At 42.7% G+C, this 72,089-nt stretch overlaps 1 protein-coding gene and 1 pseudogene across 2 annotated transcripts; both read left to right on the top strand.

Moving 5' to 3' along the window:
- The first annotated feature begins 16,785 nt into the window (after positions 1-16,785).
- SEC11C (SEC11 homolog C, signal peptidase complex subunit) lies at positions 16,786-35,903 on the top strand. 2 transcript variants are annotated; one of them, XR_002518721.1, is made up of 6 exons: positions 16,786-17,338; positions 26,574-26,683; positions 29,633-29,782; positions 32,754-32,873; positions 34,412-34,542; positions 34,662-34,725. XR_002518721.1 is itself a non-coding variant. In XM_003914423.2 (6 exons), the coding sequence occupies exons 1-6, from the start codon at positions 17,252-17,254 to the stop codon at positions 35,750-35,752; spliced, it is 579 nt and encodes a 192-aa protein (XP_003914472.1). In that variant the 5' UTR covers positions 16,786-17,251; the 3' UTR covers positions 35,753-35,903. The 2 variants fall into 2 exon arrangements, 1 of the variants encoding a protein (XP_003914472.1); XM_003914423.2 differs by lacking the exon at positions 34,412-34,542 and adding an exon at positions 35,699-35,903 and having other exon boundaries at positions 34,662-34,719.
- Positions 35,904-44,754: 8,851 nt separating this feature from the next.
- LOC101010346 lies at positions 44,755-46,731 on the top strand (annotated as a pseudogene).
- The last annotated feature ends 25,358 nt before the right edge of the window (positions 46,732-72,089 follow it).

Consider the following 72,089-nt stretch of genomic DNA (forward strand, 5'->3'; position numbering starts at 1 on the left):
TTCAGTTGTTGCCAGCCAGATAAAAGGGACTTTAATATACCTTTTTTTTTTTTTTTTTTTTTTGAGACAGAGTCTCGCTCTGTTGCCCAGGCTGGAGTGCAGTGGTGCAATCTCAGCTCACTGAAACCTCTATCTCCCCAGTTCAACCTCTATCTCACCAGATTCTGGTGGTGCCTCAGCCTCCCAAGTAGCTGGGATTACAGGTGCCTGCCACATGCCCAGCTGATTTTTGTATTTTTAGTAGAGATGCGGTTTCACCAAGTTGGTCAGGCTGGTCTCGAGCTCCTGGCCTCAAGTGATCTGCCTGCCTCAGCCTCCCAAAGTGCTGGGATTACAGGTGTGAGCCACCGCGCCCAGTCAACTTTTCTAAATGACAGGAAAGTAAAGTTCTGTTTTTGCTCCCTGGAGGCCATAATTGCAAAATTTATACTTGGCACAGAACATGAGAGGCCACCACTTGGTTTTTACAGATGAGAAAACTGAGGCCCAGGGAGTAAGATGGGTGGTTCAAGGTGACACTACTATGTGTGGGTACAGCCAGGAGGACAGCCTGGGTCTCCTGGTTCTGGTTCCAGGCTGCTCAGTATCACATGGTGCTGCCTTCCTGCATCTATCAAACTTATGCAGAAAGTATTGAGTCTCACTGATGCATCAAGTATAAGAAAATGTCTCCCAGCATTAAAAAAAAAAATACAGCATTCAATTAAACTTAGGAGCCAAAATTTAACAGCTCTTGACTGTTTCATGACAGTTAAGTAGCATGGGACATAAAATCAAAATAAGCATCTTTTGCTAAGGAACGTTATTTTCCTTTCTATCTTTTTCTCTCTCTCCCTCCCTCTCTCTCTTTAATTATTCCTGACACTTTTCTTAGCATAAAATTCCACATGGCTGGTTGTAGCATCTACAAGGAAAAGCGAGGCAATCAGAACAGTCAGCTGGGGTAGAAGAGGGTGGTAATTTGAGAAATGGCTTATTTTGACAAGAGCACTTAGGCAGCAGAGCGGGAGATGGACTGAGGAGGAGGGATAAGGCAGCCCACATTTCCACCCTCTGATTATGACATCTCTAGGGAACAGAGCTGTTCCTCTGAGGCATACCCTTCCACAGATGCAAAAGATGGAGAAGGCAGGGTGTGACTCAGAGAGCCAGTGTCTGGCACCATTAACCAGCTGCTTCTGACTCAGATCTGAGACGATACAACTCATTCCTATCCAGACAGCTTGCAGTGTTTTTGCTAGGGTTGACCAAATTCTCAGTCATTCATCATATGTCTTTCTGTTTGTGCTTCATTGAAGAATGAGTTCTACCTCTCTCCATCAGGAAAAAATAGAACAGGATCCCTGAGATTCTGCAGCACTCATGACTTGGAGCTGCTGTTGGTCTCCCCCACCATCAGTCTATAGGCAAAAACTTGAACTCACAAACTGGAAGCCTTACCTGAGGCTGGGTTTGCTCATGCAGCCTAGTGGCTTCTAAGGGTAGGAAAAACTGAGGAGAGGCTGTGTGGTGCAGCAGATGGCAGTTTGGATTTGGCAGACCTGTATTCAAGTTAGGCACCGTCATCTCTTAGCTCTGTGACATCAGCCATGTTGCTTACCATCTCTGAGAACTACTACCCATTTTCTATAAAATAGTGTTTTTTTTGTAAGAATGAAATTGATAGTAAATATAAAGATGTACTTAACTGATACAAAATAACACATAGGAAATGTTATCTGGCATTACTTCTGTAGCAATTCACCCTCCCCACTCATAAGGGCTACCCTGGTATGCTGAGAGTGTGTACCTTTGATGATGGCCTACCTCGTTCACCTGTTATCCCATTACAGATGTCACCCTGCACATTTACAGCTTTAACTGGATCCAAGGACAGTGTCTTATTCACCTCTGGTTTCCTAGTGCCAGATGGAGCAAATAATAAATAAGAAAGAGAACAAACTGTTGCATGAAAGACATCTTAAATTTCTATTTCTGATGATCTCACCTGAAGGAAACAAGGCTGTCTAGGAATTATAAAGAGATGGTTTGTGGTGTGTGTCAGCTTGTGTTTATGGAATTTCATATGGAAAATTTACATGTTTATTTTTCCATGGAAAAGGGAGAAATAAAGCAATACTATGCTTTGATTTAAACTGCATAATCAAGAAAATGCTATAATGACCAGGACCTAAGCAAAGAGAGGATTCTTGATTTCTAACGCTAGTTAAACTAGATCTCCCCAGATGCTGGCAGAGCCAATGGCAATCAGACTCTGCTTTTCATAGGTCTTTGAAAGAACAGGCCGATTAGAGCTAAGACCCTGTATTTGATATCGCTGCACAATTGGAGATGGAAAAACGAAGAGCTAGGAACAGAGAACAGAGAGGGAGGGAGCTGATCCCCAGCAAAGGGTGGGGACTCTTTAGGTGCTTAATGAACCTGTGAGGTTTCACTTGACTTTACTGACTTCCTTTGTAAGCACAAGTCAAGAAGACAAAACTAGGGGTCCAGCAGCATCCAGAATTGATCCAAGAGGCATCTTCAAGATCACATCTGTCACAGCCACATCCATGCTGAGGGACTGAGAGTGTACCCTTCCTTGTGAATAGGGCTGTGAGGTTGGAAGGATGGGTGGTTGGGTGTCACTGCTTCTGCTTTTTTGCTTTCATCACTTAGGCCTCTTTTCCTGTTTTTTAAGGGCCTACTGTTAAGAGTGCCATATGAACAGTGTTGAGGATAATTTTTGGTAAGTGCTTGTCCCTTGCTCCATTTTCACTAGTGAATTTAGGAACTGTTCAGTAACATTTCAAGAGAGGTTCTAGGATTGCCTAGTCTTTTAGAGAAGATGCTGCTGTAGGTAGAAATTTGACCTTGATGGATTCTAAATCCCTTTGAAGCCTTAGGTGTTATGATCCTAAAAAACAACTGGCCAATAGCTGGGTGATTTGGACTGCAAGTTCACCCATGGCCAAGACATATAGATCATTTTGTTTGAAATATAGGGCTGTTGGAAGAGTGGTTATACTAAGAGTTGCCTCAGTTCTCCACTTTGCTTTGGGTCAACAAGACTTAAATATTGAACCATTATTTTGAATGTAATTCCTTAAAAGCCTAGTCCAACAACTTAAGTTTCCCCCTGCCTTCTAGATTTATTATTTGTATGACATTGATGAAAAGTCATTTCTCTCTCTCTCAGCCTTAGTCCACCATCAGTTAGGTGAAAAAGTTTTACCCATGTCATTTCTATGGTACCTTCTAACTTTGACATACCTTAATTGTCTACAATCTGTTTTTTTTTTGAAATGGAGTTCTTGCTCTGTCACCCAGGCTGGAGTGCAGTGGCACGATCTTGGCTAACTGCAACCTCTGTCTCTTGGGTTCAAGTGATTCTACTGCCTCAGCCTCCCAAGTAGCTGGGATTACAGGTGCATCTACCATGCCTGGCTAATTTTTGCATTTTTAGTAGAGACGGGGTTCACCATGTTGGCCAGGCTGGTCTCGAACTCCTGACCTCAAGTGATCTATCCACTTCAGCTTCCCAAAGTGCTGGGATTACAGACGTGAGCTACTGCGACTGGCTAAAATCTTATTGTGTGGGATGAGAATTTAGTTTATCCTTTCCGGAGGGAAATTTAAAATTTAAATGTTAATGCTCTTTGGCTAAGTGATCCAATTTCTAGGAATTTTATCTTACAAAACTACCAAGACACCGCCGATGCCCCCCACCCCCCGCACGCCATAACATTGCTTCAAAAGCAAAAAGTAAAAATAAATTAATAAGAAGGGAGAGGGGCTAGGTCTGGAAGGACACACATCATACTTCCAACACTGGGAAGTAACTGGGATTGCATTGAGAATGGAGTGGGGTTAAGGGAGATTTCATTTGTGTGTAATTTGGGTTTTCTATGGGAATATTTATGTGTTACTTGTGTGACTATATGAAAAAAAACCCACCCAGCTTATTAAGTCAGATATTGTGTTTGGTGGTGGGAGCAGCTTCTTCAATGATTAGTTATACGACTCAGGGTGCAGTCAAGAGACAAAGATCACACCAGTAATTTGAACAAAGAAAATTTAATATGTTATTAACTAGCAACTAATAACAGTGGATTAACTACTAATAGAGTAAAGAAAATTCTAAAGAATACAGGACTAGCAGATACAGGGCGTAGCCACGACTTACAGGGTTGAGGCAGTATACCCAAGAAAAGAACAAACTTGAAAGAGGATCTGCCTCCTGATGTCTGAGATAAGATTTCAAAGCTGTGGCTGTGTCCCCTGGATGGTAGAGAAGTTCTCTGAGGTGTGACAGGCTAGGATGGCAAGTAGGAAACTGCCCACAGAAGTGCCAGTGAGATGCACTGGAAGGCCATCTGGGGCACGGGTGAAACTCAAAGGGGAGCCAACCTCTGTGCAAACATTGTGACTTGCTGGAGGGTGAGCAGCACTGGGAATCATGCGTGCCACTGGTATCTAAATACCACAGGCATCTACATACCACAGGAACAGGGGAAAAGGCACGCGAGGGCCTGCCCTCCTCCGGTGTGCCCAGTGCTCTCTATTGGCAAACCTTAACATTGCGTCAGCTGGCAAAGGACAAATATTCACAGGGTTCAGCTCTGTATCACAAAGTAGGGCAAGAAAGGGTAGATTTAGAGAGAGCCATAAATTGTTCAAAGGCACAGGTCGCTTATTTAGCTAGTCAGCTTCCATATGCATCCTCCTATACATGTTTGAACTTCTGGAAAACAATTGAACAACTCTATATTTTCAATGAACAAGCAGCAGCTAACCTTTGAATAAGTGAAAAAGTTCTCACTTTCTCCAAAATGAGGACATATGCAGTCCCAGTCATTGTATCCTTGCTGGCTATATTAGTTATTTTTTAAATTCAGTCACAGTTCCACTGAATATTCTGTTACCTAAAGACTAAATTGTAAAGTTAACCTCCAAGAATTTGCATGTAAATGGATAATAGGTAGAAGAAGAACAAAATGGTTATAACATGAAAATTAATATGTACATATAATAGACAAAGAAAAAATATGCAACTCTAATATAGCCCTCATTTCTATAATTGGCCACAAGGTCAAGGTGATGATTTTCTTCTACCACTACCCATTCCCTTATTTTCAGTGCAAAACTTGGCTGGTAAGTATTGTTTATATGGTGAAGTAATCAAAAACTTCGTTTCTCAAAGGTCTGAGTCGTCAATAGCTGTCTTTTAAAACATTTTTGGCTGCTGTAGCCTTTTTTATTGATCATGAAAGAACTAAAAGACATCCTAGAGTACCCAATGGGTTTCAGATAGAGCTCTCCTTGGCCACGTTTTGTAGTGGCAATCCGATTTTCTTCTGGTAATCAGAATCAGTTATTCCAGCCATTTTTCTGCTTTCTGATTCAGTGTATAAGGAGCCCCAAGGGACTAGAGGGTAGTTTCATCTGCCAATTTGATGGAGCCATTGCTGTGTCCCTAGCAGGAGCATTTCCCCTTGGAGAATAAGATTTCCAACTAGTGGAGCTTAAGGTTGCCAAAATGGGAAGCAACTTTTTGAGCGTACATTACTGGATATAATAGTGAGAGGAACCAATCTCACCTCCACTCTTTTATTTCCGGACTCATGTATTCTGGCTGTGGAAACAGCACCACAAAATTGTTATCAGTTGAAAGCATACACTGCATTCTATAAGACGAAACTAAAATTTTTAGAATTATCTCCAAATTGATATCATTATCAAAGCTTCAGGGAGCCCTCCTACTTTTCAATCAGGCCAGCTGCTTATGAGTGATGAGGTATGTAGTAAAAGCAGCTTATTACATAGGCATGAACCAATGCTGAATATGTTCTTTGCTGTGAAATTAGTTCCTTGATCAGAAGCAATAGTGATGCTGCATGTAACGCCACGATGTTGGGTGAGGAATGCTATGAGTCCACAGATGGTGTTGCTAGCAGAAGTATTCGATGCAGAGAAGGCATATCCATATTTGGATATGTATCTATTTCAGTGAGAACAAATCTCTTCCCTCTCCATAATAGAAAATATCCAATGTAATCAACACCTGTGACCAGCTGGCTGGTTAGCCCAACCAAAAAATTTTGCCATATTGGGGCTCAATGTCAGTCTCTGCTATCTGCAGAGTAGGCAATTAGCAGTGGCATTATTCAGGTCAGCCTTGGAGAAGGAAAGGCCATATTTTGGCGCATACATAACCTCTATCTTGATACCGTGTCCAATTTAGTTACAGGCATATTGAGCAAGCACTTGGATGGCTGAGAAAAGAGGCTGATTGATATCCATGGAGAATATAATTTTGTCCTCTTGGTTATTAATAGCCTCCTCTGTATGATACACGTTTGATAAACATTCACTTGGGACACAAATATCTTCATAATTTGCACCCATTTTGAGAGAATTGTCACATACCTCTTCCAAAGACATTCTTGTCACCAACTTTCCCATACAGTTCCTTCCACATCCCTGATGATCCAGTCAAATAATTAGCAAATGTCCACAGATCACTGTAGAACCATGCTTCTGGCCCCCTCTCAACCCAGTGTACTACTTTAAGTTTTGCCTACTGAGATGCTTTGCCTTCAGGTGTCCTTTGGAATCACCTCTATGTGGGGTTGTTAGGTGGCACAACTGTCCACTTTCAGGTGGTACCAGCATATCATGCAGACCCTATTGTAAACCAGGCTTGAGCTTTTTCTTTATCAGTTAACTGCAGATGGGAAAATTCCCAGAAGGGGACTGAAGGTATGGACTGGAGAGGACGCAATGCAGTAGTATTGAAGGAGTCTGAGCCACCTGCTTATTCAAATTATTCATTCCTTCTGGATCTGCCTAAGCTTGGTCTCTTATATACCATTTCTACTTGGTGGCAAATTGCTGCTGCATACATCCATCCTAATGACTAGGTGGGTCATTAAATACTCAGTACATGATAAGAAGCTTGAGCTGCATGGTCACCTGAGGTCCCACATTTGGATTTTCAGTCCCTCCAAGGACCAATGGCAATACAGAAGCTGTTTCTTAAAAAGAGAAGAGTTATCTAGAGACGGGGGCATAGGTTTCCTCCAAAATCCTAAAAATCTGCTCTGCAATTTTCCTTTGGTAGTTGCTAGAGTTTTCATATAGCTTTCTTATTTGTCATGCACACTTTGAGTTATTATTGTATCTGTTGGATAATGAGATCTAAGCAGTACAGTAGCTTTCACAGGAGCTGGATTTGCTGCAGAGTCTTCTCTTTTTATTGTCCCTTCTTAAAACAGAGGCTTCACTTTTTATGTTCCCCTCTTAAAACTGGCAGCCTTGTGGGTTACTGGCAGCCTATGAGTCACAGACGGGTTAAAGTAACACACTCAAAGTGGTCTATGTTGTCTCCAGATTCCAAAAAGACCTACCAACTGTTGTGCATCTTTACTTGCAGTAGTTGTTTAGAGACATAACAACTCGTCTATCACTTTGGAAGCAATACCTCAACATTATCCAGACCATTGAACCACCAGAAACATCACTAAGATGGCAGATGTGAAATTTTTGTGTGTGTGTGTTTTTCTCACGCCTTCTAGTTTGCATATTTCTAAGGCATCTAGTGCACTTTCTAGTTCCAGTTCATCAGCTCCAATCAGTATAATTTTATCAATGTAGTAGAAGAATGTGATGTTTTTCAGAGTGTCAAGATGATAAAGATTTCTGTAACTATATTATAGCAGGCGGCAGGAAAGTTGACATAGTCCCAAGATAAGATTGTGTGGGTGTACTACTGGCCTTGCCAGGTATAAGCAAATTGGTTCTGCTGGTTCTTACAAATTGATATGAGGGGGAAAAGTATTATTTAAGTCAACAGCTGCATACCAGGTGCCAGGGGCTGTGTTGCTCAAATACAGATCTGGAGTAGCAACACAATTAGAATCACCATTTGGTTAAGTTTATAATAATCCATAGCCATTCTCTAATATTTACCCATATTCTGTACAGGTCAAACAGGTGAGTTAAATGGGAATGTGATAGATATCACAAACTCTGTATCATTTTATTCATTAATAGTGGCCTTGATTTCTGCAATTCCCTGCTCCCCCACCCCCAGGGATGCAGTATTGCTTCTGGTTTACTATCCTGGTGAAGAGGGAACTTTCTATGGGCTTCTTAGTCCTTCCTACCACAATGGCCCTTACCTATGGGTCAGAGAAAGAACTTGGGGATTCTGAGAGTGACAAGTATATCAATTTCAAATACACATCCAAGAGGTGAGGAAAAATCCACTGGGGGAAGGGGAGCATAGACAAATTGGTCCCACTGTAAGTCAGATGTGGGCTAAGGCTTAATCTGCCACCTGACTGCTATAAGCTTCCACTTTGACTTGTGAGCACGGTCACATTTTAGGTCTCTAGGAGTTAATCAATACAGAGACAATGTCTGCTAATTCCCAAAATATCTCGGTAGTTCCTTTTCCCCAGTGTACAGTCACTCTTATAAATGAGTACATGTTCCACTGGGAAAGCTTACGAAAAAACCTAAGGTATACAGTACCTGACTGAGTATTAGTTATCTGAACTGTGACAGACTGGGACTGGCAAAGCGGAAACTGCCTACTTTGGTGCTGATGAGACTCCCTGAGAAGCCACCCTCTGAGGTATAATTTACACTTGCTAGGGAGCCACTCTAAGTGGTACTGGGAAAACTTGCTGGAAAGCATGTACCCCTGGGTGTCCCACAGGCCACCGGAACTAGAAAGAGAAGCCCCTTCCTCCTCTAGTGTCTCTCCAGCACCATCTACTGAAAAAGCTTAACAACATTTAAAGTTATTCCAGCTGACAACGGAGAAATGTTTCCAGTATCACAAAGCAGAATGAAGAAGGATGAACTTGGAGCTGAGAGGCAAGAAATTGATAAGGGTATTTATTGTATCAGTTTTTTTAAAATTGAGCACCTGTTACTTGCCAGGCATGGTATTTGCTGTCAGGCATGCAGAATTTAAGAGATCCAATTGATGGCAGTGGCTGCCATCACACTAGCTGTAGCAGGGAGGTGTGGCTGGGGCTGCACACCCCATGAAGCTGGTGGGAGCCCTGCTCCTTCTGAGTTGGGGAAAGAGCTCCCTGCTTATTGCTGCAGCCACCCAAACTGTGGCTGGTGGTTTGGGTGGTTTAGTTCTGGTGCTTCTTATAAGTTGATACGAAGGGGAAAAGCATTGTTTAAGTCAACAGTGTATACCAAGTGCCACGGGCTGTGTTCTTCAAATACAGATCTGGAATAGCAACCCACAGACGTGCAGGACCTGGGTGTCTCTCCAGCCTGCACCCTGGGGGGCCCGGGAATCCCCTCCCCCACCCCTGCAGGCTCAGGGGTGTCTGCTCCTGCTGCCTGGCCTCTCTTCACTCCCTGTGCTGGCTCTGCTCTCAGAGTGGGCAGTTGGGGTAGAGCCCTGGGGCCATGAATGGCAGGGTTCAGGCCAGGGCCTGAAGGCTGGGGGCTGGGCTGCCAGTCCTGCTGACCAGAGCAGGGACTTGTGGTGCCTCTTCCAGGCCTGGCCATGGCTCCTCATGGACCAATCAGCAAATACTCTTCCCCTCTGAGGTTCATAAAAGTCCTGGTCTCAGCCAGAGCAGGGCTCAGCCAGAGCAGGAGAGAGGACAACCAGAGCAGGGCAGAGAATGGAGAGATGATGGGATGACCACCTCAGAGAGGAGCTATCCTCTTTGCTGAGATCTTCAGAGACATGCAGAGATGTCTGAAGAATCTGCCTGGGAGAGGAGCCACCCTCTCCAGGGTTGCTCTTCTCTGCTAAGGGTAGCAGACATCCAGGGTCTCCTCTCTGCTGAGAGCAGTAGATGTCAGGATAACCAGTGGGCAGAGACAAGCCACCCTCTTCAGGGCTTCTCTCTGCTGAGAGATGAACACACAACAGGACGACCTGCCTACAAAGAGGAGCTAGCTACTCCACTGTGGGTCTCCTCTGAGCTGTTCTAAAACTAAATAAAGCTCCTCTTTGTCTTCTTCACCCTTTACTTGTCTGTGAACCTCATTCTTCCTGGACGCAGGACAAGAACTTGGGCAAAGGCACTACCAGTTGCAGAGGTTTCTAGGAAGAAAACTGACATCCCAAAGATCTTGTAACACAATCTCTACCCTAGGGAATCACATAGATCCATGAGAAGATAGGAAATATACAGAACAACTATAAGAAAAGGGGTGTCTAATGTACAGCAGGGGAAATAGGAAAAGGGAAATCTGAGAGTACCAGGGAAATGGCTTCCCGCAGAGAAGTAGGGTTGGGCCTTTTTTCTTCCAGGGTATGGAGGAGTCTTCTAGACAGAGAACTGGGACAAAGGGAGGGCATTATAAAAAGCGACTCCAGCAGGAAAAAAGACAGGGAGGCATGATCACATACGGTGTTCAGAGCACCATGAGTAATTCAACAATGATGCAGTACAAATTTCAAGAAGGGAAAGATTAAAGATGAAGCTGGTGTCATTCTACATGTATGTGTTTAGGACTCTCCCCTGTCATGCAAAGGAGTTGGATAAACTCCACAAAGTCACATGGCATTAGCTAAGACACAAGCTTTGTTGGAAAACATGCAAACTCACAAAGCCAAGGTCTGCAAGCAGAGGTGCGTATAGTTCTCCAGTCTTCTCTTTTGCCCCATGGAGAAGTCTGCTAGGGTATGTGATAAACATGGCATAGGTTCTACTCCAGTGGATGGAGCCTTAGCCTATCTGGGTTTTTATGGATCAAGTGAGAGAATGTTCTTGTCAGCAGGAGAATACACAGGCTGCTTAGCACAAGGCTGGATTTGAGAAAGCCAGCTGCCCTGCACCCTGGGAAATTTGGAGCAGTGGGATGTTAGAAGTTTTTATTCTAGAAGGAGGAGGCTGTGGTCATGTAGGAAGCTAGGCTTGGGTGTTACCCTCTTGTGGAACCAGAGGATCCCCTGGGTCTCAGCTAGCTGCCTGTTTGGGCAACTCATGGTGGGCCCTCAGTCTCATTTCCAGACAATATTGCCCTTTGCATATCAGACAAGCATGCAAAGGCCAAATAATAAGGGTTTTATTGCCATGTTAAGTAGTTTTGATTTTAACTGGTTAGGCAATAGAGACCACCAAAAAATTCTGAGTGGCAACTTTCTCAACATGATTGCACTTGCAGATGAAAAAGAACAGTCCAGTAGCAGTGTGGAGGTTAGACTGGAGGGGTGTGAGACCAGAGGCAGAGAAATGAATAAAGCTAAAGAAAAAGAAGAGGAAGCCTGAGCCAGGGCATTGACAGAACATGAAAAGGAAAAGATATGGGAGATATTTGGAAGTAGAATCAACAGGCTTTCCGGCTAACAACTAGATGTGGGATAAAAGTACAGGAGATTGCAGGAGCAATCAAGAATTAACTTCCAGGTTTCTAGTTTAGAAATCTTGGTAGATAGAGGTGCCATTAATCAAGAAGAGGGATATGGGAATGAAGGAGAGTAGCTGAAGATTTAAAAAGGAAGACAATGATGAATTTCCATCTTGGAAATGTTGAGTTTGATGTCCTTGGGACACCCATGAGGTTGTGTCCATATGCAGTTGGATTTATGGGTTCAGATCTCTGCAGGAAGACCTTGCCTGGAATATAGATTTGAGAATCTCCAGAATATAAGTGTAGGCTGAAGGTTATGATGGGGGAAGAAACTGTACACGAGTGTAAGTATAAACTCCCCCGCAAAACGGCCAGAATAGTGACATTGAGTTATTATGGCAGCCCCAGCCCAAGGTCAAGAAGAGTAACTCAGTGAATCTTACGAAAAGGCTTAGAATCCTCTAGAGTTCATGGAAAAAAGTACTTCATTTGGGAAGGGACCACCAGTGACAGAACAACGAAGAGAATGCTCTAGTTCTCTAAATTACTTATCATCATGGATTAAGAAAAAAATAGTAATGACAATTCTTACTACTGCTTCTGAGAGTCTATTTTGAGTCAGATAGGTGTTTTTACATATTACCTCACTTGACTCTCACAACATCTCTGTTAGGTAGTTTCATTAGCTTCATTTTATTGCAGAAGATACTGACATTCAGAGAGATTACTTCACTCGCCTAAAGTGACCAGTTAGTAAATGGTAGAGCTGGGATTTGCATCCAGAACACCATCAACAGTGCACCTTTCACTATGGTCTAAGCATGGGGTAAAAATCCATCCCTGAAACGCTTTGTGTCAACTTCATGGTGGAAAAGCACCAGCCCAAGGACCTGGTATCAAGTCTTGGCAGTGCCTAGGTTGGCTGTTTGCCATTGGGTGCACCCCTTACCCTCTCCGAGAGGGGAAATTCTCAGAAAATGACTGCAAGAAGCATAGGGCAGGGGCTGGCACATAAAGTCACAACAAGATCAGGTAAAGAGAGGGAATATGGCCAGACCAGGAGCTGAGAAAGAGGCCTGCAGGGTAGCACACTTATCCCAGAGCCATCCACCCATGCCAGGAAATTCAGATTGAAGTTACTATTAGGGCAGCCTCAGGGAGGAAAAGACGGCACCAAAGAGCAGCCTTCTATGTGCCAGGGGATGGGTGGGTATTAATGTCTCCCTCCTCGTCCCCCAGCAACAGTGTAGAGCTGGATGGACATCTTGATAAAGGATTCCCCACCTAGCACTGTCCCATGAGCCTTGCTTCATCACGGTGCTAGATGCAGGGCAGGGAAAAGCATACTTTCCTTGCTGTGGGCCCTGGGCTGGTGCTGGCTTCCATCTTAGTGGTGCTAGGCTGTCTGTTTCATGTAGTCTTCAGTGGCCTCCCTGTCCTTCACATCCTATTTTTTGATGACCGTCTCTGGGTTCACTGCAAATGGATTCATGGTTTTCCAATGGCAAAACAAACATGAGAACAGCTCAGTAGTTAGAGGACCTGATGAGTGTTAAAATGGAAGTTTATGACGCTTCTCTCTGGTCAGGAAAGCACCAGGTGTATGTGAGTTACACTAAGAACAAGCTGCACCTGCCATTAGAATGTCTGTAATACATGCAGAGAGATGGTAAAGACTTCAGCTATGAACCCGAATGGTGGTGATCATTGTGCTGATCACTGGTAGTAATTAATGATGATGATGATGATGACTAACATTTAATGAGCACTATGTGTCACACACTGTTCTATGTGCCTTATATATAGAGATGACTCTTCATAACCTACTCCTGTGAGGTAGGTGTAACCATTATCACTGTAAAAAGAGGCAAAGAAAGGTGAGATAACTTATTCAGGGCCACACAGCTAGTAAGTTTTAGAACCTGGATTGGTACCCAAGGCTGTCTTTTGCTTAGAGCTTAGGCTCTAAACCTCTCTGCTAAGCTATTATTCCAGTGTACAAACTACATGTTATGGGTCAAATTGTGTCCTCCAAGAAGACATTTTCAAGTCCTAACACCTGGTACCTGTGACTGTGACCTTATTTGGATATAGGGTCTTTTATTGCAGATGTAATCAAGTTACAAAGAGATCATGTTAGAGTAGGGTGGGTTCTAACAAATATGGCCATTAACCTTAGAAGAGAAGAGGAAAGATACATACACAGAGTGGAGACAGCCATGGGAAGATGGAGGCAGAGACTGGAGTTATGCTGTAGAAGCCGAGGAATGCCTGGGGCTACCAGAATGTGGAAGAAGCAAGCAAAGATCCTTCTGTAGAGGATTCGGGGGAAGCAAGTCTCAGCAAAACCTCCAGAATGTCAGAAAACAAATTTCCGTTGTTTTAAGTCACCTGACTTTGGCATTTTGTTACGGCAGCCCTGAGAAATAAATCTGCTGTGTACCAGTCACAAAAGTGGGGGAGACATCTTCGCAGGGCCCATGCTCCAATGGCTCCGTGCAGGCCAATGTGGTTTATACCTCCATTTCCAGGGGCTGATTCTCTACATGCTTGTATCTAACGTTTATAACATTTACAGTCTACAAAGCATTTTTACATATCCTACCTGTGATTGTCATAACCATCAAGGCAGATGCTACCGACAGTCAAAAAACTTTTTAAAACTAGACTTTATTTTTATTATTTATTTATTTCTATTTCAATAATTTTTGGGATACAGATGGTTTTTGGGTTCTTTACGTGAGTGAGTTCTTTAGTGGTGAATTCTGAGATCTTAGTGTACTCATCACCTGAGCAGTGTATGCTATACCCAAAATCTTTAGGCTTTATTTTTCTGGAGTAGTTTTAGGTTTACAGCAAAAATGAGTGGAAAGTATAGAGATATACCCATCTACTCCTGCCCTCCACACACGCACAGTCTCCTCCACTATCAACTTCCCCTGACAACTTCCCCTGACAGAGTAGTACATTTGTCACAATTGGTGAATCTACACTGACACAACTTTCTCACTCAAAGTCCACAGTTTACATCAGGGTTCACTCTGGGGTTGTACAGTCTATGTTTTGACAAATATATAATGATATGTACTCATCATTATAGTCTCATGCTCTCCCCTCTACCCCTGGTAACCACTAATCATTTTACTGTCTCCATAGTCTTGCTTCTAGAGTTCATGGGAAGGAGTACTTCATTGGGGAAGAGGTCACCAATGACAGAACAATGAAGTTAACACTCTAGTTCTCTTAATCACTTATGTCCTGGATTAAGAAAAAAAATATTAATGGTAGCCATAATTCCTCCTACGGGTTCTGAGAGTCTATTTTGAGTCAGGTAGGAGGGTTTTTCGTTTTTTGTTTTTTTAATATTATTAATACCTCACTTGACTCTCACAACATCCCTTACCTTTTTCAGTATGCCATGTAGTTAGGATCTTACAGTATGTAGCCATTTCAGATAGGCTTCTTTCACTTAGTAATATGCAGTTAAGCTTCCCTCCTGTCTTTTCATGGCTTGATATTACATTTCTTTTTTGCACTGAATAGTATTTTATTTTCTGGATATCCTGCAGTTTATTTATCCATTCATCCACTAAAGGATATCTTGGTTACTTCCAAGTGTTGACAATTATGAATAAAGATGCTAAAAACATCCATGTACAGGCTTTTGTGTGGACATCCGTTTTCAAGCTGGTATTTGGGTAAATACCAAGGAGTGCAATTGCTGCATCATATGGTGAGAAGATGCTTAGTTTTGGAAGAAATTGCCAAACTGTCTTCCAAAGTGGCTGTAACAAATACAGTTTTTATTTGGTGGATGAGCAAAGGGTTCATGGAGGTGAATAAATTAGTCTAAGACTGGACAATATGCAGGGACTTCTACCCAATGTCTTCCTGTGTTGCTTCTCACCCAATGCTCAACCTAAGCAGGAGCCTGGAGGCCGGGCCAAAGGTTCTGACCTGAAGATATCACACTGGGTTCTAGGTTTATTGGTCACATTTTGGACCCTTACTCTGTTCCCACAAACCTGTTCCACCCACAGCTTTCCTCATTGCAGTTGAGGGGAACTCTACCCTTCTAGTTCTGTAGGTTAAAAATCCGGAGTCAGCTTCAATCTCTTTTCTTCTTTCATGCCCTATATTTATTCTTTCAAAAAATCCTGAAGACTCTTTCTTCAAAATGTATCCAGATTCTGAATCTTTAGTGCTGCCACCTTAGTTCCAGCAATTATTAGTTATGGCGTTAACTATCACCATATCTTCCTATGTACTAAGCACTGTGTCTTCCACTTACAATTTTATACATCTGATATTTGGAAGAATTTTACACAGACTAGCTTCTGAATCTGTACATTTCAAACCTTAGTTTTTCTCTCCTACCCACATACTTCCAAGGCCAGGTGCTGCAGAACACTTTCATATCAGATGCCACTTCCAGTGCTTCTCCCTGCCACAGTGCCAGGTGAGTTGGCACAGTGGATGGCAGTATTCCCAGGAGCCATTTTTTACACCAGGATGGCAGGAAAGACCGTGAATCACATAAAATATATTCACCAAACTCAAACTAAATGTATCTCCAACTCGTTTCCTCCTTAGCTGGATCCCCAAAATTCTCTTTGTCCCTCCAACAGCAGGTGAAATGTAATGGAGGTGAAGTTGGAATGCAAAGAAACAGAACTCTTGACCAATGGCAATTGCAATATCTTGTTTTTGAAAATTTTACACATTCTGTGGTTAAGTTTCTCCCACGCCTTGGAAAACACCTTTGAAACTGAAGGGACCCAAAACTTACCTTTCATTAGCTTCATGGTAAGTCAGCTTCTGGTATATTTTAAATTGCAACCTGATCCTTTCCCCCGGACCTCCCCATTCAACTTATCTGCTTTTCCTGTTGTCATACCACCTCCATCCTTTAGGTACTGTATAAATTATCTATTATATCTGTCTTCGGTAGAATATAAGCTTCATGAGGGCAAGAATCTTTGTTTGTTTTGTTCACTGATGTTTTTCAAGTGCCTAGAACAAGGCCAGGTGCATGGTAGGTGCTCCATAAAGATTTGTGGATAAATAAATACAATAAATAATGCATAAACGAGTGAGTGAATGAACCAAAGGTAATCTAGGATCAGAATTGTGATGATCTAGGACTTCTAAATTTAAAACTTTGAGTTCTATTCCAGACTCATTTCCACTTAACCTTGGCCATGTCAGTGAACCTTTCTGGGCCTCTGCTTTCTCGTGTATGAAATTAGGTGGTTATGTATTCATTTAATTAATATCCATTGCAACCCAACTGTGATCAAGGCATTCAAAGATACTTCCTTGCATTCAAGTGGTACCACTCAAAACGCAGAATTCATTGGCATCCAAGTCCAACCTCTTCCAAGCCCCGCCCACCTCACGTCCATCTTTAGGCCCTGCCCCAATTCGGTTCAGCCCGCCCCCAGCGTAGAGGCACCACCTTTCCTCGTTGCAGTCATCCAATAGGCAAGATACACGGCTAGGTGATTTGCGAGCGGGAGTTAGGTGTCCTCTTGGCGCCTGACCAGAGTCGGGAAATTCGGCTTCTCTTGAGTAGTCCCTTCCCCGAGTTGGCCCCGAGGTATGCGGGGTCACTCGCTGCTCGACGTTCCCTCCGAAGGGTCGGACAAGGCTCCGGAGCCCTGTCGCTGCCCTCCCTAGGAGCCCTGGGTCTTCACTGGCCGAGGTGCCCGCCCCGCGGCATTCTGGGAGTGGTAGTTTTCTTCCTTCAGGTTCCTTCCTGGCTGGCCAGTGCCCAAGACTAGCGAGACTACGATTCCCAGACGCCCAAACGAGTCGCCGGTCACGTGGCCGCAAGGACGCGGGGCCGGTGGGCGGGGGCCGGCAGGTGCCCCGCTGCTGTCTGTCACATCCAGAGCCGGCTAGCCGCTAGGTCCCCAGAGACCCCGCCATGGTACGCGCGGGCGCCGTGGGGGCGCATCTCCCCGCGTCCGGTTTGGACATTTTCGGGGACCTGAGGAAGATGAACAAGCGCCAGGTGACGGAGGCGGGTGGTGAGCGCGCCCAGGCCGGGACCGGCTGTGCTTGCGAGGAGTTGGGGCTTCCAGTGCAGGGCTCCAGGAAGGGCAGCTCCCAGTGACTGCGGCCGGGCGGCCACCCGAAGCTCCCGCGCTGGGCTCTCAGGCCCTGGGTTCTACGCCCACGTGTGGACATGGGTGTGCACTTCCTTGCCCTGACAAGAGCACAATTAGGGGAGGGTGTAGGAAAGGGGAGAATAGAAACCCGTGCCATGGAATGTCAAATGTGGATGAGAAAGCCATAGCCACGCTTGTGAGAGAGTTGACTATGTGAGCGACAGCTGTTTGCGCGTATTTGAAGGGCCACCCGGTGAAGAGGGAACAGATTTCTCTGTGGGGCTTCAGAGGCCTGACTGCCTGCGGGTGGAAGTGGCAGAAAAGCAGGCGAGAGGGAAGAACTTTCCTACAATGGGAGCTGTCCAGCGATGCCTCCCAAAGCAGTTTCTTTCCAACCTGGGCAGTCGTTTTTCCCCTGACCGTGGGTCTGAACTCAATAATGCTCCCTGTGCCTAGAGAGCTCACAAGCGGTGCGCAATCATTGTGGATTCAACCCACGTTCCCAGCGGGATTCCAGAAGCCTTCTCTAACTTCTGAGATGCCATCATTCTGGCTGCACTATGAATATAGGAGGCAGTGTAGGGTCTTTGGGCAGCTGGGGTGGTTGAATTCCCAGAAGACCTCAGAGGAAAACGTTCCTCTTGCTCTCTCCTTAGCCACTTATTGGCCATCATCACTGTCTTTGGGTCCTTATCTCTTCACTATAAGGTTAAGAGTGAGTAGGGATTGGAAAGGAAGCCCTCTCAGTCAGGAAAAATACGATTATGTAAGCTTCTAGGTAGAGAATTTGGGGGACCTGTAGGGCCTAAATATCACGGTGGATACTAATGCCACTATTACTACTAATAAATTGTGCTAAGAAAAATGGGACCTTCCAACCAAGGGATTTTGCTTGTCTTTGAAAATGGTAATAATCCTTATTATTTTGAGGGCATCCAGTTTCATTTGCTCCATCAGTTGACATGTGAAAGTAATAATCCTTATTATTTTGAGGGCATCCAGTTTCATTTGCTCCATCAGTTGAGATGTGGGGTGGTGCCCATGGGAGGTCACAACTACTCCTTTAGGCATATGTGTTTTCCCCCTCTCACTCTCCTCCCCCTCCCCCAAGTAGAATTTCAGACGAGTGCAGTCGTGTGGGAAAGTTTGATAATTTCTATTTCATCAACCGTGTTTAGGATGTGGTAATGTCTAGGTGTGCACAGCTGATATACTCCTATTTCTGGAAGATGAGTTGTAGTAGAGAGTATCACCAGCTTAAAAAAGTAACTGCTAATGTCCTGAGCATTGATGCTGTTCAATACCCTACAGGAAGCAGAGCTTTGTTTAAAAATTTAGACTTAATGGCTGGGTTTTTAAAATGTCTCTAAAATTAGTACTGACTACTGATGGCTGTAATTGCAGACTGTCAGAAAAGGCCCTCTGATGAGTGTATTGATCCCTAAACCACTTTGCCCTTTGAAAGATCAGTGTGTTTTTTGCTCTCAATGATAAGGCCTGCCAGTAGCTGGCTGTATTGCCTGTTTTGTTAGTCTTCTAATTAAAATTCAGCAAGCTCAAATCTACTGCGTCTCGGTACTTTTTTAAAAAGCTTTGTCCGTTTGCTTTTTTTTGTTGTTGTTCCTCTTCTTCCCTCCAAAATAGCATCTTATGACACCTTGTCAGGCCTGCATGCTCCACCAGTCTTGAAAGCAGGACCTTCTTTCTCTGCCGCCCCTGCTTACTATTAAAGCAGGACCCACATGCAAGACAAGGGCTCTTTGTTTCTGCAGTGAGGAAGAGAGGAAGAAATACAGCTACTGGCAGTGCTGCTGCTGTCAGCCAGAATCTTGGGTCTGAAATGTTTGCTTAAAACTCTTAGACGTTGGCTGTTTCATCTTTGGTTGACAATGACTTGAGTGTGGACTTACTTCTACACTCTGTCGTTAGCATTAAGTACTGAGCATACAAAGTTGGTAGGCAAAGGTGAACAACAACAAAAGCACCCGTGAAATGTGGTGGTGGTTTGGTTTTTTTAGACCCCAGTCAGCTTGTCAGGAGTTCAGTCAAAATTACTTTTCTGGATTCCAGGATTTTAAGCCTAGAATCTGATTAGTAGATTTCTTAAAGTTAAGGTGTTGCAAGTATGATCTGTGGTTTCTTAGTTTGATTTTTAGATTTTTGTGTATTTGGGCATTTCCTTAGCAGGTAGATGGTTTGCTCAATGGAAGCTTTTTTGAGGAATTGATTTTGCTTCCCCTTACTGAACTTTTCAAGCTTGGGAAATTATACGGGAAAATATATTCTTGGTACGAGGTCTTTACTGGATAAGTGGCAAGATTTTATAATTTGCTTTTATCAGGGTGGAACCAGATGGCTTGAAAACTTGTCTAAAAACGGCAATCTTTGTTTAAAACCATGGTTTGGGGCTTTCCTAATTGGATATGTAATTCATTATGGAACAGTGGTGATTTATCAAGTGCTTTCAGTCAGGCAGAGCAGCTGGGGAGGGTTTTGAATGTGAATTCCAGTGAACAACTTCTGCTTTAGCGTGGCGTGACTTGTAAGGCTGATTTTACTTTAGAAGCAGTGTTTTGTTGTTGTTGTTGTTGTTGTTGTTGGACACTCAATATTTATTGAATGAAGACATGAATTTTTTTTATCTCTTCTAAATGCTCACTTCGTTGCATTCTTAAATATTTGCTTTGTGATTTTTGATTTTTTCCATTATGCTCTTTGAGCTTACGGTGAAATGGTGTAAAGACTTTGATTGTTTCATGGCAACTTTCTGGTAAATATTCTTCATTTGATGAGGGATAAAAGACTACATATTGGGTACAGTGCACACTGCTCCAGTGACAGGTGCACTAAAATCTTAGAAACGACCACTAAAGAACTTAATCCATGTAACCAGAAGAAGCAATGGTTTAAGGTATTATAGCCCAACACTTTGACAATGTCTGCTTAGCACTCCAGTTTCATTTTTCAGTCTCCTGGGAATATAATGATAGTTTCATAATTTGCTATTGACACAGTAGCCAAGTCGCTTTAAAAAATGGTGTGTAGGCTGAGTGCAGTGGCTCACGCTTGCAATCCTAGCACCTTGGGAGGCCGAGGCAGGTGGATCATTTGAGGTCAGGAGTTCAACACCGGCCTAGCCAACATGGTGAAGCCCTGTCTCTACTAAAAATATAAAAATTAGCCGGGTGTGGTGGCGCACGCCTATTATCCCAGCTACTCGGGAGGCTGAGGCAAGAGAATCGCTTGAGCCAGGGAGGCGGAGGTTGCAGTGAGCAGAGATCGCGCCATTGCACTCCAGCCTGGGCAACAGAGTGAGACTCCATCTCAAAAAAAAAAAAAAAAAAAAAAAGGGTGTAACTTTAATGTTGAATTATATTTATGTTCCTATTTTGATTTATTGCACCAAATACACCAACAATTATCTTAATTCACTTATGTCCTCACTTTCAGTTGTATCCTTCATAATTGCATCAGATTACCTATTGTTACAGTTTTAACATTAACAAGAGACAGTTTTGAGCTCTGCTTTTCCTACCTTACATCAGTCAGAATACGTTTTCAGAATAGAGAAAAGTTTAAAGAAGAAAAGTCAATGACTTGTAATTTCACTATCCTAAAATAGCCTCTCTTAGAGTCTTGGGGCATCTCTTTGTGTTTATTTTATCGTTTGGTGAGCTCCTACTGCAGCTTACATTTTTCACTCAACATACTGTGTTTGGTCGTGTCATTAAACTTCCTTTTTATTTTCCTCCCCTAACCCAACCCACTTTGTCCTCCACTCCCGTTAAGTTCTTTATGCATTGTTTTAAATAGTGGACTAATCTGCCATTTTCTTTTTCTCTTTTTTTTTTTTTTTTGAGATGGAGTCTTGCTCTGTCACCCAGGCTGGAGTACAGTGGTGCTATCTGGGCTCATTGCAACCTCCGCCTCCCGGGTTCAAGAGATTCTTGTGCCTCAGCCTCCCAAGTAGCTGGGATTACAGGCGCATGTGCCACCATGCCGGGCTAATTTTTGCATTTTTAGTAGAGTTGGCGTTTCACCATGTTGGCCAGGCTGGTCTTGAACTCCTGAGCTCAGATTATCTGCCCACCTCGGCCTCTCAAAGTACTGGGATTACAGGCGTGAGCTACACCGCACCTGGCCCCATTTTCTACTCAGTTATTTCCCTGTTGTTGCTCATTTATTGCCTTTTCCACATTATTAGAATTAAGACTGTAATGAATGTCTTCGGGCCATAATTCTCAACCTGCACTCACCATTAAAGATGGTTATTTTATCACTATTTATTCAACAAATTGAATACTTAGCTTTTTGCCAAGCCCATGTTGAATCTTGAGGATACAGCTATGAGCAAGGCTGAAATGATGCCTACTTTTGTGGAATGTAAGGTCTAGTGCAAAAGACACTTTAGGTAATTACATGCTTAATTATGATGCTGATGAATGATATTAAGAAATACAGGATGCAGTGAGAATATGTAATAGGAAGACCTAGGCTGGCCAGAGTGGAGGTTGGCAAACCCCACTGCACCACCTGTTTTTGTAAAGTTTGATTGGCACACAGCCATGCTCTTTCTTTTACATATTGTCTATGGCTGCCTTCCCGCTACGTTGGCAGGGCTGAGTAGTTTCAATGAGACTATGTGACCCGTAAACATAAAATATTTACTGTCTTACCCTTTACACAAAAAGTTTGCTGATTTCTGGTCTAGCCGGTCAGGGCAGGGTTCTGTTGGGCACTGGCATTTAAAGGTGGATGTAAAGGTGAGTGTTGGTAAACTGAGGGGTCCAGGGAGGGAGCCTTCTGGTTGAAGGCCCTGGGGTGGAAAGAAGCATGTGAGGTGGAAGCATGGACAGTACCACCAGTGCAGCTGGGGTGAGGCGAGCTTCAGCAGCTGAAGTGGGGCTGGGGGGATATATCAGACAGGGCATTAGAGGCCATATTGTAGTTTAGTCTTTATCCTCAGAGTAGTGGGATACAATCAAAGGGCTTTAGGCAGGGCATAGACATGACCAAGTGACCAGATGTGCATTTGAAAACCAGTAGAGTCAAGCACCATATAATGATGTTTCTGTCAATGACGGACCACATACACGATGGTGGTCCCATAAAATTATACCATATTTTTACTCTGCCTTTTCTATGCTTAGTTACACAAATACTTAGCAGTGTGTTACAGTCGCCTGTAGTATTCAATCTAGTAGCAAGCTGCACAGGTTTCTAGCCTAGAAACAATAGGCTACACCGTATAGCTTAGGGGTGTAGTAAGCGACACCATCTGGGTTTGTATAAGTACACTCTATGATGTTCAAACAACAATAAAATCACCTAACAACGCATTTTTTCAGAATGTGTCTGTCATAAAGTGGCGCATGACTGCCCTGATTGTAGCACAGAGAATGGATCGGAAGAGGTGTGCACGGGCATTAGGAGACCAGTCATGAGGCTGTCACAGCAGCCTGATGGGCCCCGTTGGTGATATGATGAGAGTGGTGGCAGTGGGAATAGAGAGAACTGTACAAACTCCAGACATGTTTGGAAAGCCAGAATGTATAGAATGAATGGGTACGGGGTGGCTCCAAATAGCAGGGCGATAATAATGTCATTTACTGAGAGAAGGATCACTAGCACTGAAAGCTTTTAGAGAAGGTAAGTTTAATTTTGACATGTTGAGCAGGAGGTATCTTTAAAGACGTCTGAGTGGAAACGTCAGGTAGGCAGCTGGAAGTCTCTGAATTGGGAGTAGTTAGCATGACGGGACCAATGCCAGCATTCAGGTAGAGGAGGAGGTTCAGATGGAGGAGGAGCAACTGGCAGGAAGACAAGAAAGTGGTCAGAAGTGGATGGCATGCCATCGTGGAAGGCAGCGGCCAAGGGTTTGAAGAAATGGTCATGTGTGTTGAGAGCTGCTGGAAGGTCAGGTAAGGTGAGGGCTGACAGTTATCCTTTGGATGTAGTGAGCATGTGACTGATTATGTAGGTTGAGGACTGAATATAGATGGTGAAGAAGGGGAGCAACTTGGGGTAGACACTGTTTTGAGAAGAGCTGTGAAGGAGAAGAGAGAGTGTGAAAGCTGGAGGAGGATGTGAGGTGGAGGAAGGGTTTGCGATGGGAGAGTCTTTAGCTGATGGGAGGAGGAGGTATAGAGCCACGATTCAACTTTCACTGCACCTCAGAATCACCCCACCCCTCCCAGCGATCCAGCTGGTCTGGGATGGACTTTCCAGGGCTTCCCCGATGATTCTAAGGTGCAGCCAAGGTTGAGAACCAATGGTATAGAGCAGTGGTTCTCAGCTGTGATTCCCACGCCAGCAGCTTTCGTGTCGCCTGGGAATGTGTCTGAAGTGCAGTCCTCAGGCATCGCCAGCTGATCCTAGTGCACACTGATGCTTGCACGCTGCCGCTGTAAAGAACGGTCCATGTACCTAGAAGTCAGAACCACGTAGAACCACCTGGGAAGTCTCTATTTGAACTTCCTGAATGTCTTTCAGCCTGACTTTTCCAGGCCTTGTGTATTTATTTATTTATTTATTATTTTTTTGGAGATGGAGTCTCGCTCTGTCGCCCAGACTGGAGGGCAGTGGCCGGATCTCAGCTCACTGCAAGCTCTGCCTCCCGGGTTTACACCATTCTCCTGCCTCAGCCTCCCGAGTAGCTGGTACTACAGGTGCCCGCCACCTCGCCCGGTTAATTTTTTTGGTATTTTTTAGTAGAGACGGGGTTTCACCGTGTTAGCCAGGATGGTCTTGATATCCTGACCTCGTGATCCGCCCGTCTCAGCTTCCCAAAGTGCTGGGATTACAGGCTTGAGCCACCGTGCCTGGCCGGCCTTGTGTATTTTAAACTGTATTTAAACTGTGTTTAAAACTATATTTTAAATTGTACTCAATGCTCAAAAAGAGTTCATACCACCACATTCCAGCTCAGTTAAAATTGAATTTGGATAGTTGAGGAAAATGATGTTGCCCAGAGCCACGTGATCCAGGTCCTCACTCCAAACTCAATTCAAAGGATGTTCTGGAAAGCTGGTAGGGAGCTAAGGTGGGATCTAACTTGTCTAACATCACTGCCTCCAAAACACTAAAACTATATTAATAGCAAGGAGGTTTTAGAAGTTATCAGTTACTCCAGGATACGCCCAGGAAAGGAAACAAGATCAGCCAAATACTAGAAGCTGGAAAACAGATGGAAGAATGGGAACTGGCACAGCCAGAGAAAGCCAGGATCGGAGCGGCACTGGGGGAGGCTGTGGCTCTTCAGGTTTGTGAGGCAGAGAGAGTCCTGAGACCCAGGAATTGGTGTCCCCAGAACTGAAGGCGAAGGGGAGATAGGGCTGAAATAAATTTGATTGGGTAGAAAGGCATAGAAGCAGTGAGACCCCCCGCTCTCCTGTCTTCCACCCAGAGGCCTCACCTTCCTCAGCAGAGGTCTGGGAGTTCATTGCCTGGAGAGGGGAACGGAAATCTCCGGAGGAGGGGCTGCCAGGCCTGGTAGGGTTGTGGCTCCCACCCTATAAGTGACTGTGCACACTACATGCTGAGGGTAGAAAAACAGAAGTGAGGGGTGAAGGACCTGACAGAACATGGGTCCTCAGGTATACACAGAGGTGAGCACAGGTGCCAGGAGAATAGGCACCTGCGGCCCGGTGGAAGGGGGTCATTGAACCAGTGGGGATAGACCCACGTGGGGATAGAGCCATTTTGGTTCGGGGGTCTGTTGCTGAGAGTGGGTGGCCCCAGTGGAGGGAAGATCTTTGGAGATGTGGATGGGGGCCCAGGAATTAAGATAGCACAGTGTTGATGGACCACCCACCTGGCTCTGCAGATCACCCCAACAACTGCAGGGGTTGTGAAGAGGAAGATTGAGGCAGGTACCAAAGTAAGGAGCCTCCCTGGCGGGCGGTGCTGGCGATGCCATGAGGGGCTTTGATTTTGAGTGGTCCTAGCCACAGCAGCCTTAGTCCCTGTTGCGCCTGGAAGGAAGGCGGATGTTTGGGCTGACAGGTCAGCTCCAGCCCGACAGGGTGTTGGCACATGGGCAGGTGTTGTTTTCTCCTTTAGTCACCAGGAGTTGGCAGGTGCAGCAGGCAGCTGTCTGCAAGGAAGAGCCTGTGCTTCAGCTTGTGCCATGCTGCAAGGAGCGAGGCAAGCCCAGTGGGTCTAAATGCCGTGGTCTGAGGTAGAGTGGGTGGGCTTCTACCTCCTTCTCAGAGCTGATGTAACTAGTGCTTAGGCGTTAACTCAATTAATTTTTCTGCTTTTGTAGCGAGGTCTCGGCTCTATGCAGCCCAGGCTGGAGTGCAGTGGTCGCGATCTTGGCTCACTGCAAGCTCCACCTCCCGGAGTTCCAGCCATTCTTCTGCCTCCCAGCCTCCTCCAAGTAGCTGGGGCCACAGGTGCCTGCCCATGCAGCCCAGCTAAATTTTTTTTGTATTTTTTAGTAGAAACGGGGTTTCCTGTGTTAATAGATGGTCTCGATCCTCCTGACCTAAGTGATCTGCCTGCCTCAGCCTCCCAAAGTGCTGGGATTACAGGCGTGAGCCACTGTGCCCAGCCCCTAACCAAATATTTGTTATTTACCTTTTAAAACATTTATGAAAAATTTAAACATTAAGATGTTTAACGTTTCTGTTCACTGGTTTTAAAATGTCATTTTTAGATGCAGGATGACCTCATTGCCAAGCACTATAGGACTCGGAAGCTTCCGTTTGAGGCTAAAGGTAGTTGTAGGTGAATCCACAGTGTGCAGATCTGGGTGAGACCTGTGCTCAGCATGCTGCACTGTGTCTGGGAATGGTCTTCACCGGGAGGCTCTGGTGGCAGGCCTTGAGTAGTGGAACCCTCTAGGGTGTAAGGTGCTGGGAAATCCCGAAGAGGTGATGAGGGCCTCCTTGGGGCTTTAACAAGACAGGCCTCACAGATTGCTCTTTTTTTCCTCCCCTCTCTCTCACTTAAGGAGAGATATTTGCCAGGCTCTTTCCAGGGACAAAAGTTGAAATACTGCAGAATTTTGTCCCTTGTGTTAGTTTCCTGTCCTAAAACCGTGTCTTTGGAAAAGTTTGATGAGTGCATCTCCAGCTTCAGGGTGGCGGGTCTTCTGCTACTGGTTTTCACTGTGGTTCCTCTTTTTCATTCCAGCTCTATTACCAGGTTTTAAACTTCGCCATGATTGTGTCTTCTGCACTCATGATATGGAAAGGCTTGATCGTGCTCACCGGCAGCGAGAGCCCCATTGTGGTGGTGCTGAGGTAGGTCCCCCAGGCTGGCCTCCAGCCTCCAGCCTCCATCACAAGGCTGCCCTGGGTCTGAGGAGCGGAGCAGCCTTAAGTGAAAACCTGTATGACAGCTGAAATTCAATATTTTAATTGGATAAATTATTAGTCTTTATTGATACCTATTTTGAGAATGTTTCTTTTTTTCTGGCTTTTGAAAAATCTTATCTTTCTTAGTAGGCATTTTAGAGCTTTAACCATGTTGGTGCTCGTGCACCTAATCCATGTCAAATGACAATTTAATAATATGGTATTCATGCATTATTTCTATACAAATTGATTTTTAAACATAACTAAAAATGTTACTTCATTTTCTTTGTATCAAACAGGCAGGGCGTCTGTATCCCCAGTGCGTAGCGTTGTGTCTAGTATTTTTTTCAAGCTTCTTCAGTAATACTGGTGTATTGATGGCTACTATCTTCTTGAGACTATGATGCTTATAAAAGTACAGCATGTTTATTTTAGAAAAGTTACCACTAGAGTTAACTTCACACAGCCATAAAGCCATCCAAGGGGAAAAACTTAACATCAGTTTGAAATCAAATGGCCGTGTTTGGGAGCTGGTAGGTGCTTCAAGATGGCATCTGTCTGGTGTGTCTTAGGTCATCAGATCTGTTGTTTTCAAGGTGGCATGGTGGGCTGTGGCAGTAACTTGGGCAGAGTCATAGCTTACCAGGGCAGGAGCCGAGGCCAGAACATAGGGCTCTTAGCTTGCATACCAGTGCCCTTTCCCTCCACTGGGCCTTGCCACCACCTTGTGGGGTCATAGCCATGATCCACGCCCCACCAGGCCGCCCTCATGTGGTTGGCCAAGGGGCACACTTCTAGAGATGGAGTTTCCGTGAATTTAGAAGACTGAGGCCAGCCTAGCTCACAGCAGAGCTGTGGGACCTCCGACCCACTCGTGTTCACACTGTGCTTTAGGGAGGCCCCTGGCATTGGGGTGGGTGGCTTAGGAGTGGGGAGAAGGGAGGTACACTCATGGATTCAGGAAACCTTAGCCTTGCTTCACATGTAACAGTTCCACGCTTGTGTGTTTTATGTGGTTACACTTCCTAGTAAGATTTCATTTGAAGGAAGGATTTTAAGGCCTTTTTTTTTTTTTTTAAAGAAGAAGGAATTTAAAACCTCAAATTTAGATGGACCCTCTCCTTTAACAGACAAGGAACCTGAGGCCCAATGAGGCCAGGCCTCAAGCATCTCCCAGTAACTTTTGGCAGAGCCAACACTAGATCTGAGATTTCCTGGCCCTCCTCAGATGTCACAGACACACTTTCACACAGGAGCTGGTGTGAAATTGCTGCACTTAGGGACTTTTTTTTTTTTTTTTTTTTTTTTTTAAAGCATCCTTTGTAATGTTAAAGCAATTTGGTTTGTCAGCATAAACCAATGACATCCCTAAGGGATGTGTGGTTTTTGGGGGAATCTGGCCCATGAGGAAAGCAAGTAGACATTGATATTAGTGAAACATTGAAAAGAACTGCTCTCCTGATAGGACATGATAGTGACCCTTGATGTTCAACTTCAGGACACCTATGGCCTCTGTCGTCTGTGCAGGGATCTTTTCCTAGCTGCAGTTCTCTTACACTGTTACTTTTCTATCAACATCTTCCCACTGTATCTTCAGGAATTTTGTTGAAGGAGTAAAGATGAAGCCACAGATGAGGAAATTATCTTAAGCATTTTAGCTTTTTTTTTTTTTAACCCTGAAACCATGTTTTATTTTCAGAAGAAGACAAAATAGAATTTCATATTGGGGGACAGAACAAACTCAAATTTGTTGACTGTGATGTTTTCTCTTAAGTCAGTTGTATTTCTAGCCCTTTTCCCCTGTCATTCAGATTGGCTGATTTTCAATGCTTCATCCATGACCATACTTAGTGGCACTGGTTTGACAGGCTGCATTTCTCCTTGCCACCTTCTGCACCTGCTGAGATGTTCGAGGTGGGCCAGGCTGGAGGGAAGGAGGGCGAGCTTCTCGAACTCTTGTTGGGAGCCATGGTTTTCTTTGTTTCCGCTAGAGCTGCACGGAGCTTCAGTGGTTCATTCTCCTCAGGTTCTTCCTGCTCAGCAGCCGTTACTCGTCCTTGGTTGCACAGCCCCCTGTCAAGCTGTATTTCTAGGTCTTATTCTCTCACGTATTAAAGCAAAGAATTAGCACACACATGTGTATGTATGTGTGTATATATATATATTTATTATATATATATATATAAAAAATGAACTTTTCAAATTTTAGCTTCCAGCATATTGCAATTTACTTTGAATCCACCAAAGATTTTGGCACAGGTTTAAATTGGTATCATGTGGAATTATTTATTGACTTCCACAATAACCCAGTCCATGTTTGTTAGAATTGGGCTTTTGTAGAATATGGTGGAATTCTCCACCATATTCTCCTGCTGCTGCAGGAGGCGAAGGACTTGGGTTCCCGTTTTGTCCCAGCCTCAGTTTGGCATCAGGGTGGGTCGTGCTCCCCAAGTGCTTTCATGTGTGCCTCATTTCTTAAGTAAGGATTGCAGTATCCTAAGTGCTGGGGATCTGCTCTGAAACAAAAGGATTGCCCTAGATGATTAGCTGTAAGTCTGCAGTTCTGGAGGAAAACGCTACTGTATTTGTGGATGCAGGACTTTTTTGAAAGCTAAAAATTGGTAGCTTTTACTTCAGAGTTGACGTTAATCCTGGTTTCTTTTCTACCTGATACAAACTGCAGAGGGTCCTGCCAGTGCTCATGACACGTTAATGTCAGTAGAAGTCATTTCCTTTCGCACATGTTACTACCTTGAGCAGTCAGAAGGAAGCCGCAGTGGCTTGTTTTATAGCTCTTCAGACCTACTTGACTATTGAGTTTCACCTCTGACATGTTTATTCTGATCGCCTTTTGGACACAGGTAATGCTGATACTGACTTTGTGCTTCTTTCTAGTGGCAGTATGGAGCCGGCCTTTCACAGAGGAGACCTCCTGTTCCTCACAAATTTCCGGGAAGACCCAATCAGAGCTGGTGAAATAGTTGTTTTTAAAGTTGAAGGACGAGACATTCCAATAGTTCACAGAGTAATCAAAGTTCATGAAAAGTAAAGAGGCTTATTTCTTTTTGGTTTTGTTTTGTAAATTTTTGGTAGATTCATGGCTAATTAGAAACTAGTAAAAGCACAGGATGATGTCGTGAGTTCTGCCATTTTCTCACTGGGTGACTTTGGACCGACTGCGTAACTCTTTCTGTAGGATGAGAGTTGTGGTAGTTAAACCCACAGTAACTCACAGAGTGATTATGAGAATTAAGTGAACTAATGTTTACTAAAGCAATTCAGAAACTTAAATTGCTGCACAAATGTAAGGTGTGATGTATTATGACATGGTAGTTATTTGAAGGAGTTCAAAGAAAATCAAAACAGTTTTGATATGAAAATTATTTTCTGAAATGCAAAAAAACTAGCTGTTTTTTCTATGTTTGGCCAAAGTGGCATCTTCAGCAGTAATATTAGTCCTGGATGGATAAAAATTCCTTTTCCAACTCATCTCATGATTTGGTCGTTGCATATTCTGCATTAATTTTCCATTGCCACATCCCCCACTCCCCAAACAGCCTTGCTGTTAATACCAGCCATGACTTACTTATTAAGATCCTTTTCTGGAACCGGAAACATTTACTTCTTGCTCAAATATATAAAGTTCCCATGAGAGAGTACTTCACATGATTAGTAAAAGTGTTACATTTCATATATACTTGGTTATTCATTTACCTTTATGCAGCTTAGTATGGATTTTTATCTGTATGAGTCAGAATTAAATTTAGGTATGCCTAGGTATGTTTTTTAATAATGGAGCATTTCTCACTCTGTATGTGTGTGTGTGTTTGAGTTTGACAGAGAGAAGTAACTACTTGTACATATCTGGTATTAGATTCCCATTCCATTCACTGCTTCTTTTTTTGAGATGGAGTCTCACTGTGTCGCCTAGGCTGGAGTACAATGGTGTGATCTCCGCTCACTGCAACTTCCGCCTCCCGGGTTCAAGCGACTCTCCTGCCCCAGCCTCCTGAGTACCTGGGACTACAAGCATGCACCATCCTGCCTGGCTAATTTTTTTTTTTTTGAGACAGAGCCTCGTTCTTGTCTCCTCGGCTGGAGTGCAATGGCGGGATCTCAGCTCACTGCAACCTCCGCCTCCTGGGTTCAGGCAGTTCTCCCTTAGCCTCTCAAGTAGCTGGAATTACAGGCACGTGCCACCACACCTGGCTAATTTTTGTATTTTTAGTAGAGATGGGTTTTCGCCATGTTGGCCAGGCTGGTCTCAAACTCCTGACCTCAGGTGATCCACCCGTCTCAGCCTCCCACATTGCTGGGATTATAGGCGTGAGTAACCGCGCCTGGCCCATTTACTGCTTCTTCACAAGTGTACCCCACAGATATGGATACTCATTCACTTCACATTACTCTAAACATGAGAACAATCCAGTTTCATCCTGTGCTGATACACTGGTCCTGTGGTAACGGTTACTTGATGCCTACCTGTTAGATTCCTGAGGAAGAAGCATCCTCAATCATGATGTGACAGTACTTGCACTGACTTACAATTAATTTCTAAAGATGATCAATTGTTCCAAGTTGAGGAAATGATTATTTGCTCTAATTTGCATGAATTATGAGACACTGTCAGGATTTTTATCCTGATTTCCTTTATAACCGTGTCTGCAAATCAGCTTGCTCTTTTTAATATGGTTTCAAATCTTTGGGGGTTTTTGGCATTTTATCACATTATAATAGTGCATTCTTTTTTCGTCTCTCTTATTGAAAGAAGACCCTCTTTACAGCTCCATAATACTACAATATTATGTTTCTAGAGTCAAGGCTATCTGAGCACCAGTTTAGAATGCTTAAAATGGGTCCCACATGTCTCTTTAACACACTGGTGTTATGCCATTTGTGATTCTTGTTTCCCTGCAAATTCTACTTTATGCTACCGTGGTCAGTGGTGAAGGAAATAATGCAGTAACAAATTGTGCATTTGGCAAGGAAAAGGAAATCTGAGGACAGCCTAGAGCACACTTGCATTTAAATTACCTTGTGCTCAAATCTGTGTGATCTAGGATTAAGTTTATATCTAGAGTGAAGAGGAATATCATCCATGTTAACAAATTGGTCTATGAGGCTGGGCATGGTGGCTTATGCCTGTAATCCCAGCACTTTGGGAGGCCGAGGCGGGTGGATCACTTGAGGTCAGGAGTTCTAGATCAGCCTGGCCAACATGGCAAAACCCCACCTCTACTAAAAGTGCAAAAGTTACCTCGGTGTGGTGGCTCACACCTGTAATTCCAGCTACTCAGAGACTGAGGCAAGAGAATCGCTTGAACCTGGGAGGCAGAGGTTGCAGTGAGCTGAGATCGCACATGGCACTTCAGCCTGGGTGACAGAGCAAGACTCTATCTCAGACAAACAAACACACAAACAAAAAACCAAATTGTTCCATGAGGTCTAAGAATGAAAACAGTTCAAGTCCAGCACAGGTTGTTAAACCAGCTTCGTGTCCTGACTTCTGACCTGTTCTGACTTGAAGTGAATGAAGTGAGCCTGGAAAAGCTCCTTGACAGCAGTGTTTTTGTGTATTACGAATCTGGACTTGAAAGAATTGCACAGTGGTGATTCACATGATTTTACCTACTGATGAATGACACGAATACACTTGTTTACAGGTTAAACAAATATTAGGTCCTAGTATATTCGTCATTCCCAGAAGCCATGCGGTGAGAAGGAATTCTTCATTGTATGCTGTGCTGGAAGCAAATTGTTGCCCTTGTGCTTGGTCATGCTTTTTGTTGTCACGGTTACTTGAGTGTTTTGGAATTGAAGTCTACAAAATGGTCATTAGATTTGTGCTTCAGTTGAATGGTTGTCCTAAGCAGTCATCTTAGATTAAAAAAAGGTCAGGTTATCTTTGTTCTTCTAAATGCTCCTGTCTGACAGTAAAGTCTTGGGTAAGCTAATATTTTTGTAAATGATGCTGTGCCGAAAATAATTTTTGAGAGGACATTATTTTGCTTTCCAGAGATAACGGAGACATCAAATTTCTGACTAAAGGAGATAATAATGAAGTTGACGATAGAGGCTTGTACAAAGAAGGCCAGAACTGGCTGGAAAAGAAGGACGTGGTGGGAAGAGCAAGAGGGTGAGAATTCACCTTTAAGTTATATAGAAGGCTATGGAAAACACTTAGAAATGAAGAAATTAAATCGATAGGCTGAGTCGTTAATTACAAATCAGGAGAGTTCTAAGCAGTTCTAGTTTATCCTGTGAAGACAAATACAACTTAAAAATTCCTAAAGACCTAAAATCTAAAACGGAGCCCAGTTACCTATATGATGGGTTCAAATCTGTTTAAAAATAAATCCAGCCAGGCGCGGTGGCTCACACCTGTAATCCCAGCACCTTTGGGAGGCCAAGGCAGGAGGATCACTTGAGCCCAGGAGTTCAAGACCAGCCTGGGTAATATAGGGATACCCCATCTCTATTAATAAAAATTTTTTAAAAATTGTTCTTAAAAAATGAATAAAAATAAATCCTCACTGAGAGATTAGTTATTTGTGGATTTTAAATAACCATTACAAGAAAGTCTCCCAGAGATAACCACTGTTTAACATTTCAGGGAATGCTGTAGATACTCTCTGGGCTGGTACAGATGTATGTTATACATATATATAATTTTACTTAGAATTTGATTGTTTTTCACCCAGCAGGAAGTTGGAAATAGCTTTTCGTGTCAAATCTACATCTATATCTTTTTAAGTGGCTACAAGCTGTTTTATTGCGAATACAAATTTATTTAACCAATCCCCTTTTGGTGGACACTTAGATTATTTCGTATTTTTCGCAACTAGAAACATTTCTGTGATACATCTTTTAGTATTCATCTTTGTATAGTTGTCCAGCAATGAGTTCTGCTTCTGATTAACATAACAGAGAATGTGTCCTCATTAAAAACCAAAAAAGGGAATTCTTCCTCTCTCGGCAACCCGTTTTATGTTGAACAGATGTAGAAATGTTTTTTTTTTTTTTTTGTCTTACCTAAATCTCACTAGCTTTTTAAGGCTGGAGAGACTGGCTACCGTTTTGTAAGATTTAGCGTTATCAATCAGATTGTGGCTTACGACTTCTTCCTACTCCTTTAACCATTTTTCTTTGTTGCATTTTCACTTGAATATCTCCGGGGGGACCAGGAGGGCTTCCAGTTAGTCCATCCTGTCTTTCTAGACACTCTGGTGAAAGACTTTGAATAAGAGAGAGGATGGAGCTACTGATGTATAAAAGACTGGAAGGTACTATGGGTGTGTTACCTTGTCTCCCACGAGCACAGGTGATTGAGACCTGGGTCCATCTGATTACATATTGCTGTTAATTTTGTCAGCGTAATCATTGGCTGGTTTATGCACTGAACCTCCTCTCTCTGGGCTCATAATCATATATGAGTATAAGTTATGCTGTTCACATTTGTATTTGCTACCCAATACATTTATTTGTTATATCTGACAAGCACTGGGAAATCAAAATAATTATTTGCATTACAAACTCATTACTCATGTGCTTTGAAAGCTTTATCTAACAGCAGTTTTTATATAGGCTATCTGAATCTTCTCTTCTAAATAAAAACTAGATTTGTGAAAGTTGCCTATTCTTTTTGTATAAGCGGCTTAACTATTTTAATTGTAGCAAGTGAAGACAACCAGCATCACTATCTCAACTCAAGTGCCTACTTAGAAAACTTGTCCTGGCTGCCAGTGCTGATGCTCCTTACTAATAAAGCTGTTTGAGACAGGGCTGAATACATCCTTACAGCCCCGGTCAGTGGCATTCCCACGTACGATTCATTTCCTAAGACTGATTTATAGTATTTTCAGATGTTGCCATCATCATGTTATAAACAATTTTTATATCTCTTGCTTTTTATCCCACAATTTAGGTTTTTACCATATGTTGGTATGGTCACCATAATAATGAATGACTATCCAAAATTTAAGGTAGGAATTTATGTGTGTCTATATTTGTTTACTTAGTTAAATATTGGAGCTTTTATTTGTGCAACTGTAAAGAGGCAGTCTTCTTAAAACATGTTGCCATTAATAGGCCTGCAGAATATCTATAGTTAACCACAAATTAATGTAGTCATTTAAAGTAGCAACATTTAAATTAATCATTTAAAATAGCTACTTTCCCCCTGTGTGTTCATGTTCTAATATGGCATTTATCTAATTGCTGCTTTTTATTATGGAAATTTTCACACACACACAAAAGTAGTCCCATAAACTAGTAATGCTTACCTCTCAACTTCAACAAAAATGGTATATCTCTCTCTCTCAATATATATGTGTATATATGTGTGTGTATATATCATATATATGTAAATGTGTGTGTGTGTGTGTATATATATATATATTTTTTTGGACGGAATCTGGCTCTGTCACCCAGGCTAAAGTGCAGTGGCACAATTTCGGCTCACCGCAACCTCTGCCTCCCAGGTTCAAGTGATTCTCCTTCCTCAGCCTCCCTAGTGGCTGGGATTACAGGTGTGCACCACCACGCCCAGCTCATTTTTGTATTTTTAGTAGAGACAGGGTTTCACCATGTTGGCCAGCCTGGTCTCGAACTCCTGACCTCAGGTGATCTGCCCGCCTTAGCCTCCCAAAGTGCTGGGATTACAGGCATGTATCTATATTTTTTTAAAAAATCACTTGACAAACAATGGGAAACCTGCGTAAGAGTAAGCACAGCATTTGCTGTGTTTGTTCGTTGTCTGATCTTCAGTCCATCAGTATATTTTTAGGTTTTTGATCATAATGTGGCATTGAACAGCTCATTTAGAGAACAAGGCATGGGGGAAAGAGGTAATCTTTTGATTCTGTCCTCAGCCCAGTATTTAACAGACTTCATCTGAATACATTTACAGACCAAATTTCTTTGTAGACCTCACAGTGATTTTCCATTGTGTTTTCTTTCCAGTATGCTCTTTTGGCTATAATGGGTGCATATGTGTTACTAAAACGTGAATCCTAAAATGAGAAGCAGTTCCTGGGACCAGATTGAAATGAATTCTGTTGAAAAAGAGAAAAACTAATATATTTGAGATGTTCCACTTTCTGTATAAAAGGGAACAGTGTGGAGATGTTTTTGTCTTGTCCAAATAAAAGATTCACCAGTAAAGATGGTTTTCTTTTGTGGAATCTGATTTGAATCTGCTCAATCTCTCTGCCAATTGTGGGAAACTCTACACTGAGTGTGAGGGTCTGTACCACTTCAATAACAAGGCAGGCTGTTTAGGGCCTGGCCTGCTAGTGGGGCAAGGCATGGTCCACATGTATAGTTGTAATGTCTGAGTTTCAAAAGTAAAATTCTTAATATAATGACATTTCTGGGGGGAAACAAAGAGGCCCTTAAAAGGACATAGTTTCTTATTAAAGTATAATCGGAGAAACTAAGAAAGCCAACATCTTTTAGAAGGAAGGGATGTAATCTGCTTTGTTTTGTGGTATGATATATCTTGAGATAGTTTGTTAAATTATTTGAGAAGTGTTTAATAAATTATTTAAAATGGTGCGTACTCCTTTGAAAAATTGCAAAAACTCCAGAAGGGTAAAAGTTGAAAATTGCAAAAACTACAAAAGGTCTCTTTCCTTAGACTTCCCTTTCTGCTTACCAGGGATATCCACCATTAAATTAGATATTTGCACGCTCTATAGTCCTGCAGAGAAAGTAGACCCTCTTGCAAGTATTTATCAAGCGCTTTTACTCAGCCACTGTCTGATGTGCTGGAGGTACAAAGTCCCTGCCCTGACGGAGCCCACACTGGAGCAGGAGGAACAGATAACACACGAGCCTATGATTTCAGGTACTGGTCATTGCTATGAAGAAAGATAAAGCATGTTAAGCAGATAGAGGGTGACAGACGACACTGCTTTTCAGATGGAAGTCAGAGGAGACCTCTCTAAGGAGGTGACATTAAGCAGAGTTGAAGGAAATGAGAGGGAGTGGAGCACATAAATCCCGGGAAGTGCGTTGTAGCCAAGTGCAGAAAAGGGAGTGCTGTTGGCGGGCTAGAGGGTTCTCACACTTTAAGGAGTACACAGCCACCTGTCCTGTTCACGGCTGATGCGGACTCAGGAGGTTTGGGGTGAGCCTGACGTTACGCACTTCTAACACGCTCCCAGGGGATGCTCATGCTGCTGGTGCCCACTTTGCATAGTGAAATATTAGAGGAATCAAAAGGAGGCCAGTGATGTTTTAAAATGCACTCTTCAGTTTTACTAAAATGTTCTCTTTTCACCAAACACAATGATGTTGACATCCTTTCAATCAGGACTGACAAATCTACCTCATTCTTTTACATTTGTTCATTTCTGATCTAAGAATTTAGAAGCCCTAAAAGTCACTTAACCACTTATGTGGCCTCAGGCGAGTTAACTTCCCTTAGCCTCAGATGGAGGATAAGAACTGCACTTACCTAACGGGGCTGTCGTGAGCAATAAGCCGCATGGTCCTTGACACGTCCACAGTATCCGCTCGATAGACGTTCCCTATTGTTGCTCATTTTTTCCCTTTCAGTGTAAACCTGTGTCACACCTGTATGGTTACTTTTCCTGAGTGAGCACCTGGCTTGGTAAGGACCAGCGGGAGTGATCTGTTGGGGACAGCTTGCCCTTTAATCCTTTCTCTCTGCTAAAATAGGCTATTGCAACGATAATGGACCTTGAACTGTTGAAATCAGCAAAGTCAAAGAAAAGAAGATTTACAGAATACTTTCTAAAAACATTGTTCCCTTGTGCCCTGTAATAAATTGTTTTCTTAAGAAAAAATGGATTTTTTTCCCTTACCTAAAACTGGTATTTTAAAATGTTGGGTCAAAATCACATTATTTTATCATTTTCTTGGGCTTCTGTAAATTTAAAAAAAATTCTTATCATGGCTAAGCTTTTTGGTAATTCTTTGAACATGCCTAACATTCTGAAGTGAACTTTACAAAGACACCTAAGAACCCTGACAGGGCTCAGCCAGTGCCATTGAATTGTGGATTTTAGTGACAAAGATGTCTTTTGACCTCCCTGATGCTGTTGGTCCTTATAAAATGGGAGCGATGGCAATTAATGTTGGATTGAAGTTCTTTTATCTGGGGGTCTCAGTGGTAACCTCAGTGTCTGGAATATATCAACACGAACCAAGGATATATCTGAGCAGACAAAATCAGCACTAGAACATCCAAGCTGCTTGCAGTTGATTCATCAGGTAGAACCTCTTATTGGGCACTTTTCAATGTTCATGTGACACATTTCTCACATGGTTACACAACTGCTTTTCCACTTCGCAACAGCTTAGAAGCATCAGAGTAGAGGGTTTCTGGTAGACAATGGCCAGACAGGTAATACCCACTGAGAAGGAAGAATACAAACTATAAAAAAACAGATGCAAGGATTTCAGGAAGCAGCCCGGTGTATCCACAAAGGCGACACTGTGCTATAAGAAGACACTTAGGAAGAAGTTAAATGGCATTTGCCATACTGCCTTTGAGATCAATTTAGGTTTTCATCCAGATTGGAAAGTTTCTACTACGGGGTAGGGTGAGCTTCAGTTTTTTCAAGAGGTGAGTGGTGGAACCTGTGGTTGATTTCCTAAGCCACAGGCCTGAGTCCTGCTCTTCCACCCCTTTCCCCCTTGACAATATGTTAACATTATGCAAATCCTAGAAAAACAGCTCCTGCAGACATGCACAAACCAACAACCAGATTGTGGGCACTAAATCGCTCTTCTATTGAGATTCTGGACCTGCCACTGTCCCAGCAAGTCTGGGCAAATGAAACGTTGTTGGGAAGAGAAGGAAGCCTAACCTTTCTAAGTTAGCAAGGTAGGAGAATCTCTAATTTAGAGGAAGCAAACCTGGGCATCTGGTCTTTTAAAAAAACCTCCCTAGGTGACTAATGTGTGGTCAGTATTGAGAACCACCGAGAAACAGACGTCTGCACACATTAGTTGAGAATAAATGTGATTAGGATGCTTGACTGTTCATATCTTCCTTCTCGGCTTCATGAAGTTATTTTCAGATTGCATAAGAAGAAACCAGAAACACACTGCATCTATGTGTCATCCTCTTGCCACCATTTCCTCCACTAAGATGATTGCTAACCTCTCTGAATGGGCACTTGATTTCCAGGTGAGCCCTCATCTTACAAAGTAGCCTTTGGCCCAGGGCACTGGGCGATCAACTTAGTCTCATCCTGAGCTTCTGGGCGGAGATCCATCCTTTACCACTTGTGTTCATCAAGTAATCTTTATTTCTTTTTGAGTCAGAGTCTTGCTCTGTCACCCAGGCTGGAGTGCAGTGGTGCGATCTCGGCTCACTGCAAGCTCTGCCTCCCGGGTTCACGCCATTCTCCTGCCCCAGCCTCCCGAGTAGCTGGGACTACAGGCGCCCGCCACCATGCCTGGCTAATTTTTTATATTTTTAGTAGAGACGGGGTTTCATTCTCAATTTTTATTGAGACCGTGTTAGCCAGGATGGTCTCAATCTGCTGACCTCGTGATCTGCCCGCCTTGGCCTCCCAAAGGGCTGGGATTACAGGGGTGAGCCACTGCACCTGGCAAGGTTCTCTTCATTTCAAATGAGGAGTATGGGGTGGGATAGGATAGAAGGAGTTGGGAGTCACACCATGATTTAAGCCCTGCCTCAACCTACCAAACAGGGAATCTTTAACAAATTCAGACTCAGTTTCCCTATCTCCAGAATTAGCATCAGGGCAGGTCAAGAGTTTATTGGATGCCTGGATTTAATCAAACAGAGCTTTACTATTTCTTCTTCACGATCACTGAATTTGAGTACTTAGAATTAATTAAAGCCTCCCAATTGTCTTGAACACTCTTCTCTATTGTCTTTGGCCATAAAATTCTACCTATATTTTCTCTGAATTTTAAGTCTCCCTGCCTAGATTGTTGCAGACATATCCTATGGCAGGGACATTTTTCCCCAGGGATCTTGCTTTTAGCTGCATGAAGCTTCAGGATGGTGCAGGGGGACAGAAACCTCTTTTACACTGAGTCTTGTTTCTGCACCAGTTCTGTGCCAGGAGGGAAAAAACGCTAGCTACACATGTGCTGTGGCCAGGCCTTCTTTTGTAGGATTCCCTCTGGCCTTCCTCTCTTCTACAGTCCCATCACCCAAACGCTCTCTGTCATCTGCCTCTTCTCAGGTTTAGTGATTTCCCTACTAGTGTTTAGCTTCTGCCATACTGCAGGATATTTTCTTTAATAGGCCTTATTTTTGAGAGCAGTTTTAGGTTCATAGCAAAATTGAATGGAAAGTATAGAAGTTTCCCATATACCTCCTACCCCTACACAGGCACAGCCTCTACTACTACTTACCACCCCACCGGAGTGATTCATTTGTTACAATCAATTAACCTACACTGATGCATCATTATCACCCAAAGTCCATAGTTAACACTGAGATCCACTCTTGGTGCTGTACATTCTATGGATTGGGACAAATGTGTAATGACATCTATCCTCCATCATAGCACCATACAGAATAGTGTCATGGCCATAAAAAAATTCCCTGTGCTTCACCTATTCAGCCCTCCCTACCTTCAACCACTGATTATTTTACTGTCTCCAGAGTTTTCCCTTTTCCAGTATGTCATATAGTTGGAATCATGGTATGCAGCCTTTTCAAGTAGGCTTTTTTTTTTGTTTTTTGTTTTTTGTTTTTTTTTTCACTTAGTAATGTACATTTAAGTTTTCTCTATGTATTTTTTTTTTTTTTTTTTGAGGCGGAGTCTTGCTCTGTTAGCCAGGCTGGAGTGCCCTGGCGCAACCTCAGTGGTGCAGGTTTTTGTGTGGACATCAGTTTGCAGACTCACTTGGGTAGATACCAAGAAACAATCCACGATTGGTGGATCATACGGTAACTGTGTTTAGTTTTGTAAGAAATGGCCACACTGTCTTCCCAAGCAGGTGTACCATTTTGCATTCCCGCCAGCGATTAATCAGCTTTTGTTGCTCTACTTCCTCTTCATAATTTCGTGTTCTCAGTGTTTTGGATTTTGGTCATTCTAATAGGTATGTCATTGTTTTAATTTGCAATTCTCTAATGACATATGATGTTGGACATCTTTTCATATTTATTTGCCATCTGTATACCTTCTTCTTTGGTGAGGTATTTGTTCACGTCTTTTGCTCTTTTTTTTTTTTTGAGACAAAGTCTCACTCAGGTTGGAGTGCAGTGGTATGATCTTGGCTCACTGCAACCTCCGCCTCCTGGGTTCAAGCCATTCTCCTGCCTCAGCCCCCCAAGTAGCTGGGATTACAGGCGCCCTCTACCACGCCCAGCTAATTTTTGTGTTTTTAGTAGAGACAGGGTTTCACCATGTTGGCCAGGCTGGCCTCAAACCCCTGACCTCAAGTGATCCGCCTGCCTCGGCCTCCCAAAGTGCTGGGATAATAGGCATGAGCCACCATGCCTGGCCCCATTTTTAAATTGGGTTATTTTCTTACTGTTGAGTTTTAAGAGTTCCTTGTATGTTTAGAATAATAGTCCTTTTTTTCAGATGTGTCTTTTGCCATGTATATTCTCCCAGTGTGTTGCTAGTCTCATTCCCTTAACATTGTCTTTCACAGAGCAGAGGTTTTTAATTTTAATGGAGTCCTGCTTACCAGTTATCTCTTTAGTGGATCATACCTTTAGGGCTATATCTAAAAAGTCATCACCATGTCCAAGGTTATCTGGATTTTCTCCTATGTTATCTTCTAGAAGTTTATAGTTTTGTGTTTTACATTTAGGACTGTGATCTATTTTGAGTTAATTTCTATAGGTGTAAGATCTGTGTCTAGATTAAGTGTTTTTGCATGTGAATGTCTAGTTCTTCCAACACCATTTGTTAAAAACACTATCTTTTCTCCACTCTATTGCTTTTGCTCCTTTGTCAAAGATCAGTTGGTTATATTTATGTGGATTTCTGGGCTGTCTATTCTGTTCTATTGATCAATTTGTCCATTCTTTTACCAATACTACCTCGTCTTGATTACTGTAGCTTTATAGTAAGTCCTGAACTTGGGTAGTGTCAGTCTTCCAGCTTGGAGTTTTTTCCTTAAATATTGTATTGGCTATTCTAGGTCTTTTGCCTCTATCAACTTTAGAATTCGTTTGTCTATACCTACATCGTAGCATTTTTATTAAGTGTTTATGTCTGAAGAAAACATGCAACCTTCTATTGCCATATTCCTTTGTTAAGTCTCATTTCTCAACCCTATCTATGGGGTAGAATTCCTCTCTTTTTAAAAATCTCAATTTAATTTTTATCTACTTGCCTTGATTTGTGCAATGGTATAGAAACGCCTGAGTTTCTTCCTCTCCCTGAGAATTATTGGGAGCTTCCTCTGTTATTTTTCTGTTTCACTGGACATGCCTGATATCCTTTCCAGCATCTGGTTAATTTCTTGCGTCTGGGTATACATTCCCCCTCCCTCTTGGTTATCAGTTTCAAGCTCTCTTGATTCGATCAGTGGATTTAAAGGCAGATGGATTGATTTTGACTTCTCACTAAAGAAGAAACACAGCCTAACAGAATCAGCCTGCCATTTAGATAGAGCTCCTCCTACCTGGTAACACAAGGAATAGTCAACTGGAGCTTGATAGTGGATTAAAGACCCAAGGGGAGTCCTGTGATTCATTCTCAAATTTCACAAATCATCCTTCAGATGGTACATTTTAGTCCCCCATACCTCATGGTCCCACTTCATACATGGTTCATAGGCCAGATGCCTTTTCAATTAACATAGGAAACAAACATGAAAAAGAGCATTGAAATACCATTTTTTCTATTTTTATCCCTAAAATGTTATGTTTTCTACTCTGATTTTTTTTTGAGACGGAGTCTCGCTCCGTCGCCCAGGCTGGAATGCAGTGGTGCGATCTCGGCTCACTGCAAGCTCTGCCTCCTGGGTTCACACCATTCTCCTGCCTCAGCCTCCCAAGTAGCTGGGACTACAGGCGCCTGCCACCGTGCCTGGCTAATTTTTTGTATTTTTAGTAGAGACAGGGTTTCACTGTGGTCTTGATCTCCTGACCTCATGATCTGCCAGTATCAGCCTCCCAAAGTGCTAGGATTACAGGTGTGAGCCACCGCGCCCGGTCTCTACTCTGATTTTTAATGGCTAAGTGAATAAAAAAAGGGTTTTAAATATTTTTTAAACTGAACAATGGTCCATACAAAAGCTTCCTGACACGTGTGTAGAAAGTCATAATTTACAAAGGGGTGGCTTTTTATTTGCTCCCTGGCCATCAGGAGCAAGGCAGGCTGCTGCACTCAAAGGCGTTGAAAGTAATGTTGACTATAAGAAACTAAGTGGAAAAACACTTCCCATGGAAAATGGCCTTCTCTGTGTTTTTAAATTTTCTTTTCTTTTCCTGTTTGAGATGGAGTCTCCTTCTGTTGCCCGGCCTGGAGCGCAGTGGCGCAACCTCGGCTCACTGCAGCCTCTGCCTCCCAGGTTCAAACAATTCCTGCCTCACCTCTCAAGGAGCTGAGACTACAGGCACCCAGCACCACAACTGGCTAATTTTTGTATTTTTAGTAGAGAAGGGGTTTTTGCCATGTTGGCCAGGATGGTCTCAAACTTCTGACCTCAGGTGATCCACCCGCCTCAGCCTCCCAAAGTGCTGGGATTACAGGTGTGAGCCACCATGCCAGCTTTAAATTTTCTTTTGTCTTCTTTTTTTGAGCCAAGTTTTACTCTGTTGCCCAGGCTGAGTGCAGTGGCATGATCTTGGCTCACTGCAACCTCCACCTCCTGGGTTCAAGTCATTCTTGTGCTTCAGCCTCCTGAGTAGCTGAGACTACAGGCATGCACCACCACACCCGGCTGATTTTTGTATTTTTAGTAGAGATGGGGTTTTGCCATGTTGGCCAGGCTGGTCTCGATCTCCCGAACTCAGGTGATCTGCCTGCCTTGGCCTCCCAAAGTGTTGGGATTACAGGTGTGAGCCACTGCACCTGGCCTAAATTTTGTTTTCAAAGAACCTCTTCAGTCTGTTGCTTCCAGGATGACCTCTCTGACCACATGCTTCTCATGAGAAGAGAAGAAACTTCTCTTACACATTTCTAGACTTTCTCCAGACTGAGTAAGATCCTCAAGGTGGAAAATTGAGATGAGAGGATCCTTATAAAGTCCAAAGAAGTGATGGAACTTCTAGGGAGTTGTGGATGCCTGATGTTTAATAGGTAATGCCTTCTCACTTTCCAAATGCATTCTGATACGGGAATCTGTTAGGTTCAGTTAGCAGAAACACCCAGCACACTTCTCAAGGTATTAGACTAGAGAATGACCTGGGGTGATCCACAATAATTTCCTGTTTCTCAGAAGCAAAGAAGACAGAACTTTGGGGAATGCCAACATTGAAAGGGTGAGTGGAGAAGTCCACAAAAGAGCATGATGAGAAGTGGCTGAACTGCAGGAGGAATCCAGGACAGAGGGGTGGTACGGACTCCTCCATCAGAGGGGTGATATGGACTCCTCAACATCCTCCATATCACCCAGGGAGGGAGAGATCTATGTATGCAGCCATGAGATCATGGAAAAAAAGAAAAAGCATCTCACTGGTGACCAGGGTGAGAGCTGGTTTAATGGAGGGGCAGAAGTCAGATTTGGGTGGGGTGAAAAGTGAATGATGTCAGAGGCTGATCAACATTAACATTTTGTTGAGCATTATATGCAAGGCGCTAAAGCCACCAGCCTTGGTTTTGATCCTACACATACGGCAGCAATTTTCTATTTTATTTTGATAGCCCAGACACCTGATGCATTTACCTTACTAAACAATCATATTCAGCTGGGTGCGGTGGCTCACACCTATAATCCCAGCACTTTGGGAGGCCAAGGCGGGCAGATCACCAAGTCAGGAGATTGAGACCATCCTGGCTAACACAGTGAAACCCTATCTCTACTAAATATACAAAAAATTAGCCGGGCGAGGTGGCAGGCGCCTGTAGTCCCAGCTACTTGGGAGGCTGAGGCAGGAGAATGGCGTGAACCTGGGAGGCGGAGCTTGCAGTGAGCCGAGATCGCGCCACTGCACTCCAGCCCGGGCGACAGAGCAAGATGGAACTTGATCTGCACTACAGACAAATCAAACCTAATAGACATGTACAGAACATTTTTATCCAACAGCTGCAGAATACACATTTTTCTCCTCAGCACACAGAACTTTCTTGAGGATAGACCATATGTTAGGTCCCAAAACAAGTCTCAAATAATTTTTAAAAAGTAAAACTATATCAAGTATCTTTTCTGACCACAATGGAATAAAAATAGAAATCCATAACTAGAGGAACTTTGAAAACCACACAAATACATGGAAATTAAACATGCTCCTGAATGGTCACTGGTCACGAAATGAAAAAGGAAATTTTAAAATTTCCTGAAACAAATGAAAATGGAAACACCATACCCAAACCCGTGATATAGCAAAAGCAATATAAAGAGGAATATTTACAGCAATAAACACCTATATTAAAAATACAGAAAGACTTCAAATAACCTAACTAGAAAAGCAAGAGCAAACCAAAGGCAAAATTACTAGAAAAATTTATGACCAGAGCAGAAATTAAAACATTGAGACTAAAGAAAATTACAAAAGATCAATGAAAAAAGGTTTTTTTAAAAAAATAGGTAAATAAGGTTGCTGTTTGGACTCTTGTGAAGATGGCTTTAACTGCCGCATGGTTCCCGGCCAACCAGGACAGGTTTATTTGTATCTATCCTGCTTATTTAAGTAGTAAGACCATCGCAGAGGGAAGGCGAATCCCCGTAAGTGAGGCTGTTGAAAATCCTACAGCTACAGAGATTCAAGATGTGTGTTCAGAAGTTGGACTTAATGTATTTCTTGAGAAAAATAAAATGTACTCTAGAGAATGGAATCATGATGTCCAATACAGAGACAGAGTCCGGGTCCAGCTCAAACAGGAAGATGGCGGCCTCTCCCTTGTACAGTTCCTGTCATGTAAGTCAGTAATGTTGTATGCAGCAGAAATAACACCGAAACTAAAAAGGAGGACACAAAAAACAGGAGGTGGTGACCAAAGTCTTCAATAAGGAGTGGAAAGGAAAAAAAGGAAAGGAAAGAAAAAGAAGTAACCTAGTATCAGCATCGAGTTTGTGGTACTGCTGTCAGAAACATGAATGGAGGCTTTGAATTTGTATCGGAGGAAAACAGAAGATTTTTTTGTATCATTTAATGGAACTGTGAACCCTTGTGAAAGATGGGAACCTCTCATCTTTATCGTCGAAGTTGACAGTTAAATAAATTTACATCAGAAGTCTGCATCTCGCTTTTATGCAATGTAAAAGAAGTTTTTAGTCTTTCAATGCAGTTTTTTGGAAGAAAAAATATTTTTAAATGGATAATGGACTGTACAATAAGTTGCTTGAAATAAGTTACTTGTTTCAGATAAATTTCAATTCAATTAGAAGTAAACATTTTGTCTACCTTTTCAGTTAATGAATAAAATTTGAAACTGAAAAAAACAGTAGGTAAACAAAACTGGCAAACCTTTAGCTATACTAAGAAGAAAAGAGAGAAGGCCCAAATAAAATTATAGACAAAAGGAGACATTACAACTGTTACCACAGGAATTCAAAGGATCATCACAGACTATTATGAGCAACTATATGCCAATAAGTTGGAAAAAGTAGAAGAAATGGATAAAAGCTCTCAGCAAACTACATATAGAAAGAATATACCTCAACACAACAAGGACCATATTTGACAAACCCACAGCTAATATAATACCGAACAGGGAAAACTGAAAACCTTCCTTAAGATCTAGAACAAGGAAAGGATGCCCAGTTTCACCACTTTTATTCAACGTAGTTCTAGAAGTCTTAGCCAGAGCAATTAAATAAGAGAAAGAAAGAAAGGACATCCAAATGAGAAAGGCAGATATCAAATTATCGTTGTTTCAGATGACATGATATTATATTTAGAAAAACCTAAAGATTCCACCAAAAAACTATTAGAACTGTAAATTTAATAAAATTGCAAGATACAAAATTAACATACAAATCAGTAGCATTTCTATATGCCAACAGTGAACTATCTGTAAACGAAACCAAGAAAGCAATTCCATTTACCATAGCTACACATAAAATAAAAGAGCCAGACCCATAGATTGTACCTGTAATCCTAGCCACTCAGGAGGCTGAGGCAAAAGGATCACTTGAGCCCAGGAGTTCAAGGTTGCAGCTACTTGTAATCACTCCACTGCACTCCAGCTTGGGTGACAGAGTGAGATCCCCACCTCTAAAAAAAAAAAAAATAATAATGATAATAAAATAAAATATCTAGGAATAAACTTAATCAAAGAAGTGAAAGATCTCTACAGTGAACACTATAAAACATTGATGAAAGAAACTGAAGTGGACACCAAAATACGGAAAGATTCCATGTTCATGGATTGGAAGAAATAATATTGTTAAAGTGTCCATACTACCCAAAGCAATTTATGGACTCAATGCAATCCCTATCAAAATACCAATGACATTCTTAACATAAAGGAAAAAACAATCCTAACATTTATATGGAACTGTAGAAGACTCCAAGTAGTGAAAGGAATCCTGATAAAAAAAAAAAAAAGAACAAAGCTGGGGTATCATGTTACCTACATAATACAAAGCTGCACTAACTAAAATAGCAGAGTGCTGGCATAAAGACAGACACGTAGACCCATGGAACAGATTAGAGAACCCAGAAATAAACCTGCATATTTACAGCCAATTAATTTTTGACAAAGGTGCCAGGAACATACATTGGGGAAAGGACACGCTCTTCAATCAGTGGTGCTGGGGAAACTGGATGTCCATATGCAGAAGAATAAAACGAGACCCCATATTTCTCAATATATACAAAAATAAAATAAAAATGGATTAAAAAGTTAAATCTAAGACCTGAAGCTATGAAACTCCTAGGAGAAAACATTGGGGTAATTCTCCAGGACATTGGTCTGGGCAAAGATTTCATGAGTAAAACCTCATAAGCACAGGCAACCAAAGCAGAAATGGACAAATGAGGTCACATCAAGCTAAAAAGGTTCCACACAGCAAAGGAAACAACTAACAAAGTAAAGAGACAACCTACAGAATGGGAGAAAATATTTGCAAGTTGTTCAATTGAAAAGGGAACAATAACCAGAATATATAAGGAACTCAAAAAACTCAATCACAAAAAATAATATATATAAATGGGCAAAAGATATGAACAGACATTTCTCAAAAGACAACTTATAAATGGCCAATAGGTATATTTAAAAATGGTCAACATTACTAATCATCAGGGAGATGAAAATCAAAACCACAATGAGGTATCATCTCACCTCAGTTAAAATGGCTTTTAGCCAAAAGACAAAAAGTGTCAGATGCTGGTGAAGATGTGAAGAAAAAGGAATGCTCATACACTGTTGGTGAGAGTGTAAATTATTACAGCCATTGTGAAAAACAGTATGGAGGTCCCTCAAAAAACTAAAAGTGTAACTATTAAATGATTCAGCAATTCCACTGCTGAGTATGTAGCCAAAATAAAATAACTCGGTATGTCAAAGAGATATCTGTGCCCCATGTTTATTGCAGCACTATTCACAACAGCCAAGATGTGCAATCAACTTAAGTGGCTACAATAGATGAATAAAAAAAAGAGTACATATACAAAATGAAATATTACTCAGACATAAAAAGAATTAAATCCTGTCATTTGCAACAACGTGGATAGAATGGGAGGACATGAGGTTGAGTGAAATAAGCCAGGTACAGAAAGACAAATATTACATACTCTCACTCATGTGTGGGAGCTAAAAAAATTGATCTTGTGGAGGTAAAAAGTAGAATGATGGTCACAAGAGGCTGGGAAATGTAGTGGGGAGTGGGGAGATAAAGAAGGCTTTGTTAATGGGTACAAAATACAGTTATATAGAAGGAATAAGAGCTATGGTTTGGTATTACAATAGGGTGAATATAGTTAATAATAATATTGTATATTTCAAAATAACTAGAGGATTGGAATTGGAATGCTTCTAACAAAAAGAAAAGGTAAATATTTGAGGTGACAGATATCCCAATTACGCTGTCCGTTACACATCATATGCTTATGTTGAAATATCACATGTTCTCCCTAAATATGTACAACTATTATGTATCTATAAATTTTTTTTTTAACATAAAGAAATGGTCAGATTCAGGATATACTTTGAAGGGTTTTTGGCCCGAGACACTTCAAGGATAATGTCATTTGTTCAGATGGTGAAGATTGTGGGTGGAAGTTAGATATTCAGTTTGGGACACAGTAAAGTCTGTGATGCTATTAAACGCTCAAATTGAGATGTTGAACAGGCAGTTGTATGCATCAATATAGAGTTCAGGGATGAGTTTGAAGCTGGAGATATAAACTTAGCAGTTGTTAGGTTAATGATACTATTTAAAAGTCATAAAACTGGATGAGTTTATCAAAGGAATGAATGTAGATATTTCTTTATGCCTGAAAAAACTTCCTTTAACTAGTTTTGTAGTGCAAACCTGTTTACAGTGAATTCTTTCAGCTTCTGTTTGCTGAGAAAGTCTTCATTTGCTTTGATTTTGAAGAATATTTTTGCGGAAAAAGAAACCTAGGTTGACAGGTATGGGTTTTTTTGTTTGTTTGTTTTTTTCAGTTTTTAAAAAATATTTCCATTACATTATGGCTTACATAATTTCGAACATAAAGTCTGCTGTTATTCTTATCTTTGTTCCACTGAACATGATGTATCTTTTCTCCTCTGGCTACTTTAAAATTTTTCTGTTTATTACTAGTATTCATCAATTTGCATGTGACAATCTCTGACATGGGTTTATTTATTTCATTGGTGTTTGTTGGGTTTCTTGAACCTGTAGTCAAGTTTGGACCATTTGGGGCCATTACTTTTTGCATTTTTTTCCTGTCTCATTCTCTGTCCTCTCTGGGACTCCAATCACACATATGTCAAACATCCTACAGGTAACGGATGCTTTATTAATTTGTCTTTTTTTCCTGTGCTTCATTTTGAGTAATTTATATACTATGTTTTCAAGACTACTAATCTTTTCCTCTGCAGTGTGTAATCTACTGGTAATCTCATCCAATGTGTTTTTTAATTCAGTTTTTTTTTAACCTCTAGATATATTTTTAAACATGTATTTTATTTCTGTCATCATTATCACAATGGCGATGTTTTCCTCTGCCTTGAATATAAGGAACAGATTCATAAAGGCTCTTTTAATGTCTTTGACATCCATTATGTCTGTCATTTGGGGGCCTGTGATATTGAATTTTTTTCTTTTTTTTTTTTTTTTTTTTTTTTTTTGAGACTGAGTTCGCTCTTGTCGCCCAGGGCTGGAGGCGGTGGCCAGATCTCAGCCCACTGCAAGTCTGGGCCCCGGTTCACGCCATTCTCCCCTGCCTTCATTTCCCGAGTAGCTGCTGGGATCATTGCATTTACCTTGCCCGCTGTTTTTTGAGACGGAGTTCCTCAAGGCTGTCGCCTGGCTGAGGCAGTGGCCGATCTCAGCTCACTGTAAGCCCGCCTCCTGGTTCACGCTTTATTCTCCGGCCTCAGCCTCCCCGAAAGAAGCTGGGACTACAGGCGCCAAGCACCGCCCGGCTATTTTTTGTATTTTTAGTAGAGACGGGTTTCACCCATGTTAGCCTGATGGTCTCTGGATCTCCTGACCTTTGTGATCCTGGCCCCTATCTCGGCCTCCCAAAGTGCTGGGATTACAGGCTTGAGCCACCAGCCTGCCCCAAAGGTTTTGTATTTTTAGTAGACGGGTTTCACCGTTAGCCAGGATGGTCTCGACCTCCTGACCTCGGATCCGCCTGCCCCCGGGCCTCCCCAGTGCTGGGATTACAGGCTTGAGCCACCGCTACCCGGGCCGGGACATTGAATTTTTCTTTTCATTTTTGATTATAATGTCTGCTGCTTTGCATACCTGGGAATTTTTTATTTGGTACCAGACATTTTGAATTTGTTTCTGGGCACTAGACTTTGTTGTATTCTTTTGAATATATATATTTTTCTTTTCTAATCTGGGTTTCAAGCCTGTTAGGGTAGCTGGAATATTTGGCCCAGGGCTAACGTAACCCCACTGCTAAGACGATGCCCTTCTGAGGATTCTAAATGATGACCCATGTTTACAAGGTCTTTCCACTCTGGCTGGAGGGAGTACAAGCTATTCCACTCCTGCCTGCACTTCATTAATTGTTTTGTCTGCTCCTTTTAGGTGGTTCTTTTCCTGGTCTTTTTCTCATGTATATGCAGGTTGGTTCTCAGTAAAAACTTTAGGAGGACCCCTCTACAGATTTCCAGAGCTCTCCCTGTGCAGCTCTCTTTTCTCTAGTACCCTGTCCCACACATTCTAGCCGTCTTGACCTCTCTGAACTATGAGAACTATCTTCTCTAGTCTTCAAGATTATTGGGCTCTCTGTGGGTTTCTCCTCCATATGCTGTGGGCTGGAAACTACCTCTAGGCAATAAGCTTGTGCAATAATAGGGCGCATCTTATTCCTTTTCTGAGATTACAGTCTTGCACTACCTGTTGTCTAGTGTGTAAAGATATTGTTTCATTATTTTATCCAGTTTTCTAGTTGGCCTAAAGTGAGAGGACAAATCTTGCTCCTATTCACTTTGCTTTGTTCAGAAGTAGAAATTGTTTTTTAAAATCCTAGTTTTATCACCACCTAATACTTTTTAACTTGCTGTATTTTATGTGATTTATCTATCCAGTCTAAGTTGCAAATAACAGAAACTAATTCTCATCCAACCAGAAAAACAATTTTCTGGAAGAGTTTTTAGTAACTCACCAAATTGCCATGGAAGCAAGAGATCCAGTCTCAGAAAATGGAGGAAGAGAGGGAGGTTAAATTTTCATAACCTTATTAAAAAAAAAAAAAAAGCTCAGGCTACTAACAGTCCAATGAATACACTGTGTCTACCACTTTAGATCACATGATTCTGGTACTTTTGTCAGTAACCATGAGCTCTGGACAGTGGAAGCAGACAGAGGCATGGCAGCCACAGTGTCTCTGGAGATGAGATGTGGGTGCCTTGGCCACCTTCTTTCTCTGCTTCTTCAGAGACAAAAAGTCCAGATGGGTTACATTTGATTGACTGAGACTTGGTGACATGCTTATGCCCTGATGAAAGGAAGGCTGAGAAAATATCTCAGATTTTCAGTTTTTATAGTGGGAGGAAGTCTCTACCTCCCACTGATACTCATATGGTAGAGTTAGAGGAAGACACAGAAACAGGTTCCGATAATGAGGCACATGGCACATACATACACACATGACCTGTTCTTCCAGATAATGAGAGTGTAATAACAACATCATGAGATATTTGTGACTATTTTATGAAGGGTCATGGGTATGCACAAAAGGAGGATAGCGCTTTCCATTCTATTGTCTTGTGACCTCTGTGCAGCCTAATTGTACCTGTGTACCCAATTTCCTTTTCAGTGGCTTTCTTCCTCTAGCTAGGGAAACTATTATCTGCGAAGGTCAGAGAACACGACTGAGTCTTTCTTCGTGTCCCTGAGGATAGTCCAGAACTTTGTCGATGGGCTTCAAGTTGCTAACCCAGGAAATGGAGGATACATTTGTACTATGCTGAATCTGTCTGGCTTGTTTTTGGTAGAAAATACAAAGTCCAGAGAACAAGGATGGACTCCAGGAAGTTTGCTTTACTTTGCCGGACATTCTGAGGGACCCGCATCCTTCAGTATGGGGCTTAGAATAACTCCAGGGTAGTAATGCCTACAGGCGCTTTGCACATTGGTCCACGGACCTGGGAACAAACTTGTGAAATAGAGAGGCTCCCAGGGCACAGAGGTCACATCACCTCCCTCTGCTCTCTTCTAGGCTTCCCCACAATTCAGGAACATCAAAGAAATGCCCTTGACTGCCAGACTGGGGGACATCTCAGGCTGTTCTCTCACACCCTCTGTGACTATAAATGTAGGTCTGGTAGAAGAGCAGTCACTGGGGCCACCTCCTTAGGATGACAGCCCAAGTCCCTTCTCTCGTGACCAGCATCCTCTGTAGTGAGTTCTTAGCAGCTTCCCACTCAGGCCTGCTCTTGAGAGCAAAACAAAACACTTTATTTCACGTATGCGAATTCTTAGGCAGCAGAGATGTAACCTCCCCAGCCTGGGCCCACGTAAGATCATGGCTCCCCTCTCCTCTCCGTGTACAAGGCTTCCTTTGCTTAAAGCTCATAGATCCATCTTTTGAAACTGTGCTTTCATCTATGAGAGCAATTCTATTCTTAAAAATGTTTTATGGGCCGTGTGCAGTGGCTCATGCCTGTAACCCCAACACTTTGGAAGGCCGAGGTGGGCGGAACACAAGGTCAAGAGATCGAGACCATCCTGGCCAACATGGTGAAACCCTGTTGTCTCTACTAAAAATACAAAAATTAGCTGGGCATGGTGAAGTGTGCCTGTAGTCCCAGCTGCTCAGAAGGCTGAGGCTGGAGAATCGGTTGAACCCGCGAGGGGGAGGTTGCAGTGAGCCAAGATCACACCACTGCACTCCAGCCTGGCAACAGAGCGAGACGCTGTCTCAAAAAAAAAAAAAGAAAAAAAAAAGTTTTATCTTCTTGACAACTTAAATTATTAATCTCCAAAGTAGACAGTAGTTTGAAACAGTTTTCCTGGGAGCCTCTGCAGATCTTTGAAAGCAGCATCTGCAGAATCCTAAATGATTTCACTGTGGAGGGAAGACAAACCACCTGCATCTGTGTGTCTGCAGCACCCAGCTTCATTCCTCCAGTAGAAACTTGGAGATTTCTAGACCCTGGGTTCCTGTGTCTTGACCCAGATCCTGTTCTCAGCTATTCTTTGTTGTTTTTTTTTTTGTTTTTTTTTTTTGAGACAGAGTCTCGCTCTGTCACCCAGGCTGGAGTGCAGTGGCCGGATCTCAGCTCACTGCAAGCTCCGCCCCAGGTTCACGCCATTCTCCTGCCTCAGCCTCCCGAGTAGCTGGGACTACAGGCGCCCGCCACCTCGCCCGGCTAGTTTTTTGTATTTCTTAATAGAGACGGGGTTTCACCGTGTTAGCCAGGATGGTCTCGATCTCCTGACCTCGTGATCCGCTTGTCTCAGCCTCCCAAAGTGCTGGGATTACAGGCTTGAGCCACCGCGCCCAGCCTTATTCTTTGTTTTTCTTGCTCCTTCTGTCCCATAGCATGTCTGAGGTCTCTTGCTCTGCTTCCTAAGAAAGCCAGGCAGCCCTGGTTCCTAAGAAAACAAGTTCCTTCTGTCGTGTTGAATTGTTGAATTAAGCAGCAAGAGGGCCTGAAAGATAAAATCCTCTAGCTCAGCCTGCCTCTGCCCCTTCTCTTCCCAGAAGCGTTTCCTAAAACATTTAAGCCACATTGACACAGGTGGCCTCCGTTCTTGGTCCATTTAAACAACTTGTTTTATCATTTTTAATTTTTTTTCTGTTTTTCTTTTTGGCGACAGGGTCTCACTCTGTTGCCCAGGATGGAGTGCAGTGGCATGATCATACTTCACTGGAGCCTCTAACTCCCTGGCTCAAGCAATCCTCCCACCTTAGCCTCCTATGTAGCTGGGACTACAGGCGTGCACTACCAGGCCTGGCTAATTTTACAATTTTCTTTTGTGGAGACAGGGTCGCCCTATCTTGCTTAGGCTGTCTCAGTCCTGATAATTAAGTGATATGGGCCCTGGGTGTCAAGGCTCAGTGCACAGCTGTGACAAGCCTGGGCAGATGAACCTGGAGGCGGGAACGGGGGGGCGCAGGGAGGCTTTCCCTGGTGTTCGCACCCACAAGGTGCTGTCTAGAGTCTAGGAGGAGATGGGCAGGGGGGCGGTGGTCAGCCAGAGGCTTCAAACACTGGGACACTGCTCCACGTCTGTCCTGTAACTGTCCATTTATTCCTGACCAGTCATTCACTTGCCCTTTATGTGCTCAGCATTCTGCTAGGGCCGTGGGGATTGATCCAGGTTTGGCCCTAAAAAAAGCCAAAGCCGAAGCCAAAAAAAAAAAAAAAAAAAAAAAAGTCCTTGGGCACCCTCTCCACCCACCTCTAGATGTCTTTTGGTCCTCACAGGACCCATGGGGCTTCCCCAGGTTGCCTCTTCTGGGTCTCATACCTTGAAGGCATAGCTCCTAACCAAATAGGCAAAAACAGAGTCTCGAATAGGGGCTTAATGTCTGCCTCTGCCTCTAGTCTCCATGGGAGGTAACACAAACGGGGTCAGTGCAGATACCTTGATAGCTAAAGTAGGGAAATTTGGGGTGCAGGGGCTGTAAATTCTCTAAGTCCATTAAGTCACACATTTATGTTTATTGAACACAGGGATTTGTCTAATTAACTGAGTTTAGACAGCATCTTGCACAGTGGCCCGTGCCGACAAGCTCGGCTTCCACACCCACTGGAAAGTGACATTATATGAAAATGCCTTGGCTCCCATCCATGCTGTGGCTGCACCCTCACGCACACACACGCCCTACGTATGTGCACATATGTGGCTTTTGATGCATGGGTTAGCTTAAAATTTCAGTCCAAATTGGTCAAATCAAAAAATCAAAATAACAAATTTGTGTCATTCAGGCAACTGCTAGGAACTTACAAAATGAGAAATCACTGCAAGGACTATGACAGGAAGGTATAAAATGGAGCTGAAGGGGTTTAAGAGGAAATTTGAAAAACAAATAGCTGAAGATAAAGAGGTAAGTAACAAATTGTCTGGGAGTGGAGCTCCAGACAGTTCCTGTAATTCTCCCAGGTTATAAATTGAGCAACCCGGGCCCAGCACTGGCAGAGAATACCCCACAGCAGGCCTCCCAGGGAGCTGGGATGGCCTTTCCCTTCCGAAGCGCCTCTCACCTATAGCCACGGTAGACGGCTGCTGGGACCTGGAGTGGTGGACACTCCTCTGCATATGGGGTCATTCTGCCCCTCCCCCATCTCTTGTCATTTCCAGCTTTGCCAGGTGGGAGTTAGGGGAGAGAAAGGAAAAGAGGCCGGAAGTAGGAAGGAAGAAGCTACAGTAGGGCCCAGGATCTTCCAACAGCTCTCATTTTCTAAGAGTTTCCTGTCCTCAGTGGTTTTCAGCCCCGGCCTACCCATTAGAATCATCTGAGTGCTTTGGGAGGCTAAGGAGGAAGAATCATTTGAGGCCAAGAAGTCGAAACCAACATGGGCAACAAAGTGAGACCCCCATCTCCACAAAAATATACAAAAATTAGCTGGGCTTGGTGGAGCATGCCCATAGTCCCAGCTATTCAGGAGGTTGAGGTGGGAGGATCACTTGAGCTCGGGAGTTCCAGGCTGCAGTGAGCTGTGATCACACCACTGCACTCTGGCCTGGGCAACAAAGAGAGACCCTGTCTCAATAATAACAATAATTAATAATAATAAGGGTTTCTGGCCCCAATTTGTTTGAAAGAAGAGTCTTTGCAGGGGGGACCAGACACTGTATCTTTTTAAGCTTCCAGGTGACTGTCAAGGGCAGCCAGGGTTGAACTTCACAACATAAAAACAACTTTCTTATCTCTGGTAGAGGAGAAGTGGTCTCCATTAAGCGGGTCGGGGATTCCTCTTCCGGGGGATTTACTAGGACAAATGATCCCTGCATCTCCAGCCCTGTCGACTGTGAGAATTTCTAGATGATGTGCTACCCACCTCACCTTTGCCATGGAGCAAAGGTCCCCTCAGAGGCGGCTCCTGCCTGAGAGCCACCTGCTTCACTCACCTCCTCCTTGTGGCATTCTCCTCAAATCCCTCTCTCCTTACAGCAAGGCAATATTTGAGAATCTGAGAAGGGCACCTCAGTGGTATGTGTGCGAAGTTGAGGAAGGTAGCATCTTAGTTCATTGGAGCTGCTATAGCGATACCGTACAATCGGTAGATTAGCAACAACAGAAACTGATTTCGCAGCCAGGTGTGGTGGCTCGTGCCTATAATCCCAACACTTTGAAAGGCCAAGATGGGAGGATCACTTGAGCTTAGGAGTTCAAGACCAGCTTGGGCAACATAGTAAGACCCCATCTATACAAACAAAAAAAATTAGCCAGGTCTGGTGGTGCACACCTGTGGTCCTAGCTACTTGGGAGGCTGAGGTAAGAGGGTTGCTTGATCCAGGGAGTTCAAGGCTGCACTGAGCTGTGATCACACCACTGCACTCCAGCCTGAGTGACAGAGTAAGACCCTGTCAGAAAAGAAAAGAGAGAAAGAAAAAGAAAAGATTGCTCACAGTTCTAGAGGATAGGAGGTCCAAGATGAAGGCACCTGCAGGATCGGTGTCTGGTGAGGTGTCTTCCTGATTCTTAGATGGCCGTCTTCTCCCTGTGTCCTCACAGGGTGGAAGGAGCTGGGGAAGCTCTCTGGGGTTCCTTTTATAAGGTCACTAATCCCATCCACGAAGGCTCAGTCCTCATGACTTAATCATCTCCCAAAGGCCCCACCTCCTAATACATCACACTGGGACTTATATTTCAACATACGAATGTGGGGAGACACAGACATTCAACTTTTAGCAGGTAGGGAGGTTAGTACTTTGGTTCCCACACATATAAATGCCCCTAAGTCAGTGCTTCTCAGAACTTCACTGTGCATACGAATCACTTGGGGATCTTGTCAAAGCGCAGACTCGGCTTCAGAAGTTCTGGGAAGGGGCTGCCGGTCTGCATTTCTAACAAGCTCCCAGGCGGTGCTGCTGCTGTTGATCAGTGGACCCACGTGGAAAGCAAGGCTCCAGGATGCTGTTACCCTCCAGCTTTTCCTCTGGAGGTTTTGGGGTTTCCACTTGAACCTAATGAGTCAGATGGCCTCATAGGCAAGCGTACCAGAATGAGAGAAACCTGAGTTCCTCACTCGTGGTAGGATGTGCTGTACTGATTTAGCTCAGAACACGCTGAGACAAGAGCCCAGGTGAAAAGTGTTTCTTCTCCTCGCTGGGTAACAGAGCCACGAGGCTTATCCCCAGAAAATCAACCACGACCGAAAGGCAACATGGAAAGACAGTGTCTCCTGTCCATGCCCTTCTGTGACTGCCCAGTCAAGACCACCCTCTGTGCCCATGCTCACCTGATTATACTGGGATCGTGTGCTGTGATCAGCCCTTTCACTGCATGCCAGTTCTTACCTTGTTTCCTTGGAGCTCCAGGGGTGCAATCTCTGTTAGTCTGGAGCTGAGACGGTGCTCACTAATGACATTTATTGGGTGAGCATGGATAAAACAACGCACTTGAATCTTGCACTGTATGTTTCTATTAGCACCAGCCCCACACACGGTGTGTCATTTAACAGGAGGTACTAAGCAGGACTCCATACTGAAAACACACTATGACAGCTACCACTAAAGGAATTTTAGATTTCATTTCTTCCCTGAACACTACCTTTCTTAGCTGCTGAGCTTTCTGTCTCTCATCTGCGCGAAGCCTCTTCCCCCGGAAAAGGGATTAGGCAGGGCCTGGGCGACCCTCCAAGGAAGGCTGAGGCTATTTGCATCTCTAACCACAAGGAAATTACTCCTGACAGCCCACAGTAAAGCAGAAATATTAAGAATGACGGAGGGATGTTCCTGTACCAGAAGAAAAATGGAAGATTAATACAAAGTTTTAGAGGCCAGAGCACAGCAGTAAATTGTAGATTATAAATATATATTTAAAGTCTACATGAAAGTCAGTGGCCTTCTTTCCTCAGAATTTGCAAAAGTGTGTTTTCGATGGGCTGTTTCAGAATTGTTTGATTATGATAGCTTAACATATGTTTCTAATTTCCTTATATTATTGCCCTTCAGAAACACTGGCTCCATCTCCATTTTAAAATTCCACACACACACACACAAAGACAGGTAAGTAGCACATTTAGGAATTTATTACCCAGTTTATAAATGGTCCAGACATTTAAGTTTTCCTGATACCTGCTTCAGGCTAATGCAGGCGAAAGAAGAAGAGTGAAGGGAGATAAAACTCAAATCAATATACTTTATACCGACTTATGAAATGCTCTGGTGAAAAACATGTGGACCTGAAAGAATGCTGAGGTGACTCTCTATTGTTACTCACCCAGAGGCCTCGGGGTCCTCAGTGATGGATTCAGGGCTTCTCTGGCCACTGTTGGGTGATGTTTGTGATATACACACATGAGGTTAATTTGTTGGAGCCAAAAACTACTCATGAGTACAACAATAATAAATATTACTTTAAGTTAAAATATGAATCCGGGCCAGGCACGGTGGCTCATGCCTATAATCCCAGCACTTTGGGAGGCCAAGGTGGGCAGATCACCTGAGGTTGGGGGTTCGAGACCAGCCTGACCAACATGGAGAAACGCTGTCTTTACTAAAAATACAAAATTAGCTGGGTGTGGTGGCTTATGTCTGTAATCCCAGCTAAAAATAAAAAATAAGTAAATAAAAAAAAAAGTTAGCCAGGTGTGGTGGTGCATGCCTGTAATCCCAACTACTTGAGGGGCTAAGATAGGAGAATTGCTTGAACCTGGTAGGCAGAGGTTGCGGTGAGCCAAGATTGCGCCATTGCACTCCAGCCTGGACAACAAAAGTGAAACTCTGTCTCAAAAAGTGAAAAAATAAAATGAATCCGTCTGGGCACAGTGGCTCACCCCTGTAATCCTAGCACTTTGGGAGGCCGAGGCGGGCAGATCACTTGAGGTCAGGAGTTTGAAACCAGCCTGGTCAACATGGTAAAATCCCCTCTCTACTAAAAATACAAAAAAAAAAAAAAAAAAAAAATAGCCCGGTGTGATGGCGGGTGCCTATAATCCCAGCTACTTGGGTGGCTGAGGCAGGAGAATTGCTTGAACCCAGGAGGCGGAGGTTGCAGCGAGCCGAGATTGCACCATTGCACTCTGGCCTGGGCGACAGAGTGAGACTCCATCTCAAAAAATATATATATATATCCGTCACACGTCATTTTAACTGTCCAGTACCGAGGCGTTTTGGTGGCTTTCCTGTGTGAGCACGTGAATTAGTTACGGGCCAGCGTGCACTAGAACACTACCCTGGTTCCTGCAATATGTGAAAGTCAAACCTCCCCTGTGTGGGAATTTAAGTCGATCTTTGCCTGCTGAAAGGGTAGCAGTGACTTTAATAAATACCAACTCCTTTTTTTTTTTTTAAAGAGATGGAGTCTCGCTCTGTTGTCCAGGCTGGAATGCTCATTGCCAGCCTCAAACTCGTGGGCTCGAGTGAGCCTCCCCGCTCAGTACCTGTGACTACGGGCGTGTGCCACCATGCCCGGCTAATTAAAAACATTTCTTTTTTTGTAAACACAACGTCTGGCTTTGCAGGACCCAGGCTGTCTTGAACTCCTGGTTTCAAATGATCCTCCTGCCTCCGCCTCCCAAGGTACTGGGATTACAGGGGTGAGCCACCATGTCTGGCCCAAACATTTTTAGACCAATGAATATCTTGCCAAAACGTGTAAATATTAAATAATATGAATTAATGAACGTAATCCTTTAATTTCCCAGTCTTACACAAAGGCTGGTGTCTTAGCTATGACATTTAAGTAACTGAAATCAAATATATAATTAAATTCTGCAAGAAAATAAAACGGAAACTCAGATACCTTGGAATAATTACACTGAAGATGTTAGCAATTCTCTGTCTCATTATTATTGGAGTTGGCCCTTAGAAATGCTTTCCTCCAGCTAGGAATACCAGCTGTAAACATGAAATCTCACTTGGGACTACTCCTTCCCTTAAGGATAATTCGTCCCAGCTGTAATGTGGGTAGCATTAGATAAGTCAGGTTAACTTTTGCACAGGGCAGATTAAAGGCTCAGGAGAATGATATATAGGATAGGTATTTTGATGGAGGGTTGGGAAGATGTGGTATAAAGTGCACGTGGAGCTGCTGCAATACCATCCTGAGTGCCTGGGGAGAGTACCAAAATGGGGAGAGTACCAAAATGGGGAGAGTACCAAAATGGGGAGGTGATTGGATGCGGCTGGTGAGAATAACGCTTTGAAGACATTCAAAGCACCACCTCTGCACCAGACACTAACAGATGCCCCTGCTGGGCTCTTGGTTATAACAGGCAGAGCTAGTCTGGGGTTCAGTTCCTGGGGAACTGCAGGGATTAAGAATGCTATGAGAGGGTGGGTGTAGTGGCTCACACCTGTAACCCCAGCACTTTGGGAGTCCGAGGTGGGCAGATCACTTGAGATCAGGAGTTTGAGACCAGCCTGGCCAACATGGCGAAAAGCTGTCTCTACTCAAAGTGCAAAAATTAGCCAGGCATGGTGGTGTGCACCTGTAATCCCAGCTACTCAGGAGGCTGAGGCACAAGAATCGCTTGAACTGGGAGGCGGAGGTTGCAGTGAGCCGAGATGGTGCTACTGCTCTTTAGCCTGGGCGAGAGAGTGAGTGAGGGTCTGTCTCAAAAAATAAAAAAATAAAAAATAAAAAGAAGAATGCTATGAGATAGGGAAATGGAATCAGGGTCTTGGACTGAATGCAAAGCAGGAGTGAGCTTCTCCCATGTGGATAAAAAGGCTGGAAAAAGCTGTAGCAACAGTTGATTAGGGTTCCGTCTTTTCTAAAACTGCATGCCCAAAAAGGGAGGTAGCAGGACTTAAACACATCCTTTCTCACAGGACCTTAGCTATGCTGCTGCCTGATTCTGTGTCTGGCTTTGCAGTACCTCAAGGCTTTTATAAGAGCTGGTTCTGGACTCTTTACTATGGGGATGTGGAAGGTTGGTGGGGACAGCAGCAAAGCCACGAGAGAGAGAGAAGCCTCCTAGAAAAGATGAACCTACAACCCACAATTCAAAACTTGAATGGGAAAATAAATATCAGGAAGATCAATTGAATTAGCTGACTCCCTTGGAAATTAAAATAATGTAACAAAGTTTAAAGGATTTTAAGTCATTATGTTTAAGATTGCAAAAGGCAAATGAAGGAAAACCACCTATAAAAATCAACAATAAGTAGGCAGAAATGGAGGAAAAACAGGAGTGTATGAAAAACAAGGAATTTGAAATCAGGAAATAAAAATATGCTAATAATAATTAAAGACTCAAGGGATAGGATATACTAGACTAGATACAGGTAAAGAGATAACTAATAAATTTTAGGTAATACTATGTAATGCTCCTGAATGCAGGCCAGAGAAACGAAGAGACTTAGAAAGAAAAAAAAAGGAAACAGGTAGACACAGAAGCTAGAGTGAGAGACTGCAACATGCACCAATAAAGAGTCAAGAAAGTACAAAAGAAGAAATTCCAGAGAAGCAAAGATCTTGTTCCAGAATATTCCAGAACTGAATAAAGTCATGAGCCGCCACCACCAAGATATTCTCTATGTACTGAGAAAACTAGATAAAATTAAATCTTTACCTAGACATATCTGTGAAACTGAAGAACATCAATGATAGAAAAATCTTTTGAGTCATCAGGGAGAAATGACTTGTTACCTACAGAGTGGCATTTAGGTTAAAAGATGACTTCTTGGCCTGGCATGGTGTCTCATGCCTGTAATCCCAGCGCTTTGGGAGGCCGAGTCAGGTGGATCACGAGGTCAGGAGTTCAAGACCAGCCTGGCCAACATGGTGAAACCCTATCTCTACCAAAAATACAAAAATTAGCTGGGCGTGGTGGCGCGTGCCTGTAATCCCAGCTACTCAGGAGGCTGAGGCAGGAGAATCGCTTGAACCTGAGAGGCAGAGGTTGCCGTGAGCCGAGATTGCACCACTGCACTCCGGCCTGAGCATAAAGGGTGCAACTCCAGCTTAAAAAAAAAAAAAAAAAAAAAAAAAAGACTATCCACAACAGTCTATTCTAGAAGTTCATGAAGTAAAATTTTCAAAGGGCTGGAAAAATATCTGTTAGGGCTAGGGCCAGGCATGGTGGCTCACACCTGTCATCCCAGCACTTTGGGAGGCCAAGGTGGGTGGATCAAAAGGTCAGAAGTTCAAGACCAGCCTGGCCAATATGGTGAAACCCCATCTCTACTAAAAATACAAATTAGCTGGGAGTGGTGGCGTGCACCTGTAGTCCCACCTACTCGGGAGGCTGAGGCAGGATAATGGCTTGAACTCAGGAGGCAGAGATTGCAGTGAGCTGAGATGGTACCACCACACTCCAGCCTGGGTGACAGAGTGAGACTCCGTCTCAAAAAAAGAAAAATAATATCTGTTAACCTGGAATTCTACCCAGCTTTACTATCACACACGAGTAGGGACATTGATGAGCTTTGTAGACATAGGACAACTAAGGGCATTTTAATTAATTATTGAGTACTAAAAGACAAAAAATAATGAGCACAGTTTTGTGCATTTTATTTTCTTTAAAGATGAAGCTCTGGACAATAACAAGAAGAAACGGGCATGCATATGTCAGTTCCCCACTGAGTATAATTCCCTAAGAGACAGGAGTTTTGCTATGTTCTCTGCTATCCCTTCACCTCCTATCACATAGGAGGTATTTGGAAAGTATTTGTTGAATGAGAAAATGAATGAAGTAGGGTAGCAGCAGAGATTTAATGGGTAAGTATACCCAAGTATTTGTGTTGTTCTGAAGGAACCAGATACTGATAAGTATGACCCACTGTTAGAAATAAATAAAGTTAATGCTAGAAGAATGAAAACATCAATAAGAGCTTCTGAAACAGGAGAGGAAAACAAAGAGAACATAAAAACTTGATTAGCCCAACAGAAAGCAGAGAAGAAAGAGAAGTAAAAAGTTGGTAAAGAGAAACCAGATGGTAGAAATAATTCAAATGCAACCGTAATCACAGTAGATATAAATTGAATCAACCTACCTATTAAAGGACAGGGACCATCCAATTAGATGAACACAAATGAGCAATGATGATAATTATAATGAACCAAGTCCAGAGAATTTCTAAAACAAAGTTACCAGTGAAAGATTAAAAAGAAAAGTTTTGTAAATGATATTCAATGCATATATTTGTCAAAGGAAACTTTTACAATATTAGTATCAAATAAATAGAATTTAATTTAAAAAGGTTACTAAGGATAAAGACACTACGTCATGCTACAAAACAATGTACGCAGTCAACATAATCTTGTATGTATCTAACATACAACCCTGAAATATATCAAGTAAAAACTAAAAGAATTAGAAGTTAACAAAATCAGAGTGGAAGATTTTAACAACCTTTATCACAAATTGCCAGATGGGCCAGGCATGGTGGCTTATGCCTGTAATCCCAGCACTTTGGGAAGCCGAGGCAGGTGGATCACCTGAGTTCAGGAGTTCGAGACCAGCCTGGCCAAAGGGGTGAAACACGGACTCTACTAAAAAAAAAAAAAATAAGTTAATTTAAAAAAAAAGCTAGCCGGGTGTGGTGGTGCATGCCTGTAATCCCAACTACTTGAGAGGATGAGGCAAGATAATTACTTGAACCCGGGAGGCAGAGGTTGCAGTGAGCCGAGATCACGTCACTGCACTCCAGCCTACACCGTAGAGTGACACTCCATGTCAAAAAAAAAAAAAAAAAAAAATTAGAAAATCTATGGAAGATTTGTTCAACATGATACATAATTACAAAGATATGCATCCAAAAAAAAAAAAAAGATAGAAAATATATACTCTTTTAAAGAACACCTGAAACGTTAAGAAAAGAATCACATATCAGAACTCAATTTTCAAACAAGTTTCTATTATTACTATTGTTAAAAGAAATTAACTGGAAAATCAAGTAAAGATGTCCACATATTTGGAAACTGAAGCATGCACTCCTAAAGAACTCATGGCTTAAACATCACTCTGTGATGGAAAAGACAAGATCATTAGAACTGATGTCAGTAGCAGTCTCACATATGGTGAACCACAATTGCAATATATGCTGGTGATGCTTAGAGGTGAATTTATAGCCTTATACTTAATTTTTAAAAATTTTACTTTAGGTTCTGGGATACATGTGCTGAACGTGCAGGTTTATTACATAGGTATACATGTTCCCTGGTGGTTTGCAGCACCTATGAACCTGTCATCTAGGTTTTAAGCCCCACATGCATTAGGTATTTGTCTTAATAGTTAGCCTTACAATTACATTAAGAAAATAAAGATGAAAAACATATGAATTGTTAAATTTAAGAATCTAGGAAAAGGATAGCAGAGAAGACCCAAAGAACTTTGGAGAAACATAATAATAAAATTAAGATAGAAAATTAATAAAATAGAAAACAAACAGTAGAGAAGGTCAAACAAAATCAAAGGTGGTTCTTTAAAAAGACACATAAAATAGAAAATATTTGGCAAGATTGAACAAAATTAACTGTATGATTGAAACAAAACTAGTAAGGGATGAAAACGGGTACAGCAGATTTTTGAAATAATTAGTAAATACCACAGATAGTTTTCTAGAAATATACAAATTATCAAAATTAACTTAAGAATACATAGAAAGTCTAGGCAATGCAGGCTCTTTTTTGGTTCCATATGAACTTTAAAGTAGTATTTTCCAATTCTGTGAAGAAAGTCATTGGTAGCTTGATGGGGATGGCATTGAATCTATAAATTACCTTGGGCAGTATGGCCATTTTCATGATATTGATTCTTCCTATCCATGAGCATGGAATGTTCCTAAGCCAAAAGAACAAAGCTGGAGGCATCACACTACCTGACTTCAAACCATACTATAAGGCTAGAGTAACCAAAACAGCATGTTACTGGGACCAAATCCGAGATATAGACCAATGGAACAGAACAGAGCCCTCAGAAATAATACCACACATCTACAACCATCTGAACTTTGACAAACCTGACAAAAACAAGAAATGGGGAAAGGATTCTCTATTTAATAAATGCTGCTGGGAAAACTGGCTAGCCATATGCAGAAAGCTGAAACTGGATCCCTTCCTAACACCTTATACAAAAATTAATTCAGGATGGATTAAAGACTTAAATGTTAGACCTAAAACCATAAAAACCCTAGAAGAAAACCTAGGCAATACCATTCAGGACATAGGCATGGGCAAGGACTTCATGTCTAAAACACCAAAAGCAACGGCAACAAAAGCCAAAATTGACAAATGGGATCTAATTAAACTAAAGAGCTTCTGCACAGCAAAACAAACTACTATCAGAGTGAACAGGCAACCTACAGAATGGGAGAAAATTTTTGCAATCTAGTCATCTGACAAAGGGCTAATATCCAGAATCTACAAAGAACTTAAACAAATTTACAAGAAAAAAATCAAACAACCCCATCAAAAAGTGGGCGAAGGACATGAACAGACACTTCTCAAAAGAAGACTTTTATGCAGCCAACAGACACATGAAAAAATGCTCATCATCACTGGCCATCAGAGAAATGCAAATCAAAACCACAATGAGATACCATCTCACACCAGTTAGAATGGCAATCATTAAAAAGTCAGGAAACAACAGGTGCTGGAGAGGATGTGGAGAAATAGGAACACTTTTACATTGTTGGTGGGATTGTAAACTAGTTCAACCATTGTGAAAGACAGTGTGGCGATTCCTCAAGGATCTAGAACTAGAAATACCATTTGACCCAGCCATCCCATTACTGGGTATATACCCAAAGGATTATAAATCATGCTGCTATAAAGACACATGCACATGTATGTTTATTGCAGCACTATTCACAATAGCAAAGACTTGGAACCAACCCAAATGTCCATCAATGATAGACTGGATTAAGAAAATGTGGCACATATACACCATGGAATACTATGCAGCCATAAAAAAGGATAAGTTCATGTCCCTTGTGGGGTCATGGATGCAGCTTGAAATCATCATTCTCAGCAAACTATCACAAGGACAGAAAACTAAACACTGCATGTTCTCACTCATAGGTGGGAATTGAACAATGAGAACACCTGGACACAGGAAGGGGAACATCACACACTGGGGCCTGTCGTGCAGTGGGGGGAGGGGGAGAGATAACATTAGGAGATATACCTAATGTAAATGAGGAGTTAATGGGTGCAGCACACCAACATGGCACATGTATACGTATGTAACAAACCTGCACGTTGTGCATATGTACCCTAGAACTTAAAGTATATATATAAAAAGAATAAAATAGAAAGTCTAAATAAATAACAAAAATAATTTTAAAAATTAAATAACCAGACAAATACCTCTGCCCCCATAGGTGCAGATAGTTTTATAAGTGCATTTTACATCATAGTCAGGAACCAATAATTTATATATTCTATAAGCTTTTTCAGAAAACAGAAAAAGAGAATGAATTATTAGGTGTAATAGTGAGAGAAGTCACTTCCACTCCTATCCCTTGATTCCTGGGCCCAGGAGTTCTGGATCTGGGAGAGATAGACCTAATATTAGTCTCTGATTCAAAGTCTGTACATATCCTTTAAGATAGAACACGGTACTTTCCAGGTGCCGTATTCCAAATGGTGCTATAACTTAATCTTCAAGAAAACATTCAGGCTTCCCATCAGGCCAGTCATCTCTAAGTGGTAGGGTATGAAGCAAGAGTACTTGGTTCCACAGGCATGAGCCCACTGCTGTGAACTGGGTTCCTCCATCAGAGGCAATGCTATTCCATAACAGTGAATAAGGCATCTGCGAGCATGATGTGACAGAAACACAACAGGCTGAGAAAGCACATCCATATTCAGAACACTTGTTTATTCAAGTTAGACAGATCCTTGCCCTCCCCATGATAGGAGAGGTCCATTGTACCAATGAATGGCACCGTATTAAGTCAATGTAGTCTCTGCTGTTGGAAGATGAAGCACTTATCAGGAGCATTAGCCAGATCAGCCTTGGCAGAGGAAAGTCCCTGTCATGAGACTATGCAGAGCCTCCATACCTATTACCACAGCCACTTCATTCATGATCCCATTGAGTAAGCACTGGGGTGGCTAGGGAAAGAGGGAGACTGATATCTTCAGAGCCCATCATTTTGCAGATTATTTTGCAGAGCCTCCTCTGCAGTAGATGCCTGTATTAGTCTGTTCTCACACTGCTAATAAAGACATACGTGAGACTGGGTAATTTATAAAGGAAAGAGGTTTAAATGACTCACAGTTCCACGTGGCTGAGGAGTCCTCACAATCATGGCTGAAGGCAAAGGAGGAGCAAAGTCACGTCTTGCATGGTGGCAGACAAGAGAGAGCGTGTGCAGGGGAATAGGCCTTTGTAAAACCATCAGATCTCATGAGACTCATTCACTATCATGAGAACAGCACAGGAAAGACCTGCCCTCATGATTCAATTACCTCCCACTGGGTCCCGCCCATGACACTTGGGAATTACAGGAGCCACAATTCAAGATAAGATTTGGGTGGGGACACAGCCAAACCATATCGATTCCCTTTGGTCAACATTCACGTGGAACACAAATATCTTCAGAATTTGCAGACACATTGAAGGATGAGGAGGGCAGAATTTATTAAGTGAAAGGAAAGCTCTCAGCAAAGAGAGAGGTCCTGCAAGCAGGTTTCCACCTCACCAGGGCCACCACACACTAGCTGAAGAGGCCAGGCTCTGCCCCTGCATAAGGCGTGAATTCCTGGTGGCTCTACTCTATTACCCTAGTGCACACGCAGGCATGCCCAGGCAAGCCATAGATAGTATCAAAAAAGGCTACATTCGAGAGGCTGAAGGCATTATTCAGAAAGAATCAATCAGGAAAGGGCAGGCAAGCAGGGGCAGAAGTCCTCCCTCTGGGTCATGGGTTTCATCTGGGACCAGCAGTCTGGTCTTTCAGCCTTCAGGCTGTTTTGGCTTGAAGGTGAGGTTTCACCAGGGACCCTTCCCTATCTGCCTAGGCATTTGTCTGCCTCTTGCCTCTATCACAAGTCCCTTACTATCCAGCCAGACTATTAGCAACTCCCCATGAATTAGTACATGTCTGGCCATCTCTTGTTCCAAATCTACTGGGCAACCAAATGTACTGCAAAATAGTTTTCCACTGGGAGGGTTTTCCTTACTGCTGTCCTTCACAGTTTTCCCCGAGTGAGCCCGCGGTGCCTAAGCTGTCTGCTGTTGGGTGGTACTAGCCCACCATACAGACCCATCGGTAAACCAGGCTTGAGGGTTTTTTTTCTCTTTGCTTAATTCATTATATGGCACTTCCCAGGAGACAACAGATGTAGATTGATGGAGAGAAGGAAATACAACAAGAGTAAGTGTTGAAGGAATCACAAGTACCACCTCATGCCACTTACTTGTACTTTTCAGACCTGTTTGCACTTTGTCCCTCATATACCATTTCCACTACATGACTGACTGCTGTTGCACATGCCAACCGTTAAAGCTGATGAATCAGACAATATGTAGTTCATTACAGGAAGCTCAGGCCTAACCATGATTAAGTGTTCAGTCTCTATCAAAGCACAGCCAGTAACAAGGCAAAACCTTGCTACTGAGAATCGTAGCTGCAGAAGAGGGCATAGATTTGCTTCTAAATCATTGAGCTCTGCACCATAATTGTCCTATTGGAGCCTGCCAGGTGCTTTATGTAATGTTCCCATTTGCCATGGACACTTCTAGCATCATCAGATTTGCAGGATCATAAGACTCAAATGGTAGGGAAGATTGCGCTGCAGCCAGAACATGCTGCAATGCCTTAATTTTTTCTGGTCTGCACTCAAAACAAGCATCTTTGTGGGAGACTCTGTAGATTGGTCAAAGCAGCACTCAAATGTGGCGTGTGTTGCTTCTGAAACCCAAAAGGGATAATCAAGCATTATGCCTCTTTTTTTCATGGTAGATGGTACAAAGTGCAGCAACTTATCTTTCACCTTGAAGGGAATAGCTTGACATGATTTAAACCACTGAGCCCCCAGAATCATCAATGAGGTGGTGGTCCCTTGAAATGTGTGGGGTTTGTTTCCCACCCTCTAGTTTGCGTATGACTTACTAGGGCAGCTAAAGTAACTGTCTACTTCCTGCTCATCAGATTCAATCAGAATAATGTCAACATAGCCTACGGGTGTAATGTTCTGTGAACTGTAGAGACGACCACGTTGTCTACGGACTATTAGGGTAGAGGGCAGTAGAGTTGACAAAGCCCCCAGGCAAGACTGTGAGGGTGAACTTTTGGCCCTGTCAGGTCAAAGCAAATTGCTTCTGGAGATCCTCGTAATTTTGAATAGAGAAAAACATTTCATCTAGGTCAATAGCTGCATACCACATGTGTTAATTTTCTCAAGTAAAGATATTAGGATGCATCTGGGATGGCAGGTGCAATTCGAGCTGCCACCTGATTAAGTTTATGGCAGTACCCAGTCATTCTCTAAGATCCATTCAGCTTCTACAGGCCAAACGGGTAACCTAACTGGGGATGTGAGGGATATAATTACCTCTGCATCTTTCAAGTCTTTGATGGTGTAATTTTATAATTTTTTCAGGGATATAATATTATTTCTGGTTTACTACCTGTGTTGGGAAGGGAAGTTCCAAGGGCTTCCACTTAGCCTTTCCTGACATATTGGTTCTCATTCCATATGTCAGCGGGCCAGTATGGGGATTCTCCCAGTTTCCAAGATGTCTGCTCCAATTTTACATTCAATAACTGGAGAAATAACCACCAAGTGGTCTGTAGACTAACTAGGCCACTGTAAGTTGAACTTAAGCTAAGGCTCCAAATAGCTCTTGACTTCTGAAGGCTCCTGCTGTTGTTTGTGGGACACAGTGGCATTTTCTGTCTCTAAGAATTAGAATTAATTCAGAGTCAGTGTCTAGCAATTCCCAAAAAAGTCCAGGTAGTTTCCTTTACCCAATGCACTGTTTATCTAAAAAATGGTCCCAAGTCTTCGGGGGGAAATTTGAGGAAGATTTATAATATGTGCATCAAACATTTGTACATTTATTATACGTAATTTTATGTATGTTTGTACGCATGTACTTCCTCAAAGAGACCCAAGCTAGCTTCAATTAATGGATTGTGGGTGTGTTAATTGACTTATGTCTGGAAATTCAGTGAATGATCATGACTCTCCACTGTGATGACTCAAGTCAGTTTTGGGGCTACCAGACTTACAGTCTTCCTGTTAAATACACCAAGAAGCACTCTAGTATGCTGCTTTCTTCCCATGGACACTATGATCAATTAACCACCATTGAACATCTTTGAAAGTCTAGGAATTCTTATACCAGTGCATCTCTGCATCCCTTTACAGTAGATGCACCCACCATGACTTTGGTGATCAAATGTAGCCACTTGTCTTCTGCTTCTTTTATCCCCTTTGAAATCATGGAGCCCATCTCAATGGTGGTGCCCACCCTTGTCATAACTGCTCTGCAGAGAAGAGCAACCACAAAGCTCTTCAAGGATTCAGGTTCTCCCCTCACTTATGTATTTCTCAATGCTTTAGTTGAGGAAGTGTCTTCTGGGCCTTTTTGTGCAAGGTAGACAGGGGTGGGTAGGGTGCAATTTGCCTAGTATAAATCCAGTCCAGCATTCCTAACTACAATGTGATAGACACTCATCCCACCAAGAGCTCAGGTCTATGTTTCCTCCCTTGAATCTGAGTGAGCAGTTGGAACCACACTGACCAACGGGGTAGAGAGGAAGTAATGCTGTCTCTCTCTCTGTTTCTCTCTCTTGCTCTCTCTGTCTCTGTTGGACTGCCTGCTCTGGGAGAGGCCAGTTACCATGCCATGAGGACACTCAAACAGCTCTGTGGAGAGGTCCATGTGAAAAGAAAATAAAACTTACTGCCAACAGCTAATACCAGATTTCCAGCCCTGTGAGTGAGCTGCTTGGGAAATGGCTCCTGTAGCTCCTATGAAGCCTTCAAATGGCTGCAGCCCCAGCCACCATCTGATAACAACTTTACAGAGACCTCAAGCCACAGTGGCTCACTCAAGATGCTCTTGAATTTCCAACCCACAGAAACCAGGAGAAAAAAACTATTATTATTCAACTATTATTTTAAGCCACTATGTTTTAGGGTGATTTATTACACAGCAATAGATAACTAATACATCTACCTTACTTATGATTACATACATGTATAATAAAAATAGAGAAAAGCATGCCTGGATGTTTTTATATCAGGATAGTTATTACCTGTAGACACAGAAAAGTGAGATGGGATTGGGGAAGGGTCCAAAGTAAGCTTCAGAGGCATCAGCGATATATATTTTTTAAAGACCTAAAGCAAATATGACACAAATTAAGATTTGTTAAGTCTGCATAGCATATACATGATATGTAATCATATATAATATTACTCTGTGCTTTTCTGTATTTTAAAAACTAAATTAAAACAGTGGTGGGGATGGGGTGGGTACTGAAAACGACTTTTGTATAGATGGCAGTTTTGCCTAAGGTTAAGTCTGCCCCAAGTTCTCAATGGCCATTGACACCACACTTCGTCTCT

Source organism: Papio anubis, chromosome 19 (genome assembly GCF_008728515.1).
Source record: "Papio anubis isolate 15944 chromosome 19, Panubis1.0, whole genome shotgun sequence".
In the NCBI taxonomy this organism is placed as follows: Eukaryota; Metazoa; Chordata; class Mammalia; order Primates; family Cercopithecidae; genus Papio; species Papio anubis.

Coding starts and splice junctions, on each gene's coding strand:
- SEC11C (XM_003914423.2), top strand. CDS start 17,252: ATGGTACGCGCGGGCGCCGTGGGGGCGCATCTCCCCGCGTCCGGTTTG. Junction 26,684..29,632: donor CCCATTGTGGTGGTGCTGAG/GTAGGTCCCCCA, acceptor GCTTCTTTCTAG/TGGCAGTATGGAGCCGGCCT. Junction 29,783..32,753: donor GTAATCAAAGTTCATGAAAA/GTAAAGAGGCTT, acceptor TTTGCTTTCCAG/AGATAACGGAGACATCAAAT.